Genomic DNA, 72089 nt, shown 5'->3' with positions numbered 1-72089 from the left:
GACATCTTAGCAGTGTCCCATTCACCACTTATCTCCAAGTCTAACATAAGACTCACAGAATATTTGTTCAGTTAATATTGAATTGGAGCATGGTTTCGGTGGGAAGAAGGGTATTAGCAGAACACTTTGGCAATAGGAACAAACAGGGTGAAGTTGGGAAAGAAAAGGTGTGTTTGGAATAGACCAATAAGAATGAAGCTGTGTTGGACTGAATAATGGCCCCCCCAAAGATGCCCATGCCCTAATCCCAAGAACCCGTGAATATGTTACCTTACATGGCAAAAGGACCTTGCAGATGTGATTAAGTTAAGGATATTGAGATGGGGTAATTATCCTGGCAGGTCCAGAGAGAGAAATAGACAGAGACAGAGAGACAGAGGGAAAGATACTACAATGCTGGCTTTGAAGATGGCTGGTGGGACCATGAGCCAAAGAAGGTAAAAGGCCTCTAGAATTTAGAAAGGTAAGGAAACAGATTCCCTTAAAGCCTCCAGAAGGAACACAGTCCTGCTAACTCATTTTAGGACTTCTGACCTCCAGAACTGTAAGAGGAAAAAAAAAATGTGTGTGTGTGTGTGTGTGTGAATATTTATTTTTAAGAGCGAGAAAGCAGAAGAGGGACAGAGAAGGGGACAGAGGATCTGAAGCAGGCTCTGCACTGACAGCAGTGAGCCCAACACCAACACGGGGGCTTGAACTCACAAACCGTGAGACCATGCCTGAGTCAAAGTCAGATGCTCAACCAACTGAGCCACCCAGGTGCTCCAAAAGTGTGTCATTTTAAGCCATTAAGCTTGTGGTAATTTGCTACAGCATCAATAGGAAACTATCACAGAAGGTAACTCAGGAAACTGGGCAGATAATTCTGGAAAGATCAAGTTTTCAAGTAAATGAACATCTTTTATTCATAGTATAATGATGAGCTAGTCTTAATCCCCACAGAAATCAGGAAGGGGCATAGACTGCTGCATCATGAGCCATTTTCACTCATCAAAGAAGATTGTGGCATCTCCTTCATGAAGAACTTAAAAACTGGAGGTTTTCTTTACCACTCTGGTATGATTTAGGTACAATCAATCCTACTAAAAGCAGGGCCAACCCTAGACATTTATGAATTGTGCAGGTCACAAGTGACCTTTCAATAGATTTGCTTGTATTTTCCTGTGATTGTAAAAAGGTTTAGAAGTAAAGCCCAAGGGATGCTACCAGGGAAGATATGTTAAAACAAAAACAAAAACAAGGAAGATAATTGGAAAAAGTCTTGCCTAGAGTTTGAATCTAGCATTATATGACTAGCTTTCCTGTTAAGATATTCAACAATAGATTTATGGAAGAGGAGGAAAACAGGCAGATTAAGAAGAAAAAAGGAGGTAGAAGAGGAATTGCCAAATATTACTTTTCCCGTCATTTTTGTCTCCCTTTTGCTATTGGACTCTTGCTGCTTTTGAAAATCACAATTCTTGTAAATGATGATGAACACAAATATAATTTTCAGCCAATACTCCACGGCATCTATTTTGTTAGCAGTAAAAATAAAAGTACTATTACTGTAATATTTTTTATGTCTATAAGTAATGCTTTTTGCAATCTCCAATCCTGCTAATTTAACCTCCTCGATACATCTGTAATCTATTCATTTCCCTTCGTATCCCACCACCACCTATGTTGGGGAGGGTACCGACAGGAAACACATGACACACTCAAATTGTGATAACTGGAGACAGGGTTATTTACAAAGGGGCAAGTAGACAGAAAGTACACAGAATAGAAAATAGCAAAATCCTTGGCAATATGAGCAAAGCTATCACCACCCCTAGGCCTGAAGGGACCAGGGGAGGGAGCAGTACATGTACAGAAAACAAATTTGAGAAGAATATGCTCTTCTGATGAGGCACACAGCCAGCCAGAGGCAACCCAGGAGGGAGGGAATTGGGAAAGTAAATACCCTGATCTTATTCTCCTCCAAATTTCCAGTCCCCTACAGGGGCCCCCTCATTGGCCAAACTCAACCAGGAGCCAAAGGGCACAGGATCCTGTTTATGTGGTTCGTACCGTTCAGCTTCCCAAGGCATAAAGTAGGAAGCAGAGGGTGGAGAGAAAACTTGGAGGGGAATGGAGAACATGTAGCACTCCACCCTCATGTAATCTATCACCACCTCTGTTAAACTAAATCGCAAGTCATTTCTTATTGTCCACTCTTGCTCCCCATCCAATATGCTCTCCAAACTACATCCCCTGTTTAAAACCTAACAGTTGCTTCCTAAAGGGATCAAAATCTTTACATCCCCAACCTCATGTTCGGTCACTCTCCCACTGACTTTCTTTTGTTCCATCACACAGGCCTTCTTTCAGTTCCTAAAATAAGCCACAAGGGCTTTGCATGAGCTATTTCTTCAGTCTGGATTTCTCCACCCTCAAACCCAACCTTTGGCCTAGTTCATGATTCTGCTGGGGGCGCCATATCTGATCTCCCCCCATCGGATTCCCAGTCTGGGTTAACCTCTCACTTTACACAAAATGGTGTCTTCCTTGAGAGCACTTTTCTTCATTTACATTCTATATCCATTTCCTCTGATCCTTTGATGAAGCTGTTTTCCTCAGTTTGCTCCCTGTGGTGCCTCCCAGGCCGAGTGCCCTGCCAGGCACTTAGTAGGCATGAAAAGAAAGAATGAGTGAATGACTAATATTAACAAATTACCTCAAAACTGAGTTTGTTTCTTTGAATTCAAGAGAAGCTAACGTGGATACGGGAAAGAAAATTAATTTTAAAACCCAGTTATATAGGAACTTGCTAAAGAAAGCCGTTTTTTCCTTGCCAAAATGTGTTCCGTCCCTTCATTTCTGAGAGCTATGACGCCTTCCATCATTCTCCTGTAACCGTTTTCTCCAGCACAGCCTCAGCGCCTGGTCTCCCAGAGGAGGCAATGCTTCCCACAAGTGCCTGGTGAGGTACAATAAAACTGCCTCAGTGTTCCAGACATAAATGATGACTTAACTGGAAGCTTCTCCCCGCCTCCCTCCTCAGCATTTGTCCTACCACCCAGGTCATGAAGGATAAGGATTCATGACTCAGCAAATTTCAGCCTAGAGACCCGCTGCAGTGTTTATTCCTCTTAGTCAAAAACATCTGAGGTAGAAGAGACCACAGTGGTATAAGTATATGAGTGTATGTTGATCTAGAGTGACTTTCAATGGTAGGTTTTATGACTTCCAATAACCCTGGTTTAAAAAGAGACCCCCTGTGTCTTAGAATTCTCTGAATTGGAAACATTCAAGTTTAGTGGGTTTTTCTACAAGCCTACTACTAATTTAGTTGCCTTCACTGAACTACTCATAAGGGAATGAGTGACTTTCTGTTCGGCCTGAGAGCCTCAACTGACTATTCTACATAGTCTAAGTGGTCTTTCAAGTAATAAGTTCACTCAAATGATATTCCTTGTCTCCTTAAAACGTTTATTCCAGATCACCGTGGAATCTAGTGTTCTTTTTAGAGTTTGTCATATTGCTTTCAGAAAAAGTAATTGTGAGGAAAATAGCTCACAGGCTAAGGGAAGAGATAGTTTCCTCAGGTTTTTCTTACTAAAAAGTACCACATTGGTAGAGAAGCTGCATTATCATAATATCCAAGAATCCTCCCCCCCTTCCCTGCTCTTTTTATATTCCCAAGTTCATGGTCATCGAGAATCTCTAGAGACTTTTAGGCCTTCTGAAAATGAAGCTATAATTTGCTTCTGCAACCATCACCTATGTCAACCCCCTCCATGTGGGCCAGGTGTTTTTGAGCTTATGGAAGGGCTACATTCCCTCACTTGGCCAACTTTCTATCTTTTTTTGGTCCCACATAAGCAGGGAGCCCTTCAGTCTACCCTTAGGCCCCTTCTTGCCATCTACTGCCTGTATTTCTCTTTTGGCCTAGCACACAGTCCTCACGATGGCATGAACCTTGGTCTGCTAGACCATTCTCTGTGGAGCGCTTTCTTTAATGTTACAGTAGCTTCATTCTGAAGGTCATTGGAAGCTTCAACAGGTCATAACACCCAATCCCCGCCCTCATCCCAATCTCCCAGGATAGTCTGGTCAGGGCATCTGTCGCTACCTTTTCTCCTTTCCCTGGAAAAAGTGCTCTTCAGTACACATCCACCAGTTACCTTATTTAGGCTAAAGCAATCTGTGATTTAACCTGAACCCCAGGATGCAACCAAAGGCTTTATCTTAGAAACTTACCCTAGTTGCCATTCTGCCCTGCCAATGGGCTTTTAAGGCAGCTACTCTACCAAAAATTTCTAAGTTCTATTTCTACTTGGGCTTAAGATGTTATCTCTAAAGTGGAGAAGGAAAGAGACAGAAAACTTAGAGAATAGAATAAAGGAAATCTAACTACTATCCTATTCCATGCTTACACTCAGTTCTCATTTGGGGTGGGCGGGGGAAAGGAACTGCCTAGTCATGGGATACAGGCCCTTCATCAGCACCCTTGACCCCCACTGCCACCCACACTCCACTCTCAATCTTGGTGCCCTGTGATCTCTCCAACCACAGTGATTCAACCCAGCAAGAGGTAGTTTGGTTCATTCGTTTGAAGACCTGGCTAGCTAAGTTGAGAGTTTAGAACATGAACTTTAGGCTCAGGAAATGGGTTCAAATTCCATCTCCACCCATGACTAACTGTGTCACCTTGGGCAAGTGACTTAGCCTTTCTAAAACTGAAGTACAATAAAAAGTACAATAAAAAGCTCACTTGTAGAGTCGTTAAAAAGATTAGAGATACATGTTTTAAAATTAATTTTAAATGTCTGTGACACAAAATTTACCATCTTAACCATTTTTAAGTGTGCAATCAATCTCCAGAACTTTTTCCTCTTGCAAAACCAAAATGCTACAGCCATTAAACAATAACTCCCTTTTTGCTCTTCCCCCATCCCCTGGCAACCACCATTCTAGTTTCTGTTTCTACGAGTTTACTCTTCACACCTCATATTTGTGAAATCATACAGTATTTGTCTTGGTCACTAGCTTATTTCATTTAGTATGATGTTCTCAAGGTTCACCCATGTTGTAGCAGGTGTCAGCATCTCCTTCCTTTTTAAGGCTGAATAACATTCCGTGGCATGTATAGACCACATTTTGTTTACCCATTTATCTGTGGTTGGACATTTGGGTTAACTTCCACCTTTTGGCTATTGTGAATAGTGCTTCTATAATCTTGAACGTACAAATCTCTTCGAGAACTTGGTTTCAATTCTTTTAGATATATACCCAGAAGCGGCATTGCTGATCATATGGTAGCTTTATTTTTAATTTTTGTGGAACTGCCATACTGTTTTCCATAGAGGCTACCTAATCTTACATTCACACCAATGGTGCACGAAGTTTCCCATTTCTCCATATCTTCACCAATACTTGTTATTTTCTGGTCACTGATTTTTGTTTGTTTGTTTGTTTTCTGATAGCAGCTACTTTAACAAGCATGAGGTAATATTTCTTTGCGGTTTTGATTTGTGTTTCCCTAATGATTAGTGAGGTTGAGCACCTTTTCATATACTTGTTAACCACTAGTATGTCTTCTTTGGAGATATGTCCATTCAAGTTCGTTGCCCATTTTTTAGTTGGGTTATTTGGGGTTTTTGTTGAGTTGTAGGAGTTCTTCGTATACTCTGAAATTTAACCTCTTATGACATATATGATTTGCAAATGTTTTCTTCCATTCCATAGTTGCCATTTCACTCTGTTGATTGGGTCCTTTCATGCCCAGAAGTTTTTAATTTTGATAATGTCCCAGTTATCTACTTTTACTTTTGTTGCCAATGCTTTTGGTGTCATATTCAAGAAATCATTGTCAATGCTAATGTCATGAAGTTTTCCCTCATGTTTGCTTCTAAGAGTTTTATAATTTTAGGTCTTTGACTGATTTTGAGTTAATTTTTAAATATGGTATAAGGTAAGGTTCCAACTTAATTCTTTTGCATGTGGATATCCGATTTTCCAAACACCATTTGTTTAAAAGATTGTCCTTTTCCAAGAATAGTCTTGGCACCCCCGTGGAAAAAAATTATATATTTGTTTTTGTGGGTATTTGATTCATGTCTGCCCCACTCACTAATTTATGAAACTCCAAGAGGGTAAGAATCATGTTGATTGTGCTCACTATTGCCTCCTCAGTGCCTAGTGTGTAATAAAGGCTCAATAAAGTTTTACTGAATGAGCAAATAAATGCTTGAAAGACACTAAGCACGGTGCCTGGCACTACATAAAATTTCAATAAGCAGGAATTGTTATTCTTCTTGCTGTTTTTTTTATTCAATGCATTGTACCTTTTGCCTGAGGCACACACTGCTTGATATGAAAAATAATGAAAATAAAACTTACTGCCTCAGAGAAACAAAAAAAAGCAAGTCAGGGTGCACAATGATTTGGGCTTTGCAATCTGGCAGACTTGTTCAAACACGGGTCCATCTCTTTCTGGCTGTGTAACCCTTGGGACATTACTCAACTTCCCTCCAAGTCTCAGTCTCCCTATCTGTAAAATGAGGGCAATAATATCTATTTTATGTGGATTAAATGAAATATGTGTAATCTCTTTGCATAGTGTCTGGCATTTATAATAAGCCCTCAATAAATAGTCCTTCCGTTATTTTTTACAGACCATTAGAATTTCTATCTTTTCACCTTAGATTGGTTTTGCTCTTGTCTTATAAAAGGTTACTTTCTTAGCTTTTGTCTCCATTACAAGACAATTTAAAATAGATAACAAGGGTAAATAAGCTTGAATGGAAAATATTTGATTAGAATACTTAAGGCAAAATATCATTGAAGAGTTCCTATCAGATCTGAGAATTACCACAAACAGCCTGTGGAAAATCTAATAGTTATTTTCTTCTCTTGACCGAAATGGAAAACATCCTATTAGTGCAGATCCTGACGTTATAGATTATCTCTATGGGAAAAAAAGATTTTTCAGGAAAAGAGTTTCCATTTACAAAAAGAAAGTATCATTTATGAAAAAGGGTGGTAAGAAGAAAATATCTCCTTGAGAGTTTTGCAGACTCATACTGCTGGAAAAGACCCCCAGAGAGGATCTCCTCCATCTGTACCCAGAGGAGGGTAAATGATTAAACCTACCACTGTCGATAGGCTTGTATTTCATATTGGTGACTTATTAATCACTTGACCTTTTTCACAGTGCACTTAGCATAGTAAATCATACTACTTTCCATTGAGGTTTGGGTGACTTACATGACTCTTTGCAACTTAGCCTGGGCTGGGTGCAATATAAGTCACCCATTAGACATTTTGCAGCTGATTGTGTGTTTTTACCATGTAATATGATAGTTCCGCAGCCACCTGGGAAGAAAGCACCAGGAAACTCAGGAAAGGGAATTAAGGAGATACCAATTTAATTTCCCACTTTACCTTTGAAATCTCTTATAGCTAAGACAGAAGGCAAAATTCCAAATGTATCTGAGATTTTAATTTATTTTTCTACACAAAAGATAGCTCACAGAACTACTTTCAATTAGTAGAAATGAATCCAATGCCCTATTCTCTTTGTTAAGTCTTCAGCTCTGATGCTGTTGACTCTCCCCTCCTCTATAAAAATCTTGTTTCTCCCATTGTGCATTTTCTTCCCAAGAATCCAACCACTTTAGGGGCATCTGGGTGGCTCAGTCAGTTAAGTATCTGACCCTTGGTTTTTAGCTCAGGTCATGATCTCACAGTTCGTGAGACTGAGCCCTGAGTTGGGCTCTGTACTGATGGTGCAGAGCCTGCTTGGGGTTCTCTCTGCCCCCCACTCTCTCTTTCTCAAAATAAATAAATAAACTTAAAAACAGAATCCAACAAACTTTAACTATTTCTGTTGGCTTTTCAATCTCTTCTTAATTATAAGTGACTCTAATCCAATTCAAGAAACATAGTCATTTATCTATTTAACAAATATACACAAAGTACTGAGCTCTTTCTGCCCATGGGTCCTGTCCCTGTGCTTTAATAAAATCAGCTTTTTGCACAGAAAAAAAACCAAATACTTACATGTTTTAGACCATTTCTAGGTTCAAGGTTTGAAGAAGAAAGGCTATCCACAGAACAAATAAAAGAGAATTCCAGGAAATGATAAGGGCTATGAAGCCATTCATTCATTTATTCACCATTTAACCTTTTTTTTTTTTTAACGTTTATTTATTTTTGAGACAGAGAGAGACAGAGTATGAATGGGGGAGGGTCAGAGAGAGGGAGACACAGAATCCAAAACGGGCTCCAGGCTCCAAGCTGTCAGCACAGAGCCCGACGCAGGGCTCGAACTCGTGGACCGCGAGATCATGACCTGAGCCGAAGTCCGCCGCTTAACCGACTGAGCCACCCAGGCGCCCCAAACCTTTTGAATGCCTACTACACACCAGGCACTGTTCTAGATGCTGAGAATTTTCTTTCACGGGCCTGAATTGGGTCTTTCCATGGTGAACAGGATGGGACAAGCAGTTGGAGGCAGGAGCCTAGTGAGTAAAGTGAGGCAATCTAAATATGAGTTGATGGGAGAGTGGATTGGGGTGGAGACTAAAGAAATGGAAAAGAAATAGAGAATCCCAAAGAAATTTTGAAAGAAAAATCAGCAGGATGTGATAACTAGCTGAACATGGAGAAAGAGGTGGAGTGCTAAGATGAAGTTAATGCCAGTGTTTAGGTAACTGGGAAAACTAGGAAGTTTTCTTGCCATTGATTCTGCCCTTCTCCTACCCAAAGTATCCGGTTTTCCTTTGGAGACTTTTCTTATTTTTTTTTATTCTCAACCAAGAGATTGATTCCCACACCCAGCTCAAGAGTGGGCCCTGATTGGTTACATTATTCAGTGACTCTTATTCCCTCGCTACAGTGAGTTGTTCAGGGATGGTCATGTGCCTCCATACCAGGCCAATGAGAGAGAGTGAATCTTAGAACATGGGCAGGACCTGCTGGATAACATTCCATTTCTTTTGTCCTAGATGCTGATTTGAAAGGAGATGAAGTCGGGAGCAGTGGCATCTATTTTGCTTCTTCAGGAGGGAAGCCTGGAACTCTGGGGGCCACTTTGTGGAACCTACAGATGAAGCCAGTACCATAGATGCACAGTGGTTAAGACTGGAAGAAATGAATCATTTGAGTCCTGGATCAAGCCTTACCTGAAGCTACCATACATCTCAAGTTTTCATTATGTGAGCCAATAGATTCTCTGTATTGTTTAAGCTGGTTTGGGTCTTCTGTCACTTGCAAGCAAAAGAAACCTGACTATTGCAATCCCCATTAGCATGCAACACAATGTTGAGTCTCCAGGAGGCCAGTGAATGCTTGTGATCTTAAGTGGCTAACTTTTGAGCTATAACATGTTCAGTGTATAGGGGCACTGTGCTGTGTCCGAAGACGATCTTGTTTCCGCCGTCAAACAAGTTTCCAGTGACTTGTCCAGCGATATTAAAAGAAGAAGGGTAAAATGAATCTTTAGACAAAGTTTCACAGAAGGAAATGCATTTGTATTCAGATCCATTTCTGCTCCCTGAAGTGTTCTTTTGCATTTCTTATGGTTTCTCCACCCTAGCGATGAAGTCAGCATGGGCTCCTTTTTTTCAGAGAGCTTATTCAGCGGCTAGTGTTGGACCAGTGGTTCTTAATTTTAGGTGTTTAAGGCTCACCTGGGGACCGTATAAAAATACAGATTCCTGTGATATGCTTTAGAACATTTGGATACAGTGAGTCATGGATAGAGCCCAGGAATCAACATTTTGAACATTTTTCATAAGCTCCCAGGTGATTCAGGTGTGGTTGTCACTTTGAGAAACACCATTGTCTTAGGTTGGGTTCCCCCAAAGCAGACCTTTTTTTTTTTATTGTTTATTCATTTTTGAGAGAGAGACAGAGTACAAGCAGGGGAGGGGCAGAGAGAGAGGGAGACACAGAATCCAAAGCAGGCTCTAGGTTCTGAACGCTCTGCACAGAGCACATCGCAGGGCTGGAACTCACGACCTGTGAGATCACGACCTGAGCCGAACTCGGACACTTAACGGACTGAGCCACCCAGGCGCCCCTCCAAAGCAGATCTTGATAAGAGGATCCATGGTTTGCTCATGTTATAGCTCAAAATGGTTTGCTAAGGAAGAACTCCCGGGGAGAAACCGTTAGGGAATGAGAGAAAGAAGTAGAAGAGGGAGGGACAGGAACCAGACAAAGCCCAGTGGGCTTATTCCCAAGGGGAGCCCAGGCAGGTAAGTAAACCTGCAAAGTTGTCCCTTCTCCCTCAGGGAAGGTAACTGGGCTTCCACAATCCTGCACAAATAGCCATTAGGTGAGACCTAAACGCCCAGGTACTTCCATGTGGGCAAAATAATTCTACTAACTTGTGGGAAGTCGTCTGAAGCCCCAGGCATGGGCTTTGGAAGCAAAAACATGCTGAAGCTGGGGGAGGGACACACACAGAAGTAGTAAAAGGAATCAATGGAGATTTGAGTGGAGCACCTACAGTGTCTGCTCAAATGATTGGAGGGATTTCATATTTACTACAGTAGTACCCATATTTTAAAAGTAACTAAGGGAGGGGACAGTGTGCACCAAGTGCAAAGAGAAGAGGTATTTGTGTAGATTTCCATTCATTCATGGAGCTTTGGGGGGGGTCAGTCTGCATGTAAGACTCTAGTGCCACTAAAATCTGCAGTATTCTAGTGGGTGAACTCTTTTTTTTTTAAGTTTTATTTATTTATTTTGAGAGAGAGATGATGAGCAGGGGAGGGGCAGAGAGAGGGAGAGAGAGAGAGAGAGAGAGAGAGAGAGAGAGAGAAAACCCAAGCAGGCCCTACACTGTCAGCTCACAGCCTGATATGGGGCTCCAACCCACGAACTGTGAGATCATGACCTGAGCCAAAACCAGGAGTCGGAAGCTTAACTGACTGAGCCACCCAGGTGCCCCATGGGTGAACTCTTTGAAATGATGTTTGACAGCTTCTGCTTTCTGGCCCCTGCCTATTTCTCTAACACCTCTGACCTCTTTCTTCCTACACCCTATGATTCAGCCATGACCTACTTCTCCGAAAGAGCATACTCTTGCTCTCCTCTGGGACTTCACAAATGCTGTTCTCTCTACCTTTCTTCAGTCTTAGTTTAAATATTTCCTCAGTTGGCCTTCCCTGACCTATAGGTCCCCTTGCTATTAGCTCCCCATACTTCCCACAACATAATGACCGTCACTCTTCACTGTAATTACTTGCCTGCTACTTGTTTCCTTTTAGAGCAAAATTTGGCAAGGGCAGAGACCATGTCTGCTTTATTTGTACCTGTAACCTCAAGTGCTTAGAATAGACATTCATTGAATGAATATAAAATAAATGATTTGCAACATGATATTCGAGATGAATATAAAATAAACGATTCGCAGTATGATAGGGTATAAGCCTAGTATACGCAGCTTTTTCTGGAGACACTGATGGTGTCTGTCATTTCAGCTTAGAGCATCCTGCTTATATCACAAGGCAATAACTTTATTCTGGTTAAGAACAGTGTCATTCTTAATTTTATTCATTAATTCAGTAATAATTTAGGTGCTTAAACAATCATAGCTACAGAATGAGGCTGAACCCTGAATTGCCTAAATTAACCCTATGCCACACTGACCTTTGTATTGTACTCATGCTAATATTTCTCTAGAGTGTGTTATTCCCCTTTATATCTGTGTTATGTTGAAATTATGGGGGAGCCCAACAACCTGAGAATGTCTAATGCCGGTACCTCAAAGTCATTGCAGATTTTCACTGACATCTGAGAATCAAATTTCTCTAGTACCAACTCCATCCTTATGGGTTTTTTTTTTAATTTTTTTTTCAACGTTTTTTATTTATTTTTGGGACAGAGAGAGACAGAGCATGAACGGGGGAGGGGCAGAGAGAGAGAGGGAGACACAGAATTGGAAACAGGCTCCAGGCTCTGAGCCATCAGCCCAGAGCCTGACGTGGGGCTCGAACTCACGGACCGCGAGATCGTGACCTGGCTGAAGTCGGACGCTTAACCGACTGCGCCACCCAGGCGCCCCTTCATCCTTATGGGTTTTTTAACGTTTCTGAATATTTAAATATATATATATATATATATATATATCAGTACAGTTATATCAGTTATATACTTGAGGTATACCTACATTATGATGAAGATCTAAAGTTATTTCATTGATAATTTCCCTAATATTGGAAATACTGCTGATTGGCTGCCAGAGTCCATTCCCCACCTGTTTCTCTCTTGCCCGCCTCCAAGAGGAGGCAGGAAAAGTCAGATATCCACGTCGCCAGCAGGTGAAGCTGCCATGTGACTTTGCTCTGGCCAGTGATATGGGAAAAAGACATTTTCTTTCCCTAATAAGGGATGGATGGGAGAGGGACCAAAATGGCCTTGCCTACCCTTGTTGCCTTCCTGATTCCTGCCTCTGAATGCAGTATGATGCTGGAAATTGTAGCAGCCACCTTGTGATGATGACAGAACAAGCCTGAGGATGAGAAGCTAACATGTCAAGGGTCACAGAGTGGAAAGAAAGAACCTGGCCACTGATGATACTCTGGGGTAGCTGATCCAGCGTTAGTAATAACCCACCTCCAGACTTCCTGCTCTATGAGAAAGATAAGCCCCCCCCCCCCCATTTGTTTAAACTGCTGTTGTATGTAGTTATAAACATCTGAACATGGGGAGCCTGGGTGGCTCAGTCAGTTAAGCGTCTGACTTTGGCTCAGGTCATGATCTCATGGTTCCTGAGTTTGAGCCCAGCATCGGGCTCTGAGCTGACAGCTCAGAGCTTGGGGCCTGCTTCAGGTTCTGTGTCTCCCTCTCTCTCTGCCCCTCCCTCGCTCATGCTCTGTCTCTCTCTCTTCCAAAAATAAATAAACATTACAAAAAATTTTAAAAATCTGAACACAAGCTAATAGATATACCTAGTTACTTTAACATTTTCTTTGTGAAAACTAAACCAAAACAGGTTATGGACACCTGACCATTTATACTTGCACTTATTTGTTGCAAGAGTATTAGATTTTTGTAAGAAGCCCAGAGAAGAATTAACTTCATTTGAAAGCTTCGGTCATTTTAGTTGTAGAAGTAGAGACGAGCCACCTCTAGTCACAATGCATGCTACAAGTTCTGAGGGATGTGTATTGCAGAGAACTTCTGTATGACTAAATATCGCACCGGGAGCTGGGAGAGCTAGATTCGGATGAGATGCTCAGTGAAATATGTGACCATGGACATATGTTTGTCTCTGCATTTTTCTCATCTGTTGTACCATTTGTAGGATACTTTATGTGAAAGTAACGGGAAACTCAACTCAAAATGGTTTGAACAATAAGGGAATTCATTGCCTTATGTGACCAGAAAGTGTAGAGAGTTGGCTAAACAAGAGATTGATAATGTCACTGAGGACATCTCCACCTTGTCGCCCCCCAATTCCACCTTCATCTTGGGTCTGACTACCCTGATGGGTACAAGATGTCTGATGGCAAAAGTTCAAAGCCAATGTAGGGGTTGGGGCGGTGGGGTGGGGAGAAAGAGAGTGTTTTGAGATCATAAGGGAAAAGTCCTGAGCTTTGTGCTGATTGGAAGACCTTGAACCTCTCAAGGTCAGTGACCACGGAATGCAAGAGCTGATTAAGATAGGTCCATCATTGTGGCAAGACGGTTGCATTTATTAGTTTAATGAATCTCCAGGTGAGGTGGTTACAATCCCATATCAAACCCAGAGCTGCTACCTCATGGTGGAGGAGTGGCATGGCTTCCGAGAGAGCAACCATCACATCCCCCACATCTGTAAATGACTGATTTGGACTGGCTGATGTCTAAGGCTCTTTTCAGATCTACACTGGCTGTGATTCCATATGCAGGGTGTAACCCTGTCTCTATAATTGTCTTTTTTATTTAACTCCACTTTCTTTTCTTTTTTATTATTTTAGAGAGAGAGAGAGAGATACAGAAAGAGAGAGAGAGCCTTAAGCAGGCTCCATGCTCAGTGCAGAGCCCGACATGGGGCTTGATCCCACTATCCTAGGATCATGACCTGAGCTGAAACCAAGAGTCAGATGCTCAAGTGACTGAGCCACCCAGGTGCCCCAAGCACTGTCTTTTATTTTATAATTGTCCTTTTCTACCTCTGAGTATTGACCCCTTTGGAAGATAACGAGCCCCAAAATGAAGTTGATAAGTCTTGGCATAACTCAGACTTGGGCTGGGAAGAGGAAGTGAAGCCAGCAAGGTGACTTGTGAGGGTCACTGTGCACTTCAGGGCAGAATGGAGTGATGGCCTTATTCATTTGACACCAAGTGCACATGCCAACTTAGGGTGACAGTGACTTGAAACTGTTGGACCCTCAATGGAAGCAATGTTTCTCAGGCTCTAAGGCTCCCTTGTCTAGAGAATGCACAAGTTTTTGGGGAAACAGGGAAGACCTTCTCATACAATTATATTTTTCCTCTGATTTGCGTTTTAAAAAGTGTTTAGTACTCAAATCCTTAGCACTGGCAAATTTCTCAGTCTGTTGAGGGAGTGGTCAAGGGTCTGCACAAAATGTTTCTGAAGAGAAAATAGGCTGTCTCCACCCCCCCCACTTTGATAAACACTATCTCTTTTTTTTTTCTTTTTTCTTCTTTTTTTTTTTTTATTACTGCACCGAGAATTTTACCGGACGATTTCTAGAAGCTGACTTATATGAACTAATTGGGCACTTCTGCTGTGCAGAGGAACAAAGACTTTTTTTATTGGTCCTTAACTGAGGCATATACCTGTCTGATGGCGTTGGCTCATTCTGCACATGCTCAGTTGAACAGAAATCTTCATATTGAATACAACCTAGCACAGCGGCAACACCCAGAACCTCATTCCCTGGCTGACCCTGTGCATCCACTCCCTCTAGTTGCATTTTTATCCTGACATGTCTAACATTTGTAGGAAGTACAGGGAGCAGGGTAGGTACTGAAAGCTTGGGGGTAGGGGTAGGCGATGAAAAAGAGGCTTAAAGTCTCTGTCCCTGCCTTCCTGACCTCTCTCTAGGCTGTCTCTACGGAGGGCAAGCGCTGGACAGATATTCGTTGAGTTTGGGACAGAATGCGGAGAGGCTGTCTCTACGAATTGTTCCTCATTGGTGCACACGTTCCTGGATAGTTTTTGTTTAGTCCTTTTCGTGTAGGTGGACGACTCTCCTTTCCCAGTCCTCATTTTCATTAAGGAATGCACAGTGGCACTAAAAGCATCCGCCGCCCAGCAGGGTCTGGAATGACAGCCTCTCCACCTCTCTTCTTGTTTTTCCCATTCATTAGGAACCTTTCCCAGCGTCTTTCCCCAGCAAAAACCGGGAAAGGCTTCCTGCGGTTACAAAAGAAGAGAGGGGAGCAGCCAGGGTTCGAGGCTCTCGCCGCAGAGAGCCAAGAACGTGCGTTCGGTCGTGGACCTTTTGTCCCTGGTCCCCTTCCGCTGCTCGGTCGCGGAGGGGACGACCCCACCGACCCCCGCCTAAGCAGCTGCCGCCCGCGCGCCCCTCGGGCCGACCCCCCCGCCCCTTCTAGATCCCCGACGCCCGCCCGTTCGCCGTGACGTGACCCGTGGCGCGCGCATGCGCCGCTCAGCCCCGTTCCCGGTCCCTCGGCCACCGCCTCCCGACGGGCTGGAGTGGGCGGGGCCTGTGGTTCTGGAAGCCGCGCGGCCGTAGGGGGAGGAGGGCGTGTGTGCGCGAGGCGGGTGCGCGGGGCTCGCGAGCTGGTCGGCGGCTGGGGCGGAGGAGGAGGAGCTGAAGGCGGTGGCCGGGGCTCCCGCCCGCACAGCCAGCCAGTCCCGCGAAGCCCCCTCCCACTCTCAGGCGGGCGGCGGCGGCGGCGGGAGGAGGAGAAGGAGGAGGGAGCGTCTCTGCCGCCGCCTCCTGGTCCCCAGCGCCGATCTGCCGCCGCCACCTCCCTCCGCGGCGATCCTCCCTCCATGGTCCTGCCGCGGCCCCCCCTGTAGCCCGAGCTGCCCCGCGCCTCGCCGGAGCCAGCCTCGGCAGAGGGAGCGGTCGCGGCCTCGCGGCCCGCGCGGGCTGACGGGCGGAGAGCGCGGCGCCGCGCGGTCCCCGAGGATCCACACGCCGGGCAGCGCGGCCCGAGCAGCGCGAGGAGCAGCGGGCGGGCGGGCGGCGCCGGGCCCGGGCCGCCCTCGCTCCCGCGCCCCGGCCCCGCCGCCCGCGCCGGGGCGGTCGCCCGCAGAGGAAGGCGCCGCAGTCTCCGGGCCTCGCAGCCCCACTCGAGCGTCCTCAGCACCGAGGGCTCGCGGGTCCTGAGGGGAGGAGAGCCAGGGGCCGGGCACTGAGCTCTTTGGCGCCCCCACCCCCGTTTTCGGAGCCCTCCACGCTGCAGCCGCTGTCCCCTCCGGACCATGGCCGACGACGACGTGCTGTTCGAGGATGTGTACGAGCTGTGCGAGGTGATCGGCAAGTGAGTCGCTACGCGAGGGAGCGGGAGTGTGGAAAAATGCATTTCAGTGATGCCCGGGTCCTCCCGCACCGGCACCCGCTCCGGGCCTGCCCCCTGCCCTCCTCCCCTCCGCCTCCCTCGTCCTCCTCACCCGGGCGTATTTATAGACGTGTACCTGGACCTCCTGCCGGGCGGGGGTCCCAGGGGTTCTCAGCCAGCCGTGGAAGTCACCGAGCCGAGGTCGGCCACCCCACGAGGCGTGCGGCCGGCCGAAATCCGCTGTCTGCATTTTATCTGACGGTTGCACAGGGACGTGGCAGCCCCGATTTTATAGTTGCTTCCTGGGAACAGTTGGGGTTATTGTTACCTTGCGTGTACCACAGACCATTAAGGAAAAGAGCAGCTTGCATTTCCTCTGCTTGCATGGACCGATAGAGAGAGAACGTCCAGGGTTTTTAATTGTGGGGTGTGTGTCTATTGTGCAGGATATTAGATAGATGTCTTTGTGTTCACCCCATGCCCGGATTGGACGGGGTCATTTTCAGACGGGGTGCGTTCAGTTTCAGCAAATTCCTTACCCGGTGTAGGCCAGCGTGGAAAGAGTTGGGGGTATCCGAATTTTTAATGCCTCGTTATGCAATGACTGTTAAATCAGTGTTCGAGGCTTCCCTCGACTGTTGTTGGGATGGTGGTGGTTCGTGTGGCAGAGCCGTCTGCTTTGAGTCACCGGGCTGGTCTAGAATATAGAACTGACAGTCCAAATGCTCATCCTTTCATCTGTGTTGTATAATTACACTAGGGAAAAGCAGGGAATCAGATTAATCACAGTGCTGATTGAGAATTAAATCTGCAGTTCCTCATCTAATTGTCCATTCCTTAAATCTGTTTTGAATAGTTTCCTTTTCATTCTTGTCAAACAGTATTCCAAGTGCACAATCCTGCTAATTTGTTTGTGAGGCAAAGGCTGGCGATCTGAAGTTGATTTCCTAGTTCAGCGTGTATTCTGTGCCTTTAGAAGTTGAGATCAGATTTAAGAGCAATTTTTGCTCCTTTATGAAGGATTGCTGGGTAGCTACCGTTGAAATATTTTACCTCTTTTTGGAAGCGGTGCTTTATTGTCTATTTTAAGGTCCGCAGTTGGGAAATGAAACCAAGACCTTAGAGCAGTTTACTGTATCCCTTTTAAGTTGTCTGCAGTACTGGATTTCAATTTGTTTAAGTGCTGATAACTCATTTTTTTTCCTTCTATGTTGAGGTATTACAGTGTTGCCTCACATGGTGAAATTATGGGTAGAGCTGGCTACACACTTTCCTCAGACCCAATTGGTACAAGGACATGTTACTCCTTGCCCCTATTGTTACATGACCAGCCTGTCTACTAGAAGAAGGATATCCAAATGCGCCCTGGTAAAGTGTTTGTGGAAGTGCTCGAGAGCAGCGCTGTCCAAAAGATATATAATGCAAGGCACATATGTAATTTTATAGACAAAAATTTTACATATGTAAATTTTGCAATAGCCGCATTAAAAAAATTAAAAGCAAATAGGTGCAGTCGGTTTTAATCAAATATTTTATTTAAGCCAGTAGACCCAAAACTGTTAGCACTTCAACACGTATTCAGTGTAGAAATTATTTATGAGATATTTTACATCCTTTCTTTCTTTTGTGCTTAGTCTTTGGAATCCAGTGTGTGTTTTACACTAACAACACATCTCAGCTCTGACACTAAGCTAAATTTTCATCTGAAATACTTGATCTGTATTAGATTTCATGACATTTGCATTTGCAAAAGTAGATTCACACACCCAAGTTTTCTCAGACATATCTAAAAGTTTTCTAATAACCTAATCGATATCTCTTTCTAAATTTAAATTGTAATTAATTAAAATTAAATAAAATTCAAAATTCAGTTTCTCAGTTGGACTAGCTACATTTCAGGTGCTCCATAGGCGTATGTGGATAGCACCGTTCCATAGAGACAAATACGTTAAAAAAAAAAAAAAAAATCTCCTTGGTTGCTTCATTCTTAGCACCCAGGTGAGGTAAATTAGGTGTTTCCCAAAAGCTCCCAAATGACTGTGTGGGTGAGTGATATTTGTTGTGTCTTAGTTACATTTGCTTTAAATGAGCCAGCAAAGTCATAATTGGAATATGTGAAATTAAAATGTTAATTATATTGTGATGACGGAATGTAACCGTCATTGGATCAATGTTAGTAACCAGTTCTGATTCCTTAAGGTCTGGAAGACTGATGATGTGATCTCTTTAGGTATCAAAAAGAAGTGGTCAGCATCACATTAGCACAATCAGTATTCTGCTGGCTTATAACTGATAGAATGTTTTCAGGAAACACCTCTGGTAGAACTAAATTCATCTTTTCTGTCGCTTCAGAACTGCATAAGGAGGGAGAGCAAGCTAATTCTGAGGTGATAGGCACGCTGTGGCTACCTTAATGATTGTGAACGTGAAATCTCATTCATAGCCTACAAAATCGGACTTGGTCAGTGCCATTTATAATATGCCATTTCGTGAAATAATGAATTCAAGGTAGCCTTCATGGTAAAGAATGTAATGATAATGTTCCTCACCCTGTGTAAAGGTTGAAGGTTTCTCCGGTAAATTGTCTCAGCATATATTGATCTGGAAATTGAAATTCACTTGAGATTTTCTTGTAGGGACCTTGACAGCATACATTTTAACTTAGAATTTGTTCAACTCCAGATTTACACAGAAAGGTCTTGAAGCTGTTCACTTGTAGTGGAAGCCTTTTTGTTGATTTCTATCCAGGTTCTCTAGAATTGTGATTTTCTTTTATCCCAAATTAGTATCACGAATTGTTTTTGACCTTAGGTCTTAATAGGTTTAAATTTCCACCGAGATACTTTAAAATGGATTTCAATTTTCAAGATCAATTGAGCACCCACTCACTCCCCTACCTCACTTCTTATCCACTCACTCATCCACTGTCTTGGAGGGAATCATGTGCCTGATTCATTATGAATATTGGGAGGATGGCATATCGTTTTTTAAAAAATTAAACTCTTTCCCCTTGTGTTTCTTGTTTTTGAAAGTCTTACAAAAGCTCCTTCGAATGCCTATTGTTTCCATAACATTTTCCTGTGTAACATCTTTCAAGTGACTAAAACAAATCGCATCACCAATGATGGGACCTTATCATAGCCCCAAAACTTCTTGTCTTAGTAAGATATAGCAATTAGTGGAAAAGAAAGGTTTTTACGCAAATGCAGGAAGTTGGCTAATTTTTATGTCATGATTATTCACTGCATCTTTTGCAAATGTAGAGTTTTAGAGATAAGTGTACAATCAGTAATATTCCGTGAAGGAAATTTTAAGAAGATTCATCCAGATTAAAACACAGAAATACCTACCTTCATGGTACAGCAGTTTCTGTGAAAGAGAATAGCAAAATGCACACCGTTTTCACCTTGTGGAGGGTGAATATTTACCCTCATTTTTAGGGTTCTTAGTAACCTGTAACTTCTGACTTTCCTGCTTCGGTAGGACACATACTAAAATTGAAATGATGCAGCGTGACCCCCTGCTCAGGGATGACATGGAAGTTTGTGAAGCATGCTGAATTTGCTTGTACCTTGAGAACACTTATCATATTTAATTACAGTTTCTTATTTATGAGTCTCTCTACCTAGTTAACAAGGAACTTCTTGAGGGCAGGGAACATATATATCTTTCTCCATTACTTAACACAGTGCCTGCAATGTAACCGTTGCTCATTGACTATGGAATGAGTTGAGCAGTTTTAATAAAATCTCATTAAAAGGCAAAAAGCATGTTTATCAACCTCAGAGCAATTATTGTCCCAAAAGGCTGTATTCGTTTAAAGCAGTGGATCTCCACCTGGCTGCATATTAGAATCACCAGGGGAGCTTTTAAAAAAGATCAATGCCAGGGCCCTGTGTCAGAGCAATAAAATCAGAATCTCTGGGGGTGGGTGCTGGACATTGGTATTTTTTGGGAGCTCTCTAAGTGGTTCTGATATGCAGTTACGATTGAGTCATTGGTTTAAAACTTAGGTTATGTATGTAATATTTTGGGACTGGCTTTTCAGAGGCTTACAGGTTTTGAAATGTAGAATGTTTTTTGGGGAGGTATTGAAGCCAAGAGACCCAAATATGAGTTTTATCTTCTCTATGCTGTGTTTCTGAGCCTTGTTGTGTAAGAATTTTGTTTCAGCCTGTGTTTGGCTTTGATTTCTTGGGTCTTTTAAGATTCGCATTGATTTATGATGCTCATCTGTGTAATGCTAACATAGTGACTGATGTTTGGAACAACCCGGAATGGGGATTGCTTCAATAGCAGTTGATGATGGCTGTCTACTAGAGTGACTTAATTTAATATTAAGAGATTTATCAGTTTAGTACAGATTGTGTTTGCACATATACTCTATTAAAAGAGTATGGTTATGTTGCTTATATAGTTTAAATTCCATACTTGACATCCCAGTAACACTGTTTACCAGAGAATTGAGTTAAATGCAGCCTTTATGTAAATGCTGGGTTAATAATTTGTAAGGTATATAATTTAACACGAAGAAAAACTCAGCTTTACTATTTTTACTAATTACTATGGCTTTCGCATATATTGATTGGCCCACTGATAATGGTTTCCAGTACCCACAAAGGGGAACATTACAAAATGTTGGAACATCTTTCTGGGAAATTTTATCTAGTCATTATAGGCAAATTAGTTTTTAATGTTTGGGAAAGTGTGAGCCTGAAGAAACCAGGAATTTTCCAGAAATGAGTAGATGTTTCATGAAAGAAGGGGTTGATCCGAGTGACAATCACATGAGGTATAAGAAACACAGTCGCCAGCTAGCCTGCTGGTGGCCCAGAAAGAGTCAAGCCAAGGGGGTTTAACCGGAGTTCCATAGAAGAAAAACCTGTTAAACACGGTGGTGGATTCCTGCACATGGCAGACCTTTTTGGGAGTAGGTAAGCAGTGTTGATTTCTGATGATGGAGTTTGCTTCTGGGACCATTTTAGAGGGAACTGAGCTACTCATTGGCTTTTCTGTGTGTGAACAACTTTCTCAGAGTCTCCTCATGTCCACTTTTTACAGACTGTCTTAGGACTTGGAGTTTCTGAAGTGTCACTTGCACATTGTCTGTATAAATGCTTCCTGTGTCTCCCTTACCTTCCACGACTCTGACATGCTTCTGTGTCTTTGACATGCACAGCTCACTCCTTCCTCCATTTTCACCTTGGATCTGCAACGGTTTCACCGGACAAACTGTCTCTCTAATGTGCCCTTAAATTGTGTTCCTGGATATTTCTTTTAAATTGAAAATTCTTTGACCATCTCCAGTTGTAGCTCTGACCAATAAATAAAAGAAGCAAGTATGCCTTACTTTCTGAGATTGTTCTTGAGTTACTGCATTTTTGCAAATGTTTTCACATTTTAAATTTGCCAGAAGCACCGTTTAAAAGAACTTTGACATAAGCTTGTTTCAAAGTAAAAACAAAAAAAAAAATTTTATACCCCTCATGCTTACTTCATGAGGGGTATTGACATTTATTTCTTCTAATGTTAGGCATTTTACATATATTATCTCCTCTGATTATACCTGTTTTACAGAAAACACTGAGATTCAGAGAGGGGTTACTTGCCCCAGATCACATGCAATTCCAACTGGTTCTAAAGTCCATTCATTTCATGTGGCATTCTGCTGCTGATTCCAGTTGTGAAAAATGCTGCATTGGGTTTCTTTCAAGGAAGGCCCAGGCCTTCATTTTCAGACTTTATTTATGGCAGATTTTAAAAATTTATTTTATTTTTTAAAGTTTATTTATTTGTAGAGAGAGAGGGAGGGAGGGAGGGGTGGAGAGAAAGGGGAGACAGAGAATCCCAAGCAGGCTCCACACTGTCAGCACAGAGCCTAACGCGGGGTTCAAACTCACAAACCCTGAGATCGTGACGTGAGCCAAAATCAAGAGTTGGATGCTCAACCGACGGAGCCACCCAGGCACTCCTATTTATGGCAAATTTTAATCGTTCAACTTTCTCGTTATATTTCTTATCTCTTTATTAGAGGTTCCATACTACCATTCATTGTTTTATCTATTTTTACTTTTTGTCTTTCTCTTTAACGCAATATTGGTGTTTGTCACCAAACTGATAAGTGTACACATTCTTTAGAAATGGAAATACAGAATCTTGCCCATCCATCCAAAATATAATTTGTTTTGGAACTTCCTCTACCCCTTTTACTCTTCCAAGTTTTTCCTTTCAACTGCCTTGCTCCAACAACCAGAATAGTTGGTTAAGTCCTCCTCTAACTTGCCACACCAGAAGTAATGAGGTTTCAGAGATAGGTGTTTGTTGGGAGTGAGGGTGGGATGGTTACCACGGGGTGGTTATTCCTATATCCTGTGCTAAAAATCCTGAGATCAGTTCTCACGGACTCTGAAAAACATATACTGCACCGCAGCTGCTGGGTTGTCAGTGTCTAGTCAAGTGACTGAGTTACCGCTGCACAGCAGGTACCTGACCCCGGCCAACAAGCCGAGGGGGTGTGCAGCTCGGGCATTTTTGGTTTTATGTTTTAGTTGCAACTGACAGTGCAGATTCTAAAACCACCACCTATGGCTCTGAATTCATGCTACAGGGTTCAAGGTGCTAGGATCTGCTCTCTTTTCTTTCTCTCCAGGGGCCACCCAGTGTCTTGGTATCTGCTCTTTCAACTGAGTAAAATGTAATTACCCTGATGGCCATTATAATATTATGGTATGATTGGTCATAGAGCCCCAAGTCAGTACAGGGAGAATCTCTCTGTCTTTCTATACCAGGAGGATTTAGTGTCCGAAGCCAGTTTGACTTAATGGAAGTTAACATGTATTTGCAATGTTGAGATGTAATAATTTTCTATTACTTTCTCTTTATAAAGTAACTAGTCTTATAAAATAAATTATAAAATTAATTTTAAAATATAGACTGTACAAAGGTAAATAAGCCTCTCTCCATCCACTTTCCCACCATCCATAGCCCCATTCTCCAGAGGTAACCATTGTCCAGTTCTTGTACATCTTTCTGGAAGGTTTTGTTTAAAAAACTGAATCGGATGGGGCACCTGGGTGGCTCAGTCAGTTAATCTTGCGACTCTTTGGTTTCAGCTCAGATCATGATTTCACAGTTTGTGAGTTCAAGCCGTGCATTGGTGTGGGCCTCCTTAGGATTCTCTCTCTCCTTCTCTCTCTGCCCCTCCCCTGCTCTCTCTTGCTCTCACTCTCTCTCAAAATAAATAAATAAACTTAAAAAAAACCTGAATGGGATCATATTTGCACACTATGCTGAAATACTAATTTTCCGTAGAAAAATACTGTCTCTGCTGACCTTTCCGTATCCATCTATGTCTCTGTCGAACTCTGTCTCCCCTTAAACTGCTGCCCCGTATTCCATGGTATGGATTGGTACTGTAGCTTTGAGTTGAGTGCAAGCCATTTCTAAGTAGACATTGCTGGAAATGCTGGCCTGGAGTTTGGTTGAGAGGTCTGGAATGTGAAGGTGTGGGAAGTAAAACTGAGCGAATGAGTTCTTCACAGGTAACTGAACTAGGGAGCTGTGGGTTGCTCTAAAACTCACGAGCTACAAGAGTCAGGATAGCTGGACATCACAGAAGTTTTAAAGTGGGGAGGATCAATAATGTAAAATGCCAACACTGTGGTGGAAGATTAAAAAGAAGGCTTGTTTATAACAGACAATTTAAAGCATTTATCAAAATGAATATAATGTCCAATATCAATTCATGGTGTAACTGGAAAGCAAGGTCTGGCCTCATTTCTGTGCATGTTGGTAATATACTATTTCTCTGTGAATCTATCTCTACGCCAATGTATTTAGGGTAAAAAGAAGAAGGAACGGGTTTCTTTTTCATTATAATTGTGTGTTGCAGATTTTGATGGCTGGCTTTAAGGTAAAACCATTTGGTTTTCCTAAGATTAGGTACTTTTCATTCCTCTGCTTGGTGCATAACTGTCAATTAAATGGAAGCCTTTAATGAAATGATATGGTAAATTTTAGATACTTTAAATTTACTTTAAGTTCTTAACAGTAGTCAAACCATTCTTATTTTCTTAAATCCCTTCCCCACAGGAACTGCATGTATCCTTCCTTGTCTCAAGGTTTTGGGTCCCCATTGAATGAGTGTAGTAGTCTCCTCTTCTTTCACATCCCTCCCCCCGCCCCTCCCCAACTACATTTGTTCATTGGCTTTTCTTTTAGTTGTCCACATCCATTCACAGTAAGAAATGATTCCTTTATTGTACTTAAGCCCATTTTTTTCTATGAAAGTGCACATTATTTCATTGTAGCATTCCAGTCTTTTTTATTTCTTTTAATACACTTTTTTTTTTTTGCTTTGTTGCCACTGTTTTGAATATTTGAATCATTTACAGTTTGGAATGATGATTGTGTTCTCTGTGTAGTTTAATAATATCCAAACTATACTATGTTGAGTCTGTATTTCAGGCTTTTAATTTTAACCCTGAGTTTAGAGTATCTTGGTGTATTTAAATCTAGGATGGAAGTATTACTGCCTAGCTATATGCAGATTCTAATGTTGTATTAAAATACTCTTGATGTTATTAATTCAATTATGAGATCTCTAACCCTGCTAAGATGTGCAGATTACCATCATACCACTGCTATTTTATGGAATCTAATTTGTGGTTTTAGGAAACATCATAGATTTTCAGCCTTTTTGCTTACCCTTGGTATGTACTTTCCCCCAAACATATGGATCAACATTGTTTTGTAGCTTTGTGAGACAGCCCCCTAAGATATGATCTGGTAGCCTTTGGGCACAGTGTGGCCATTTTCTCCTTATTTATAGAAAGAATGATAGCCACTTCACAAGCTATTTGCATGGATTAGTGATTGTAAAGTGCAGCATAAGTATTTTTTATTTCTAGAATGTCTCTGAGATACTCAAATTACTTTTGGCAGCTATGTAGATAAGTTTCAACAATTTCCAAATGTGCACTTTCTCAGTGCTAAACACAGGCTCAATTACATAAATAATATGGTGAAATGAACATTCTTTCCTATCACGTGTATAAAATTGTTAGTGGTGCTAACAGTTTATTCATTTGTTCATTTATACATTCGTTTCTAGCTGTGTGGCCCTGGCCAAGTTAGTTAACCTCTCTCACTCTCAGTTCTTTATTTGTAAAATGAGGGTGATAGTATATGCCTTGCAGGATTAGTGAGGAGTAAATAACATGATCTGGGTAAAATGACTAAAGGGTAGGTATTGTTATTTTAATTGCCAGTATAATTTAAAAAAATATTTCTAATTTTTTAAAAGTAAACTCTACCCCCAATGTGGGGCTCAAACTCATGACCCTGGATCAAGAGTTGTATGCCCCACTCATTGAGCCAGCCAGGTGCCCCATTGTTCATCAAGTACTTGAGTTCTCTGGCCTCAAGGAGTTCTGTCAATGGGAGAAGTTGACAAATAGTTCAAGTGTAATATAACTCGACATGAAGTCCTGTTAAAGGCAGGGCTGCATCTGACTATTCACCTAGTATCCTCAGCATAACTTGGTAACTGACACATAGTAAGTACTCAGTTATTGAAGGAGTGAGCGTTAAGTGAGCAATCCAGAAACTGGGACCATCTAGTAGTAAAAGTTGGAGACACCATTACAAGCAGAGGTAAGGCTTGAATGATTTATTAGTCTTCTTGGGTAACTCATGTCGTCTTTTTATGCCCATTTCCTCATTTAGCACAAGGAGTAGAGGAATACAGGTAGAGAAAATTAAATCTTACGAAACTTAGAAAAAGGTTTATCCTATTTTTTAAAATAACCTTATTTTTTAAGAGCAGTTTTGGGTTCACAGTTACTATTTTAGTTGAGTGACACAGGTAACCTGTATTATAAGAAATTCAAACAATAAGCATTTGGTTAGAGTTTTTAGGGACAACTTTAGGAATCCCCCCCCACACACACACACTTTTTTTTTAATTTTTTTGGTCTCAAATTCTATGGCTTGAGTGTTCATTATATGCTGGACCTGGTGTTAAATTCTTGATGTTTTTCTAATTTAACCTTGGCCACAACCCTTCCCTTTGAGGCAATCACCCTCTCTCCTTTTACAGATGAGGAAACTGAGGAAGAGGGAGATCAGTAACTTTACCTGGATTGAGCCCCACATTGCACTCTGCGCTGACAGCATGGAGCCTGCTTGGGATTCTCTGTCTCCCTCTCTCTCTCTCCCACATGTGCGCACATGCTCTCTCTCTCTCTTTCTCAAAATAAATAAGCATTTTTTTAAATAAAAGAAAAAAAGACTAACATTCTGATTTTAGATGTTTCAGCAGATTAATAGAATGCATTTTTTTGGTAACAGCTTTATTGAGATATAATTCACATACCATACAATTTACCAATTTAAAGTGTACAATTCAATGCATTTTAGTATATTCACAGAGTTGTGCAACCATCACCACAAGAAACTTTCAGCCATTTTCATCACCAAAAAAAGAAACCCTGTATATGTTAGCTTTCAACCCCATCCATCCCTAGCCCTAGGTAACGACCAATCTACCTTCTATCTCTATAGCAGTGCCTGTTCTGGACATTTCATATAAATGGAATCCTACTGTATGTGGTCTTTTGTGACTGCTTCTTGGTCTAAGCATAGTGTTTTCAAAGTTCATCCATATTGTAGATACATCAGTACTTCATTTTTAAGGCCCGTTAATATTCCATTATGTGGATATACCACATTGTATTGATCCATACATCAGCTGATGGGCCATTTGGGTGGTTTTCCCCCTTTGGCTATCATAAATAATCCTGCTGTGGACACTGATGTACAAGTTTTTGTGTGGACATATATTTTTATTTCTCTTGGGTATATATGTAGGAGTGGAATTGCTAGGTCAAATGGTAACTCTGTGTTTAACATTTGGTAACTCTGTGTTTAACATTTTGAGGAACTGCCAGACTACTTTCCAAAGCAGCCACAGTATTTTGCATTCCCAACAGCAGTGTATGAGTGTTAGAATGCTTTTTAATCAGGTGAGTACCATCAGAGTTTGCCCATAGAGTCTGTTCAATACACTGTAACATAAATAAAAGTAAATTTTATGCGTTATTGGTTAACCTTTTATCTCATAGACCTATGTATACTAATTTTCATCAATTTTAGATATTGTAGGCCAAGAGTTGGCAAACTATCTGTAAACTACCAGATAGTAAATATTTTAGGTTTTGTGAGCCATACAGCATCTGTCACAGCTATTCAACTCTACCATTGTAGCATGAAGACAGTCATATGAAAACAAATGAGTGTGGCTGTGTTCCAATAAACCTTTATTTACAAACATAGGTGGTTAGGTTTAGCTCTTGGGCTGATCCTGTTGTAGATTAAAAATGAAACTGGAGCTTCTTGTCCAGTTCCTATTCTTATTTATCCTCAAGGTTGGGATATTATTTCAGTGGTCTCAGTAGCCACATAATAAGTAGGTTGTTTCTGAAAAATGGAAAGATATTGAGGCTGCTTTGCTGAACCATTTTCACTATTAAATGGGGAAATGCTATACATTTATTTTTTTGTGGGTTTTAAATTTATTTTTATTACTATTTTTTTTAGTGCTTTTGGATTCTTTTTTTAATCCTAGGTTAAAGGGAAGAAACCCATCAAAATTATTTTAAGATTGTCTGACCGGAGGCAATATAAATGTGGAGTTCCTGAAAAAAATTATTTCCTTCATTCTTGCTTATTGCCTATAGACTGGATGAAAATAGAGCTGAGAATGTACTAGAATTTTTCAGAAATGAAAGGTTACTTAAAATACTAGTTTAATAAAGTTAGAGGGAAAATCACTAGCTAAATCTCCATTCCTAATTAGAGAGTAGTGATGTACCATCAATGTATATTTTATGACTTCACAAAGAACCCCTGATAGAGTCATTGTTTGGGATTTGTGTGTGTGTGTGTGTGTGTGTGTGTGTGTGTGTGTGTGATGTAAACAAAACTTCAAGTTCTATTTTGTGTTTGGAATCCATTTTATTCAATATATATTGTGGTAGTAGACATACACTAGAGTACATACATTTAATGTGCTTTGTGGTTTAAAAAAAACCTGTCATTGCCTCTTATGTAGTTAGGAAAGATAGTGTTCTTTGAGCTTAGAACTCCTCATAATTTGTTTGCAAGACTGTTCTAGATTATAATTTTGCAGTGCTGTGGAAAGCTCCAAAGATTATGATAAAAGAGGAAATTTTGTATCACAGCTTTTGTCTTTGCATTTGGGCATTTGACACGTGAATTAATTGTTCATAATTTGAAATTTCAGAACCGAGATAAGGAAAATCCCAGCATATATGTTTAGTAAACAGCCATATGTAGGACTAATGAATATTATAGTGTTCTTTTATGTAACTTCCCGAAATTTTATGATGGCAGCAGTGTCCACATTTTAGCAGCGAGTAAAATGAGGTAGAAAGATCCTAAAGGTGCAGTCTCTGATACAATTGAGCGCTGGCTAAATTACCTACATTTACAGAGCAGCAGTTCATGCACTAGGTCACATTACATTGTCAGGCAGAAGAATGACCACATTGGAAACTGTTTAGACCACTTCCTTCAATTAAAATACTTCTCTTGGTTGGCTTCAGAGGACAGTAGAAGGCACCTTTTCCTATTATAATCCATGGACAGTATTACTTATATTGCTTTATTTAGGTTTGAAGTTTTTGCTGACTTCCATCTGAGCCATTATCTCAAAAACAGAATGGTCTGCTTTTATTTACATAGAATAATTACTGGTCTTCTTAGGTTTAGTATCATCTTAACTGGGTGTTTGTCCCAGCAGTAATACATGGCATTGAATTTGAAATGATCCTTTTGATAAATATGTTTTTCTTTAATTTAGCCACTTGTAAAATAATTAGATGCTTGTAAAATAAACAAGAAGGCGTTTTCACTGAGGGCTTTCTTTAATTATGTTTCATATAAATTAAAAAAAATTGTTACTGGAGTATTCAGATCACAGGTTCGAGTGAGAACGTAATTATCTCACATTATAATCAACGTATATCATACTTTTAAAAGCATGCTAATAGGGATGAAAAAACCCCCTCTACTGACCATATGCATTGTGGGTTATGCTTCTTTCTTTCCTTCCTTCTTTTTTCTAAACATTTCGCTCTTATAATGGATGTGAAACTGATTTGTGTAAATATCTATTCAAATGAATACATTTTCATTAGCATCATTGCATAAAGAGCCCGGGTATCTGGAGAAGGAGATGCTAGGCTTGCTGCTCTACTTTTTGGATTATCTCCATTAATAGTATTTCTCCCATTGCTGAGTGTTGTACTGCTGGAAGGGATCACTGTACTTCCATAATCTATGACCCACTTGCACTAAAGGTTGAGTGTGCTTTATTTTATTTATTTATTTATTTATTTTTAAGGTCGAGTGTGCTTTAAATTGCCATCTCATTCAAGTTCAGGCTTCTTGGTTAGACTTGCAGAAGTGGCTTCAGAATTAAGCCCATGAACGTGAATATGGACTTGAACATATTGGAATAATATTTTTCCCCATGAACACACATTCATAGACAAAGTCCTGAAAAGATATGTATAAATTGGATTTGATAAATGTGGCTTAAAACTTACCAAGAAAAATAGTATTTTAAGAATTTTTTAAAATAATGGTGACAGATTACCACTTTGTTTTCTTCAGTTTCTTGATCTTGTAAAAGAAGGATAGTAAAGGGGCACATGGGTGGCTCAGTCGATCAAGCATCCTCTTGATTTCAGCTCAGGGCATGATCTCATGATTCATGAGATCGAACCCCAGGTTGGGCTCCATGCTGACAGCATGGAGCCTGCTTGGGAATCTCTCTCTCCTGCTCTCTCTGCCCTGCACCTGCTCGATCCGTCACTCTCCCTCTCAAAATAAATAAGTGAATATTTTTTAAGAAAGGATAATAAAGGCTGTATTATCTCATTAGATTCTTATGAACATAACACAATTCTTCAGAACTCTTAAGCTGCCTTGCATATATTCTTACTTTAATTTTACTGAGATGAAGAACTTCTAATTAGAAATGGGTTGTGTTGAATTTTCTTTGATTTTGCAAGAATCATCTACCTTTGTCTTTAATACTTGTTATATTTTCTTCCTTGATTTCTAGAGCCTAATACTTCTCACTCTTTATAGGACTTAGAACATGTTACATGAAAATGTTGAATAAAGAGATTTCAGAATGAATTATGTGTATTTTACTGGTGGGACAACGTTTACACCGAAAAAAAAAAATCCTGACTAGTGTGTTTCCCCTTGATTCTCTTTCAACTATTTAATTTATTTGAACTTTGAAGTTTGGAACTTACTGTAAGTAACAATTGTCTGTGGACAATCAGATGGGAACTGTGGCAGCTACTTAGAATATTGAACTCCTTGTTCAGTAGTAAGGTCTAGAGCAGTGGCTCTCAAAGTGTGGACCTCATTCTGACCACCAGCAGTATCATCTGGGAACTTGTTAGAAATGCAGATTCTCAGGCCCCATCCCCACCCTACAGATATGAGGCTCTGGGGGTAGAGCTCAGCAATGTCTGTTTTAACAACCCTGGAAGGGATTCTGAGGTACGCTAATGTTAGAGAATCACTGATCTGGAACTTTAGATCAGGGTTTCGTAAACTATGGCCCATGGGCCAAATTGACCCGCTGTCTGTTTTTATAAATAAAGTTTTTTTGGAATACAGCCATGCCCATTCATTTAAATATCATCTGTAGCCGTTTTCACACTACAAGGGCAGAGGTGAGTAGTTGCAGCAGAGACCACATGGCCTGTAAAGCCGAAAATATTTACTTTCTGGTCCTTTACACAAAAAGTTTGCTGATCTTGCTTGAGTTGAAGCCTTGGTACTGTTTTCTTGCCCATTTTACTGAACTACAAATAGCTGAAATCAATAGGTAAACACCTTTTTTTTTTTTTTTTTTGCTTTTACACCTGACCCTCTTATTTCTGCAAAGCTGTTCTTCTCTCTGATGTCAAACTGTAAGTCAGGGACTACAGACTTGTGAATGAAAATAATATGCAACTGTGTCCTTTCTTTCTATGTTTGTTAATTGTGGTAGCCTGTTTAACAATTCTGTGACATTCCCTCATTGATTCTGCACTGGTATGTTCTTGGTTTTCCTGTACTCTAGTGTAACCTAACTTAATTAGCTTTTATAGTTTTCATTTTGCCCAGTTCTTACTACCTTTTTACATCCTCAAGAGAAAGCCCACGTTGTCACTACTGAGTTTAGGAATTCATGGGAGCCATTTGGTGTACTTCAAGCCATTGAAATAGTGCCATCTTCCCTGGAAAATTTTTATCCTTGACCTGGAGTACTATAGTCACTTGTACTTCACAAAGATGTTGGTGAGCACAGAAGTACCAAATATTGTGGGTAATCTTAGAATGTTTATGGGACAAGTTTTCGTTAGCCTTCCCATAACCAAAGATGACTGTTTCTATCCTAAGTTGGAATATCATATTCATTTGTACTTGCTCTCTGCCTTTAAGTTGATTGGTCGTCAGTGTCCTATGAAATACAAGAACTGAATTTTAATTTTGTTCTTACTGATATGCTTGGAGTCTTTCTGTCTACCCACACCACTGAAGGAAGTATAATTGCTTTTGAAAAGCCTTCTCACAGTCTCCATTAGTTCTAGTAGCAAGAGCAGGCAAAGGTATTGTTTTTGTATCTGTGATTCCATGGTTGTTTTAAGTTAAGGAACATGACTTGGCCAAATGATACTGAGCTATATTACTAGTGAGTTTGTTTGGTCCATGACTTCTTTTAGTAAATTTGGGTTGAGTACTTTGGCAGGAGATGCTGGGTGAGACACAGGAGATAGCGAGATAGCTTGAAACTGGAAATGATTGAGTTAGACCTCTCATTTAGGCTTTCCCACTCAACTTAATTCATACGTCTTGCCCTGCTTACTCATCTCAGGGGTGAGGTACAATGAGAGAGGGTCAGGCAAAGGCCAGCCATCAGTGTGGCTACTTAGGTCCATTGCCAAAAGCAACCCATTTACAGGAGAATTTGAGCTTTACTGTTTTGTACAATATAGTGTGGCCATGCAGTGTTTCAAAAATTAAATTGTTATTTATAGCAAAGAATAAAATGTGAACTCTTTAAAAGAGAATAGTGCTCTGCAGCCTTATTGTCCCAGTCAGCACAATAGCCACCCACACGAATCATCTGAACAACCTCATCATTTCTGTTTTATCTACCTGAAATGGGGGTCAGAGGTGGGTGGTGATGAAAGCTTGGGAGATCACGCCACCCTTTGGGCAAGAGAAATACTCTGGTGACTCATGCTGTGTTGTCCTCCCCTCTTATGCACCGGAGTCTGGGATAGCCCTGTGGAGCTGGAGGTAAGCTTTAATCCCCTTGTTCCTTGGCAGCTGGCCGTGCTTGGGAGCTGGGTGCTATTTCCCGAGAAGCAACTCGTGTAGACAACTTCTGCCAAATGCGTGGATTTTGAGCCATTTTAAAGGCTATGATGTCCAGACTCTGAATTTCTTAGTAGGCAGGGAGTGTCATTTAAGGGTATTTATGCTACTGGGATGAGGTTCTTTATGAAATAGACACTGTAACAAGGCCTTCGTGTGACATAAACTTATTGGAGCTTGTGTATTTTTAAAACCATGTATTTCTTTAATGTATATTTTAAGCTTCATTAGGTCAAGATTCATGGCTGTCATACTCATTGCTGTATCTGTACACCCAGGACAGCACCTGACACATAGTCGATGTTTTATATATATATATATATATATATATATATATATATATATATGTATATATATATATATATAGTTGTTGAACCAACTCAAAGAAGAGGAGGAAGTAACTGAATACATTGGAAAAGAGAAAATCTAGCCCATAATGCACACTGAGGAGTTCATATTTTCATTTAGTGCTAACATTTTGCTGCTTCAAAACCATCTAGGGGCGCTTGGGTGGCTCAGTCGGTTGAGTGTCCGACTCTTGATTTTGGCTCAGGTCATGATCCTGAGGTCCGTGGAATTGAGCCCCACATCAAGCGCCACACTGTGCGTGGAGCCTACTTGAGAATCAGTCTCTCTCTCTCTCTCTCTCTCTCTCAAAACAAAAAACAAAAAAACCCATCTAATTCTCATACTGTCCCTTTGAGGTAGGTTAGTACATATAGAATTGTACATAGATGCTGAGCATAATGGTGGAATCCTAAATAACACTTAGCTTCCCTCGTTGAGATGTATAAGATCATTGCTATAATTAAACTACATAAAGAAAAGAAGTTTCTAAGGTTGAAATGGAATGGAGAATTTTATAGTGAGTAAAATTACTAAAACTTGCTTACCTGATCTAAAACTGCTCCCTCATTTGTAAAATGGAGACAGTAGAATCTACCTAATGGCATTGTTATAAGGATTAAATGAGACAGTGGGTATAAAGCATGGTTCCTAGCACTTTACAAGTGCTCATAAACACAAGTTGCTTTTATCATCAACGGTAAGTTTTGAGAGCTTCCTCAGTGCCAGGCTTTGTGCCAAGTACCTCCTCCTTTCAGGTGTTGGCACAAGTTTCCCCTTCCTCTCTCCTTGCTGCCACACTCCTGATTCTATCTGCAGTCAAGAAGCTGGCATTGACCTTCAGCCACCTAGCCAGTCCTGCCTGACCTTGAATAAAGGGACCAGCTGCTAAATCCTGCCACCTGTCAAAGACGTTAGCCAGTGTGGTTATTTAAAGTTAACTAAAATTAAATAAAGTTTAAAATCCATGGACTATTTTCTTAAAGATCTACAAATGGCCAACAAACATTTGAAAAGGTTGTCAGCATCATTAGTCATTAGGGACGTGCAAATCAAAACCACAGTGAGATACCACCTCACACACACTAGGATGTGTGGCTCCAATTAAAAAGACAGATAATAATAAGTGTTAGCAAGGATGTGGAGAAATTGGGTCTCTGTATACATTGCTGGTGGGAAGTGGTGCAACCACTGTAAAACATTCTTGCCTGTTCCTCAAAAAGTTACAGTTTCCAATGAACCCAGCAATTCTACTCCTAGATATATACCCAAGAGAACTGAAAACATTTGTTCACACGAAAACTTCTACATCAGTGTTCATAGTAGCCAAAAGGTGGAAACAACCCAAATGACCATTTTCTGATGAATGGGTAAACAACATGGGATAGTTGTGCACAGTGGAATATTATTCAGCCATAAAAGAAATGAGGTATTGGTACCTGCTTCCACGAGGATGACTCTCAAAAACATCACGCTAAGTGAAAGAAGCCAGACACAAAAGACCACATATTGTGTGATTCCATCTATATGAAATGTCCAGAATAGGCAAATCTATTGAGACAGAAACTAGATTAGTATTTGCCAGGGGCTGGAGGAGGAGGAGGAGGAGGCTGGTGGGTAACTGCTAAAAGGGTATGGGCTTGCTTTCTGAGATTATTTAAAAGTTCTGGAATTAGAAGTGCTTATTGATCAAGACACCTGTTTGTGAATATACCAAAAAAACCCCACTGGATTGTATACTTTGAAAGTGTGAACTTAATGGTATGTGAATTATATATCTCAATGAAGATGTTCTTTTTAAAAATTTTGCTCCTTAGGGGCGCCTGGGTGGCTCAGTCGGGTAAGCATCCAACTTTTGGTTTTGGCTCAGGTCACGATCTCACAGTTTGTGGGTTGGAGCCCCGCGTTGGCTCTGTGCTGACAGCAAGGAGCCTATTTGGGATTCTTTCTCTCTACCTCTCTCTCTCTCTCTGTCCCTCCCCCACTTGTACTCTCTCTGTCTCTCTCAAAAATAAACTAAAAAAAAATTATGCTCCTTAGTTGCACCAGCCCCATTTCAAATGCACAACAGCTACATGTCACTAATGGCTACACAGTGGATGGTGCAGGCTGAGAACATTTCCATCACTACAAAAAGTTATGTTAGAAAGTGATGATCTAGGGGTCCCTGGGTGCCTCAGTTGGTTAAGCGCCCGACTTCGGCTCGGGTCATGATCTCACGGTTCATGAGTTTGAGCCCTACATCCGGCTCTCCGCTGTCAGCACAGAGCCTGCTTTGGATCCTCTGTCTCCCTCTTTCTGCTTCTCTCTCTCTCTCTCTCTCTCAAATAAATATTTTTTAAAAACCTTAAAAAGAAAGTGATGACCTAGAGGAACTGAGTTTCTCAGTCTTGGAACCAAAGAAAAGTAAGTGGTGGGGTCGGGAGGAGGGAAAAGCTCGGGTTTAAAAATCACAGAGGGAATGGAAGACAGGTTATGTGATTAGGCTTTGGAGAAATGTTACTTTGGGGTAATTTTACTCTTTGTTGCTTTCTGCCTCTTCCAGACTGGGCAATCCCCAAATTATTTTCATTTAATTCTCAAAGCAAACCCATGAGGTAGGCACTATCATTCTCACATTTTACAAATGACTTAATGGAGGCTTTATTAAGTTTTTGAAATTTGCATAGCTAGTGAGGGCCCAGCAGAGGTTCCTACCTAAGTTGTGTTACTCCAAAAGCACCTCACTTCTGTGTTACATTGTTGCCCTCTCCTTTTGGTTTTCTTGCCATCCATCCTCCACCCCCACTTCGTTGCCAGCCCAACAGAAAGCTATTCACGGTACCTTACATGCGCAGTGCTTTTTGTGTCTTAGCAGAAGCTGGTCTGTTAGCCAGCCCTCCGCAGTCCACCTGTCCTCACCCAGCACTCGTGTGTACCTGTGCTTCACTTACCTCAAAGCACTGTTCAAATATTCCTTCCCTTGTGAAGGTGTCCTGCCCTTCCAGGCTCAGCAGCCTTTTTTTTTTTTTTCCTGTTTCCGTTTCTGTAGTTAATTTCTAAATAGTCCCAAAGTTAAAAGATATTTACCCACCAAGGAAGCAATTATGCCACGCAGTGTCTGGGGCTGCTATATCACCTGGGTGAAGTTGCATGATGGATTCTTGCTTGTGACACCGTGAGACACTGAGCCCCATTTGTAGCTGCTGTGTTAGTGGCTGTAACAACGAGGGAAGTGGTTTTCTTGTTCAGTTCCTTGGATTCAATTTATACAAATTCCTTCTTTCCACTCACAAAGGTCTCCAGTCTCCATCCTCACTGCTGCAGTACTTGTCAAGGGTCTCTTACTATAGTTTTCAACCTAGGCTCTTTGAACTTGATAAAATAGTGCGATGTTTACATATTTTTCTATCCACAACACCCTTGTTGCTAAAAAAAAAAAGATACCTGATTGAATTCTGGACCTCTTTTCATGGCTTTGCCTGGATTTTGAGGTCATCTCGTCCTAACTTTATGCTAACATCAGTTTATTGTCTGATTGTGGTAGAGCATATCTTCCAGTAGCTTCTGGAGAAAGGTTGAATGGGAAGTAACCTTGGAGAGTGTGTATAACATGCTAAATAAGATGCCTATATCCTAGTTCCTGGAATGTATGAATATATTGCCTCACATGGTAAAAAGGTCTTTGCAAATATCATTAAGTTAAGGATTTTGAGGTGGGGAGATTATCCAGGTAAGCCCCATGTAAATAAGGGTCTTTATAAGAGGGAGGCAGGAGGCTCAGAGTCCATAGATGGGGACATGACAACAGAACTAACCAGAGGTTGGAGTGATACCTTTGAAGATGGGGAAAGGGGCTGTGAGTCAAGGAATATGGGTGGCCTCTAGAAGCTGGAAGAAGCAAGGAATCAGATTCTCCTCGATGCCTCCAGACAGAATGCAGCCAACACCTTGATTTTAGACTGCCAACCTCCAGAACTGTTAGAGAAAAAAAAAAAAATCTGTTCTTTTAAGCCACGAAGTTCATAATAGTTTTTTACAATAGCAGTAGGAAACTATGAACATAACATGTATGGAAATGTCTTTATTGTGCCCTTTGACTTGATTGATTGTTTATGTAGACATAATTTAGATAATAAGATAGAATTCTAGGTTGGAGATAGTTTGCCCTCAGAGCTCTAAAGGCACTATTTCATTGTTCTAAAGTTGTTTATCTTTTGTCACTTTTTTTTTTTTTTTTTTAACCATTTTACTCTACCTGCTTTTTAGACTTTATCTCTGGGGTTCTCAAATATCGTGATACATAATTTGGTGTGGATGCTCTTTTATTCACTTTATGGGCCGCTCTGTGGGCCTTTCAATTTGAAGACTCATTTCTTTCAGTTGTGGAAAATTAATACTTTTTGATAATTCCTTCTCTTTTGTTTTTGTTTTTTTTTTTTTTTTCAGAACTCTTATTTCTTGGATTTTGACCCTCCAGTTTTACATTCTCTGTCATATTTTACATGTTTCCTCCTCTTGTTTTGCTTTCTGGGAGTTCCCTTCAACTCATTTTTCAATTCTGTAATTCATTTCTAAGAGCTGTCCCCCCCCCCCCCATTGACTTTTGTTTCTTGGGTGCTAGATCTGATGTCTTCAAAGAGAAAGATCATTATTTTGACATTTTCTTTCCCCAGTATTGTCTGTATTCTCAGTTTCTTTTTCCCTTTCTTAGTCTCGGTACATGTTTTTCACGTTAGAAGTAGTCCTCAAGCCTCTTTAGCAGGTTGTTTCTATTAAGGAACAATTGATTGGAAACTATGTTCAGGTGTGGGGCTTGTTGACTCATGGGTTTGGCTGTGCTGTGATTGGGGGAAACCCTGGGCATTTATAAGGAACTCTCCATGAGTTCTGTTGCTTATAGTCAGTCTCTCTCTGTATATCTCCTCGAGTGTCTTGTAGGAGGGAATTTGGTGGTAATAAGCTCACCTCTAGTATTAAGAAGCCCAGCCTGCAAAGCACTGGCTCTTTCATCATTGGCTATGAAGACGGACTTCCTCCTTGTTTTCAGTAAGGCGTCTCCTTTCTGTTCTCCTTTATGGCTGGCGTTCCTAGGTTCAGGGATGCTTTGGTTCGGCCTCTCTAGAGAATAACTTAAGTATTCTTCTGTGTGTGGGGGTTGGGAGGAAAGGCAGTTGTCTGCCCTGCTGTTCTGGTTGAGGAGAAAAAAATCTGAGAGTCTTACTGCTCTTTTAAAGGATTTTTCAGCCTCCCTCCCCTTTATTATTTTTCTAATTCATCTTTTTTTTTTTTTTTTTTTTTTAAGTAAACTCTACATCCAATGTGGGGCTTGAACTCATGACCCTGAAATCAAGAGATGCATGCTCTACTGACTGAGCCAGCCAGGCGCCCCAAGCTATAACACCCTCCTTCCCCCCCGCCTAAAAATTTTTCTATTTACTTTAAATGTCCCTAGAAACAGTTCTTGAGCTTTTACCTACTGCTTTTTCCAGGGCCCTCAGGAATGAACTAGCTCTCTTGGCTTCAGTTTCGATTCCCCCACTGCAGGTGCTTGGCAGAAAAAACAAGGATACATCCAGGCTAGTTACCTCTTTTCCAAATGCTTTTCGCTTCTAATTTTGTGATTCTCTCTCCTTTGCTGTCAGATTCTTTTCCATTTTCTTGATCTTGTTAGTTCATATGTTTTCTAATCCCACCTCTGGTTTCTAGAGGGAGGTATACAAATGCTCCTATTTGATCAGCTGTGTTTAATCAAAAGCCCCTCCCTCCCCTTGAAACCCTCTTTTTTTTTAATTTTCCTTGGATTTCCAATTACTTCTTGGACATCTGCTTCTGCCTTTAGAATATGAGCTTCTCAGTAGCAGGAACCAGGGTTTTTATATCTCCAGCACTTGCATAATGTCTGCAGTGTAGTAGGATTATTAAATGAATGAACTTTGAATGTGTGCCTCAACCCACACATTCAAAGTTCAGGCATTTTACAAGTCTGCCTTGGCTTTTACTTTCCGCCTGTGCAGAAACTTCAAATCCAACGGTGAAATCTCTCTGGTAGATAAGTTGGGAAGCTCTCCTCTTTCCTTAATCCTTCCTTATTCCTTATCCACAATGTCTCACGTGTGTCCAGCCTTCCAGCACACTAAGAGTCAGAGCCTGAAGCCCCTTACCGCCGTCTCATTCCTCAGATCTCCCTTTTGCCTGTTTGGCTGAAGTCCTGTTTGCCCCAACCAGTACTGCAGGCTTAGGCAGCTGTGATGTTTGTTTGCTAATGATCCCTATTGTTTTCAACAAAGCTGCGGGCGTGGGGCTTTCCCTTGGAGCTCCAAATCAGGTCAGTTCCCTTTAATGGCAGCGTCTGCAGAGCTACAAAGCCAGAGAATTGTAAGGGGGGGGGGGAATGGAACCAACCCCAAGTTAAAATGCCACAGACGTTGTTTGAGGACATCAGCCACTAATACTCCTCGATAAAACATTCTGCCATTAGAAATCTTGCCCCCCACCTTAGATTTTTAACGTATTTTTATACCATTTATAGTTTGATAGCTTTTCACTTTGTATAAGTGCTTCCTTGTGTCGTTGATATAATTCATTATAAATAATTTCTGATGACTGTATCATCTTATTTGGATGTCTCATAATTTGATATTTCCCCTGTTGTTGGATTTTAGATAATTACTTGTTTAATAGTTTTCCCTTTCCCAACAGGCTCTAAACTCAAAGAGGTCTGGGGCTATTTGGTTTACCACTTCATCTTCCGTGTCTGACACAATAATTTTTGTTGAATAAAGGTTTTTTCCCCCCAAATTTGATATACTGTAAATAATACTTTGAGGAGTATCTTCCTGCCAGATATCAGATTATTTTCTAAGAATGACATTCCAGAAAGGACTTGCCTGAGCTAGGGTGCCAGATTGATTTCTAGAAAGGTCCTACCAAAATGTCTTCTTTGAGCAGGAAATGGTATCCCTATATCAATTGTGTTGTGCATTTGGCAACCGTGAGCATGCTAATTGCTTAAGTTTTATTGACCTGATAGGGAAAAACATGTTAAATGTTATCTCACTGAACTATTTTGTGTTTTTGATAACCAATCAAAGTATTCATTTCCCTCATTTAACTTTTTGTATTCCTTCTATAAATTGGCCATTTGTGATCTCCCCTGCCTCACTCCCATTTTCCAGTTGTCTAGTATTTTTCTTGCTAATTTCTGTAAATTTTATATGTCAAACATATTAACTCCTTGTCCTTGTCTTTCAAATATTTTTCAAGTTCACCTTTTGATTCTGTTCTTGTTGAGTTTGGATATACAGTAACTGAAAATCATACAGAAGCAGCCTCTTCATTTCGTGTAGTTAAATCTTTAGCTGGACTATTTAACAGGCAGGGGTAGTAGCCTTAAAACGGTTACAATGTATCTTCAACATTAAAGCTTCAGAATATACATTAAGTAACTAATCCTTTTGTATTTGGCTGCCTTTTTCTTTGAATAGGAGTCTGATTAATTAGAAATCTATATCTATATATGTATATATGCATATATAGTTTTGCATTTTATCCAGAATGTACCATCAATGATTTCTAGTCCTGGTCTCTTTAAAGTGGAGTGTGATACATTAATGAACTGCAATCCCTGTGGAATTTTTTCAGGTTATTGAAAGGACCGTCTGTCTTGCCCTCCCCCCCACCCCCTCCAGTCTTTTGCTGGTTTGTTTCCTACATTTAATTCAGGATCACCTTTATAACATAACTCTTGGTAAGTAGGCAATTAAATTTGTAGGGGTTATGGACACGTGTACTATATAGTAGCCTGTTAGCACTAAGCATTTGGCATGCTGGGGGAACTCATTAGGTTTCTACACCGGGGCTGGAATGAGTCCATCTATGGAATTGGTTAAGGGGAGTCAATTAGGAGAGCTTCTACCATAGTCAAAATCTGTCAGTCCTTCCCTTTATTTCTGTAATTGTTTTGATGCTGGAAGCCCTTCCCTTCCTGGGAGTTATGTGGAAATTCACCTACATTTGTGTCTTTGTTTTGATGTCTTACATTTAACTCTTTGATTCATCTGAGATTTATTGTTTTTCACCATGAAGTAAGGATCTAAATGGATTTTCCATCCTCAAATAATGTGCCAGTTTTTCCAGTATAGCAAGGGCTTTCATAAAAGTGATCAAAAATGCCCTTTCTAGTTCTCACCAATTAGTCTAGTCTGGAGAGTGGAAAGTCAGTATTGTCCTTGGTTAGGGCAGGGCAGGTAGAGAATAGAGTAAGAGGCATGCGTGCACACACACGAAAAAGAGAACTGGGTAATTGGGTGAGAACAGTTTGCAAGAAGTGGATAATTCTCAAGGAACCTCTTTTAAAACCCAGGCCATGCCCCAAATAGCAATTTTAAGGGGAAACTGGGCTCTCTATTTGTGTAATAGTAAAGTAGTTTATTAATAAAGGGTATGCCAGCAAGGAAGGAATTAAGTAAAGTTTTATGCATACTATCAAACTTTAGAGCATGATTTACCCCCATCTGTGTTACCCATTTCTGCTGGGAAATTATTTATGATGATTTCATTGGATTATGGTGTGTTTCACGTAAGCCTTTCTGGGGAGTAAATTGACCTCTCAATGCAAATAATTGCTTTTTCCTGGGCCATAGCATTAGGTCAACTAGTGAAACACTAAGTCTACTACTGTTTAAGGCTGTGAACAGCTTCCAAGTATTATATGGAAATATGGGATTAATATTAAGGAATCGCTGTGAAGCAAATGTTACTAGTAAAATTTTATTATACGGTGGTATTAATGCTGGTTTTACGTTTTAAAGTGTTTACTCTTTGAATGATCACTGTGTGAATTTTACTTTCAAAATATTTAGTGTTGATACGTTCTATCTAAGCTTCCCAACATTTACTAGTATTGTAAATCACTTCAGAGTGACTCCTCAGCATTGTATTAAAGCAAACCACCAACAACCACCCAACATGGGAGATTTGTTTCAGTTGCAGGGCCTTATTTATTTATTTATTTATTTAGTATTGTCGACATGCAGTGTTACTATAGTTTCAAGTGTACAACATAGCAATTGGATAAGTTTATACATTATGCTCTGTTCACCACGAGTATAGCTACCACCTTGTATTCATAAAGCTCTTTTCTTACTCTGGAAAGTACCCATTGCAAGCCCTTTTCCCCCCTTCCAGTTCTAGGTTATTGGGGGTTCTTGCTAGAAAGCATAGCAGAACACATGCAGCAAGTGTCCCCAAGTTTTTTTTTAGACCATCTGCAGCTACCTGTGGCTTCTGTATAGTCTAAAATTTCAGATGGCTTGATGATCTATTGGCAGATGGCTAAATTGGAATCCTTGCATAAGAGCTTTATTTTATCTTTTTCATTCTGGAATGGAAAAGTGAAATAGAGACATAAGACATTGAAGGTTGTCATATTTTCTGTGAATTTGAGAAGTATTGACATTTCTCAGAAAAGTAGGACTATAGATTGATGTTGTTAGTGCTTTGGGGTTTTTCCTTTAGAGTTACGTTTCTTCACCTGGAAATAGCTGAGGAAAAGTGGCATTTGTAATGGATTGATGGTTTCCGTAGATAGGATTTTTGTTTTAGGTGCCTTCGGAGACTTGGCTTAAACTAATTAGAAAGCTGTCGCTGGTTTGTGTAAGTTTCAAAAAGAGTGGTATTAAGCTTTTAATTCAATATTTGCTGAGACTGCTGTGCCTGATAACATTAAAATAAAAAGGGTAAAATGGCTCTGATCTCCACCACTCCCGTGTACCTACACACCCTGTATTGCTTACTGCTTCTTTTGAATCCAAGGTGATTCTTCAACCTGATGTGTTTGTTTTGACGTTTTCACTGTATGTCTGTGTACGACATGTCTACAATGTTTATGTGCATTTATCTTATGTACAGTTGTATCATATCATACCCAGTTTTATTTGCTTAGGTAGCCCATAAAGGCTTCTGAAGTATTAATATTTGGCTGGGAATTTGACACTTGTACAAAAAAATGGACACAGCTAGCCTAGAAAAAGCATCCTGGTAAGAAGACAGGGGTAAAAGGAGAAACTGGTTTGGGATGTACTTGTAATGAAGAATTTGCCCTCTGTCATAGTCCTTTCAGGCTGCTATAATAAAAATCCCATAAACTAGGTGGTTTCAACAACAACCATTTATTTCTCACAGTTCTGTAGGCTGGGAAGTTCAAGATAAGGGGGCTGGCAGATTTGGGGTCTAATGAGGGCCTGTTTCCTGTGGCTGTAGTCTCATTGTGTCCTCCCATGACTGGTGGAGTAAGGGAAAGAGGGAGGGAGAGATCTCCTTTATAAGGGCACTAATCCCATTCATGAGGGCTCCACCGTCATAACCCAATCATATCCCAAAGACTCTACCTCCAAATACCATCACACTGGGGATTAGGTTTCAATATGTGAATTTTTGGAGGGGCCTAAACCTTCAGTCTGTACTACTATGATTTCTCTTTCACTTGCTGATCCTGAAGATCATGCCATACTTCAGTTTTGTGTTTTGCTACAAATGTCATTTCTTCACCATTTTCCTCGGAAGGTGCTACTTCCAGTTTGGCAAAATCTCTTAAAGTTTATTAGGTAGCAGCAGTGTATAGATCACTTTGTATAGAAGAAGATGCAGTACATCTTAAATCTTCTGTTTTTGCTTGTGTGGGTCTCTAAATCATTCCAGATGGTGCCCATTGTGGATAGTAATAGCAAGGGAGAAAACTGTTAATATAATAGCTTCTAGCATATGTCTCCTGATTGTGGGTGTATATACCCAGTGTCAAAGGTATGTTACAGCATACCTGTTATGTATGGTGGCTTTTAGGAAGTAACTGAGGCTTTTTCATCTGCATTAGCCAAGTAGGAGGATGGTTTAGACAGGATATAGCTAGTGCTTTTATCTCTAGCAGGTAGCTATGTTTTTTTAAAGAAGGTTTTAGCTTCTCATCTAGCCAGGATGTTTGATTTTTAACTTGAGATTTCCTACTTCTGCTTGCACGTCTTTGTGTTTTAAAACTAAGATCCTTTAAATTTAGACACATTAACTTATAGCACTTGTACAATGATAGTGCTATCTGTAGAGATGCCTTTTATTTTCTGTAGTTGGGGTCTATGTTATATTCAGTGTGTAAGGTGTTTCAGAAGTGATCTGAGCAAGCTTGACCTTTAAAGATGTCTTGGTAACTTGTCCCATATTGTTACTGTTTACTTTTTAAAGTCTGTTGGGTTTTCAAGCTTCTATAAGTTTCTAGACTTTGCAAGTGGTTCTGAGTGGTTTCAAAATGTTGAAAAGAAAATTGAAGTAACCTTTGGAAAACTTCAGTGAACTTCAGCTGGGAATATCTATGTAGCCCCTGTTTTAAAGACCACTTGAGAAATTAATGAGTACATTTTTTTATATTACTAAAGCTTCTCTAAACATGGAAACTTCAATCACATGTTTATCCTGGGTAGTCAGACTTGGTCTCAGGGGTTACTTCACTGCCCTTCCTAAAGTTAGGGATTGTAGGTAGTTCACTATGATAATAGTGACAAGTCATTGTATTTGGTTGGCAATCAAATATTTGTTGATTTTAATTAAATTTGCTTAGTTATTTTTACCTTACTGTATACTTTGTAGAACTGAAGACATTTCTCCCCTTTGAGTTAAAAAAATTTTTTTATGATAAACTTGCCCTCCCCTTCTCCCATAATGAAACTACTTTCTACTGTTTTTAAAAGATTAACCCAGGGGCGCCCGGGTGGCTCAGTCGGTTAAGCGTTCAACTTCGGCTCAGGTCATGATCTCACAGTTCATGGGTTCAAGCCCCACATCAGGCTCTGTGCTGACAGCTCAGAGCCTGGAGCCTGCTTCAGATTCTGGGTCCCCCTCTCTCTCTGCCCCACCCCTGCTTGTACTCTGTCTTGCTCTGGCTTTCAAAAATGAATAAACATTATTATTTTTTTTTTAATTTTTTTTTCAACATTTATTTATTTTTGGGACAGAGAGAGACAGAGCATGAACGGGGGAGGGGCAGAGAGAGAGGGAGACACAGAATCGGAAACAGGCTCCAGGCTCTGAGCCATCAGCCCAGAGCCCGACGCGGGGCTCGAACTCACGGACCGCGAGATCGTGACCTGGCTGAAGTCGGACGCTTAACCGACTGCGCCACCCAGGCGCCCCTCAAAAATGAATAAACATTATTAAAAAAATGATTACCCATAGGATAAAAACTGTGAATTCTTTCCTGAGTCGTAGTGTTATTTCTGCACTGTGAAATTAAGGCTGTGAAGATGATTAGAATATGCCTTTGATCTTTCTGTGCTTCCCCCACCCCAGTCCATTATTTTTCTTTGGTGTAAGATCAGAATGAACTCTTAGTAGAATTCTCTGTACTCTACTACGCAAGACCATATCACCCAGTTCTTGTAATGAACTTGATTTTAGATGTTGAGTACCCCAGTAGGCAGCAAATTTTGCTAGTTGTAAAGAATAAATTACATTTTATAGATTAGTAACATGTTTATAGTAATTCAAGGTTCAAAGTTTTTTTTTTTTTTTTCCACACTCCCTTTGAATGTCATCTTGACATCAACCTTGCGAGGTAAGTGGATTTTTCCTATTTTTTCCACCTCCCAAATGAAAGGAACAAGTTTTTTGGAGAAAATGTGACTGGTCCACAGTTGTAGAATTCAGATTATATAATTTTATCTGAGTTACTCAGTAGGTGTGGAAATCTTGACCATTGTAACATCTGTAATTTTGTCTTAGAATCCTAGAATTCTAGAGCAGAGAGAAACAAATTGGTACAAATGGAAAATAGGTTCCATATTGGGTGCCAGGTCAATTAAATGGGTTGTAGCTGTTGCGACTCGGAGCTGAACCAGTTTTTGAAGGCTTATTTCCAGCTTACTTGGTGGAGAGTGCCCTGATTGAACCGTGCCTGAAGCGCACATGGGGGCAACCTATGGATGGCAAATATGTTGCGGTCATGCTGAGTAAATCTAAGGTACCTGATGATAATTTCTTTTATGAACTTTTTTTTGTTTATTTTTTTAAAAAATTTTTTTTTAATGTTTATTTATTTTTGAGACAGAGAGGCAGAGCATGAACGGGGGAGGGTCAGAGAGAGAGGGAGACACAGAATCGGAAGCAGGCTCCAGGCTCTGGGCCATCATCAGCCCAGAGCCCGACGTGGGGCTCGAACTCACGGACCGTGAGATCGTGACCTGAGCTCAAGTTGGACGCTTAACCGACTGAGCCACCCAGGCGCCCCTTGTTTATTTATTTTTGAGAGAGAGGGAGACACAGAGCGTGAGCAGGGGAGGGGCAGAGAGAGGGGGAGACACAGAATCCGAAGCAGGCTTCAGGCCCTGAGCTGTCAGCACAGAGCCTGACGTGGGACTCGAACTCAGGAACTGTGAGATCATGCCCTGAAACGAAGTTGGACGCTCAGCTGACTGAGCCACCCAGGTGCTCCAATGATAATTTCTTTACAGATTCTATTTTGACTCTAAATTTGATTAAATCCTCAGTAAGTTAAAGGATTCTCTGTGTACCAGTTATGGAGTTTAATTTTACTACACGGTACAGAAACCACAATAGTGACCTTAAATTTGAGTTTATTTTTTACTCCTAAAATTCCAAAATTTACCATTCCAGGCCTGATAGAGTGTCTCTGGGGTACCATTAGGGCCTACGTGCCTTCTAGCCTTCTTCCCAGCCATCTCTAGTGTAGGCTCCTGGTTGTAGGGTTACTCCTGAGTCATCGTGTCTGCGTTCTCGGCAGGCTGGAAGAGGAGGAGCAAGGTGGTGCCTGCCAGATGTGTGAGACTTCTTTAAAGAACTTTCCTGTAAAGCACATCCAGTGAAGTCTGCTTTTGTATCATTGGCCACCAAACTAGATCACACGGCCCCCTCATTGACCAGAAAGCTGGGACGTCTGTTTTTACTTGAGCATATTAGAGTCCAACAACTTTGGGCTTCTGGTAGCAAGAAAAAAGGGAGAATCGATATTGAGTGGACTGTTAAGTCTTTGCTATAGTATACTCCATTAACTATCCACTCAATCTTTTTCCCATACAAAGAATATGCTCTGCCCACCACCCCCCCATCCTCAATGGAAATACCTTCAAAGTGTTACCTAGTTATCTTGTCCATTTTTCCAAGTCAATTTCTTGGTGATATGCAGTATACCCCATTAGGTCTGGGTATGTCTTGTGGTCTGGTGTTTTGCAAACTGCCATCTCCCCGATTGTTACTTAAGTAGGAAAAAAAAATAGGGTAACTATAGTAAAAGTTCCCACCCAAAAAGAGGGGAGAATGGGAAAGATAGCAGTGACCAAATCCTACTGGGCTGGAAGAGAGCAAAGACTTCCTGCCTTGGCAGTTGAGAAAGTTCCTTGGGTGGCCTGACAGCCTCTGGTTCTCCTCTCTGGAGGGATTTCCTTTGCCTGGGAACTAAATTTGTGAGGGGAGCCCCAGCATCCTTGAGGAGCCCTGTGATTGTTCCTCCCTATAGGTCATAAATTATAGTGGGAGCTGCTGCCACTGAATTGGCAAACCTAAATACAGGGTGGGTAATTAGATCCTGGGGTGGCAGAGGCCAAGTGGCACTCAGTCCCCAAAGGCAAGGTAGGTGTGGTTAGCTAAATAACAGGGTCAAAGTAGCAATTGGAATATTCTGAATAATACAGGGGGATTTCCTTTGCCCCAGAAAAGGCCCCTGACTGTTCTCTAGAGATTCTTTGTTGTCCATTGTTCTCTATGGCCCTATCTCAAGCGCCCATTGGGGAATGCACAGCTTTCTTGGGGAATGCACAGCTTTCACAGCTAATAAATGTTCTGTTGGTGAGGATTTGGGGCCATGAATTATTTTTAGAGACTTAATACTTGCTGGCTGCTGCAAAGCAGTCTTAGAGTTTCTATGATATACCCTCAAGAACTTGGGAGTGCTTGATATTTTTGCTTTCAGTAAGCTCCATGGAGGAGAAGCCATCTAGACATAGTTTCTTAGCTTAAATTCTTCTGCTTACTGGCTTCTGTGCTCAGCTCTTTTCTTTTAGCTTTTAAATTAATAGCCAGCTGCCTTGAGGTAGGCAACATCCTTAATCTGATTTTTTTGCTGGCTGGTTTTCTTCCTTGTCCTGAAGAGAACTCTTAAAACAGCTTGGGGCTGTGGTCTTATCTCCTGCTAAGACAGCTACTTCTGAGTTACTGCTTATAATCACCTCAATTTGAGGTGCAGAGGCTGTTGATATTTACAGCCCTGCAGAGCTTCAAATTATGTGACTCTCCATTAATCTGGATTGAAGGCTGCAGGCATTTCTATGTCTAGCTCTAGTTTGATTTGGTCTCTCCTGGGACCGGACTCAAAAGCTGCAAGAACAAACGATCCCATACCCATATCCTGAAATTTTCCTATAGTTCCTTAAATTATAGACTGATGTGGCATGTGGTGTTATCAAACATTTTGCTACCACATAACAAGAATAACCAGCTTTAAAGTCCTGTTGAATTTGTTAGAGACTGATGGCATTAGTTCTCAAGACTAATTTTCCACGAAGTCTTTTCTTTTTCCTCATATAGGTATATTCTAAGCATTAATGGGCAACTTGGTGTACATCTACTTTTTACCCCTAAATTGGGAGAAATCAGGACTAGCAGGGAGTGTTTTTTTTCCCCAAGGACAGGAACATTTGGGGAAAAAAAACAAGGAAAAAGTATGAGCAAAGAAATATGTGGACATAATTGCCAAGAAAGAAGTTAATCAGTGATAGGTAAATGGTCAAGAAAATAAAAGGGGCAGTGTGTTCTCTGTATGATTCTATTAAAGCAGAAGAGCCATTCCAGCTATCTTCTGATTTCAGCCACCAGGTGATGCAGTTTACTCAGGGGTTGGTTCTTGGCCATGTTGAAAGATTTTATGGTTAAGTAGAAAGTGAACTTGTACAAGTTCAATATTAGGACCTTTTGGATGGTGTATAATCATTTTCTCTTATAAATGAAAAAGAAATTTGTGGTTGTTTTATTCGGTACTTACCATATATTATTCTTAACCCTTATGTAAATGTCCTTGGTCCATCAAAAGACTTTTAAATTCCATAAACTTTACCTTTTGGCAGTGTCCTACACTGAGATTCTTGAAAGACAAGTTCTACCTAGACTGAGAGCTTTCAAAGACAAATTCTAGTAGAGAATGTTTTGTGCTACTTGGGATGTTTGTGACCTCTGTACTTTGCTAGTTTTCCTTGATTAGATCTCTTCCAGGTATTCCTTGAAAAAATTGTTGAAAAGAATTAACCTATCAAAGAAGAGGATAAGTAGTACCTGGCCATTAGAATCTCATTTTCTAGGATTTCAAATTTTCATATCCTGTGAGGTACATGGGGAAGCTTCATCAAACAATAGATATTTGAGCAACAGTTGTCAGCCATTACATTAGACATTAGTGCTTACTAGTAAATAAACATTTTTGGTGCCTATTAAACACAAGGCACAGTGGTAAGCATTTTACGTATATATTCATTTAATCCTCCACAACAGTGTATTCTATTAAATTGTCTAGTTGGAGCAAGATGGCAGACTAAGAGAACCCCAGCCCGAACAGAAACAAATATTTGGCAGCCATGCACGAACAAAAGTGCCTCTCTATGAGCTTTGGTTTCCAGGTAGGAGGTTGTAAAACCCCTGTGGAGCCCCAGACCAAAGAAGGCCGCTTTGAGTCTTAACATGATTTCAAATTTGTTAAGTACCTTTTTCAAACACCACTATATAAAACTAGGAATCAGTAACAGGAGGAATTTTGGAGAAATTCACAAATGTGGAAATTAACCAACACATTCCTGAACAGCCAGTGGGTCAAAGAAGAAATCAAAAGGGAAATTTAAAAAATATTGAAAATTAAAATGGAAACACAACATACCAAAACTCATGGGAAGCAGCAAAAGCAGTTCTAAGAGGGAAGTTCATAGCATCACTCAGCATCACTAATCGTCAGGGAAATGCAAATCAAAACCACAGTGAGCTATCACCTCACATCTGTTAATGTGACTATTATCAAGAATACAAGTGTTGGCAAGGATGTGGAGAAAAGGAAGTCCTTGTGTGCTGTTGATGGGAATGTAAATGGGAACAGCCGTTTTGGAAAGCAATATGGAGGTTCCTCAGAAGATGGCACTACCGTATGATCTAGCAATTCTACTTCTTGGTATATATCCAAAAGAAATGAAGTCCATATCAAAGAGGATCTGCACCCCCTTGTTCATTGTAACACCATTCATTATAGCTAAGCTATGGAGACAGCCTTAATGTCAGCCAGTGAATGAAGACCTAAAGAAAATGTGGTATGTGTATACACACAAACAGTTTAATATTGTTTAGCCTTAAAAAAGAAGGAAATTCTGTTGTTTGTGACAATATAGATGAATCAGGAGGACTTCATGCTGTGTGAAGTAAGCTAATACACAGACAAATGCTGCATGATCTTATATATGGAATCTAAAATAGTTAAACTCCTAGCAGAGAGTATAATGATGGTTGCTAAGGGCTAGGGGGTAGGAGAAATGGGGAGATGTTGCTCAAAGTGTACAAAGTTTCAGTTGTGCAGAATGAGTAAGTTCTGGAGATCTCATGTACAGCATGGTGACTATAGTTAGTATTGTGTAATTGAAATTTGCTAAGAGAGTAGGTCATAAGTGTTCTCACCACAAAAAGAAAATGGTAACTATGTGAATTGATGGAAATGTTAATTGGTAACTTGATTGTGGTAATCCTTGCATAGTGTATATATCAAGTTATTACATTGTATGCCTTAAGTACATACTTTTATTATACCTCAGTATATCTTAAATATACCTCAGTGAAACTGGATAAAAAATACAATAATCTCAGGAGGTAGGTAGTATTACCCTCACTTTATAGATCTATGTAAATGGAGGCTCAGAGAGGTCTAAGTCACTTGTCCAGGGTTATTAAGCTCTTGAATGGTAAAGTTGGGAGCCTGAGGAGGTTTTGACTCTATCCTCCGGTCAGCTACCTTGCTGTAATTGTACACAGTCCCTGCCATTTGGAAACTCACTTAATTGGGGGCAGTAAACATGTAAATAATTCAATTATTTTACTTTCTTAGTTCATAGTTACTGTGATTGTTTCATAATGTCTATAAACATAAGTTGCATATGTGAAGCTGCTTTGGCATGCTAAGTCACTGCCTTTTTTTAGAGAGTGTGAATGGGGGAGGGGGGAGAGAGAGGGAGAGGGGGAGAGAGAGAACTTAAGCAGGCTCCACGCTCAGTGCAGAGCCCAACATGGGGCTCCACCCTACGACCCTGGGATCACGACCTGAGCCAAAATCAAGAGTCAGATGCTCAGCCAACTGAGCCACCTAGGTGCCCCAAAGTCTGTATCATTTCTGAAGCAGTAAATCAGGGTGGTCTAGCAAGTGAACAAAAATGGCATATCAAATGAACCAAAATGGTATTCAGCTTATTGGACACATTCATTCAACAAAACATGTTGAACCATTACTATGTTCCAGGTTCTTCTGAGCCCTGGGGATATAGCCATGAAAACCTAGAGGGTGCCCTTTCTGTCATGGAACTTACTAGTCTACAGGGGGAGACCAAAGTTAAATAATTCTACAAATAATTGTTTAAAATTGCAGTTGTGGGTGCTGTGACAGAGCAGAGAAAGGGAGCTCATCCTGCTTCGAGAATGAGAAATGGGGGAATGTTCTAACTTCTGAGTAGAGCTATCTTTCAGACTCTCCAACATACTTTATTATTTTATCAGTAAATTTTGTGACTCTTCATTATTCTTCCTATTAATGTACTGAAGTCCTGTGCTTTGTGAGCACCAAGGGGGAAGAAAGCTTTACTTGCTGTGAGGGGAATTAAAAGCAATTCTGAGGTACTGAAGCTAAATCTTGAAGGATTAGTGGAGAGGGATTGGATAAGAGGAAGGGTCTTCTAGGCAAAGGAAATAGTTGGTAAAAGTTAGTACAAAGGTATTGGGAGCAGATGAGAAGCTCATCTTTTTAAGATGATTGTGATTAGTATAGATGGATGTAGTATGTGTCTAGGTGGTGTTGAGATGAGCTGAGAAAGATAAATGTGAAATATCTATGTAGCCAAATTTAGTTTCCACAGTTCTACCGACCTTTCCCTATCATTTCAGGTAATAATCTAAGAGCTATGGGGAATGGAGGAAGATTCTTTTCTCTTCCACATTTTAATTGTTAGCATTTTTAAAGTGTAAGGATGGACTTGAACAATTTAGGTAATGAGGTATCTTCTGGTTAAAGCATAATTGTACACAATGCAATAATTATAAGGGTTGCAGCCAGACTACCAAAGCATGGTTATCAATTAGTGAAATGCATTTGGATCTCCTAGCTAGGAAGAGGTTTGGGTTTGGGAGGAATATATATTCGTGCATATAAGATTAAGTTGACATGAAGAAAAAGGTTTCTTTTTAAATTTTTTTAATGTTTATTTATTTTTGAGAGAGAGAGAGAGACACACACACAGAGTGTGAGTGGGGGAGGGGCAGGGGAGAGGGAGGCACCGAGCCCAACGCAGGGCTCAAACCCACGAACCGTGAGATCACGACCTGAGCTGAAGTTGGATGCTTACCGACTGAGCCACCCAGGCGGCCTGGAAGAAAAAGTTTTTTAAGTGTGGTGTTTCAGGCATATTCTGATGAGGCATGATATTTTATTGTTAATGATCGACAGATTGGGTGGAAGGGAATGATCAACAGTGAAAACAACCTGGGCAGTGTGATGGAGAGCACTGAGGAGAGGTGCAATTCACTAGATCTTTCAAGATCTGAATCTTTAGTTTTTTACTTTTCTGAACTTTTTACGGAAGTATAACCTACAGAAGCATACACAAACCATAAGTGTGTGCAGCTTGGTCAGCTTTTATAAACTGAACACACTCCTATAACCAGCACCCAAGTCAAGATACTAGGATGTTACTGGAGTCATCTTTGTGCTTCCTGCACCTCCATTTTTATCTTTAAAATAGGAGTAATACTGTGTTCTTCACTGTTTAGGAGTGTTGAGCAAGGACAAAAAGTACTTGATCTCTCTCACATAGTGTTGTACAAATGAAAAGAGATGGCTTTAGCACTGTGTTAGACCCAAGGAAGTCGGACCAGCTTCCAAAGTTGTCCAGAGCTTATAGTATTATTAATAAACCTACTAAATTGGGGGTGAATGAGGAATTAAGTCTGAAAACCACAAAGCAAAGGACAAAACCACTATCTAAAGCTAATCATAAAGATGTGTCAGCAGAATGTGATGCTATGTTACTTTATACAAGATGTCATTCTTGGTGTGCCTGGCTGGCTCAGTTGGTGGAGCATGTGACTCCTGATCTCAGGGTTGTGAGTTTGGGCCCCATGTTGAGTGTGGAGCCTACTTAAAAAAAATTTTCATTCTTGGGATTCAGTAAAGCAACTTGTCTATTTTTATGTCCAACCAGTATGAAACCACTCATTTGAGGATGTTCAAGGAATGGTAGCTCCCGGAATTAAAAGCAAGTTGCACTTGAAAATACCCACAGGTCTTTACCGAAAGTAATCTACACATTCAAAGCAATCCCTATCAAAATAACACCAGCATTCTTCACAGAGCTAGAACAATTTTAAAAGTTTTATGGAACCAGAAAAGACCCCAAATAGCCAAAGTAATGTTGAAAAAGAAAACCAAACCTGGAGGCATCACAATTCTGGACTTCAGGCTATATTACAAAGTTGTAATCATCAAGGCAGTATGGTACTGGCACAAGAACAGACAGATCAATGTAATAGAGAACCCAGAATTGGACCCACAAATGTATGGCCAACTAATCTTTGACAAAGCAGGAAAGAATATCCAATGGAAGAAAGTCTTTTCAGCAAATGATACATTAACTAACTTGAATTTAAATTTAAATTTGGGAAAACTGGATAGCCACATGCAGAAAAATGAACCACTGTCTCATACCATACACAAAAATAAACTCAAAATGGATGAAAGACCTAAATGTGAGACAGGAAACCATCAAAATCCTAGAGGAGAAAACAAGCAGCAATGTCTTTGACCTCGGCCATAGTAACTTCTTACTAGACATGTCTCCAGAAGCAAGGGAAACAAAAGCAAAAATGAACTATTGGGACCTCATTAAGATAAAAAGCTTCTGCACGGTGAAGGAAACAATCAGCAAAACTAATAGGCAAAAGATGGAATCAGAGAAGGCATTTGCAAATGACCTATCAGATAAAGGGTTAGATCCAAAATCTATAAGGAACTTCTCAAACTCAACACTCAACAAATAATCCAGTGAAGAAATGAGCAGAAGACATGAATAGACACTTTTTCCAAAGAAGACGTCCAGATGGCTAACAGACACATGAAAGGAATCCAAATCAAACCACGATGAGATACCATCTCACACCTCTCAGAATGGCTAAAATTAGCAACTTAGGAATCAACAGCTATTGGCAAGGATGTGGAGAAAGGGGAGGCCTCTTGCACTTTTGGTGGGAATGCAAACTGGTGCAACCACTCTGGAAAACAGTGTGGAGGTTCCTCAAAAAATTAAAAATGGACCTACCCTATGATGCAGCAATTGCACTACTAGGTATTTGTCCAAAGGATACAAAATGCTGATTTGGAGGGGCACATGCACCCCAATGTTTATAGCAGCATTGTCAACAATTGCAAAATTATGGAAAGGTCCCAAATGTCCACTGACAGATAAATAAAGATGTGGTATATATTATACAATGGAATATTGGTGATCAAAAAAGAATGAAATCTTGCCACTTAAAACAACGTAGGTGCAATATGCTAAGGGAAATAAGTCAGAGAAAGACAAATATATGATCTGACTCATGTGGAATTTAAGAAACACAACAGACGAAAATAGGGGAAGGGAAGGAAAACTAAGATAAAAACAAGGAGGCAAATCAGAGCGCTTGGATGGCTCAGCCCGTTAGGCATCCGACTTCAGCTCAGGTCATGATCTAGCGGTTCGTGGGTTTGAGCCCTGTGTTGGGCTCTGCGCTGACAGCTCAGAGCCTGGAGCCTGCTTCGGATTCTGTTTCTCTCTGCCCCTCCCTGGCTTGTGCTCTTTCTCTAAAAAATAAACATTAAAAATTTTTTTTAAACAGGGAAGCAAACCATAGAGACTCTTAAATACAGAGAACAGACTGAGGGTTGCTGGAGGATAGGGGAATGGGCTAAATGGGTGATGGGCTTTAAGGAGGGCACTTGTGATGAGCACTGGTGTTGTATATAAGTGATGAATCACTAAATTCTACTTCTGAAATGAATACTGCACTATACATTAACTAACTTGAATTTAAATTTAAAAAACCCACAAGTGACCAAATATTTCTGTTTGGGATTTAAGAGGTCTGGTGTTGAACCTGAATGTTAATGAATGCTTTTAGGACAGGAAGTCCTCCTTCATGTTTTTAATACTATTAACTGAATAATTGGTTTCTTGCTAAGTGATCATAAATGAAATTACATATTCTTGTAGCATTTTCTGAAAAAAAATTGTTTTCTTTAGTGTGATAACAGATTGATTCTTACTGTTTCTAACAAATGACACTAGCTCTAGTCACCAAAATAATAATTCTGCATTTTTCTGTTGCTTTCAACTTCATTTCCCTCTGCAACATCTTATTGGATCCCCTTAAGAGCTATTCTGAAATTTACTTATAAATGAAAGACAGTGAAGTATGATTTTAATTTCTATAAAATAAGGTCATTTTACTTGCATATTTTTCTCTTTGATATGTAAAATTATCTTTGAGCTCAGAAGTTGAGTAATTCTTTCAATTATTTGGTGATTTACTTGGGAAGTTCTTAACATCAGCAGTACAGTTCTAAAGCATAAACAAATAGAGCAGCTGTACTTCTAATAAACATTTGAGTATTGCTTAGGATTTCCAGATTTTAAAATAGAATTTGAAAATATGAAATTGGAAGAAAAATTAGAACCAAATATTATCTGCCTAATATTTTCATAGCCCTGCTTGGGCATTTGAATCCCTTCCATGTAGTCAGCCACTTCAGTCCATTCCACCGGGGATGGCCAGCTCTGGGTCTCCAGCATGGCCTGTGACAGAATAGAGGGGGGTGGATAGGCCAAGCAAGCACCTGTGATAATGCTGCCATCGTATGTGCATTGGGACACAGTGTGCCCTCATTTGTCATGTGACTCTGTTCCGTCAGAAAGCCAGCTTCTCCTCTCCATCTTCTGGACAGAGTTTAGTATTGATAGGTACTCTGAAAGAGGAATGGAGGTGGGTATGTAAGACTTTTTTTTTTCCATATCAAGGAGAAATCTAGTCGCTGGTAAGAAGGTAGCATCTAGGTTATGGTTATAGAGGGTATCTCACATGTTAATGCAGCATAAGGTAATTTAAACTAAAACACATCCAGGCAAAGAAACCATCTTAATCCTTCTCAAGTACTTGGCTCAAGTGCTCTGGCTGTTTAGCCAGAATTGAAAGGCTACCAAGTAGTCACATGGGCCCATGAGTAAATGTAAACCCGTCCTGATTGCAGCAAGGACTCTCCCATCCAGCATATCCAGCATGTCTTTCCCAGGCAACAAGGGTATACTCCTAAGACAGATCTACTCAAAATAGGAAGGATTTAAAAAAAAAAATTTTTTTTTTTTTAGTGTTTATTTTTTGAGGGAGAGAGAGAGAGACAGAGCATGAGTGGCAGAAGGGCAGAGAGAGAGGGAGACCAGGATCCGAAGCAGGCTCTAGGCTCCGGCTGTCAGCGTAGAGCCTGACACGAGGCTCAAACCCATGAACCCTGACATCATAACCTGCGCTGAAGTCGGACGCTCGACCAACTAAGCCACCCGGGTGCCCTGGAAGGAATTTTTTTTAATTGTCCCTGCCATTTAGTGCACAACTGATTAAAAATTTGGAAACATAATTAACGTCCCATAGTTTGCCATTGTAGTTAGTGCGAGTAGATGTAATTATGCATACCTTATGTAATTTGAAATGTTTCATTTTATATCCAGTTCCCAACATCTCATGCCTGGTAGAAGAGTTAACAAAATGGTGTCCTGATTGTTTAGCTTCGGCTTACGAAATTCTTCTTTCAGGTTATCAGAAAACCTATATGATCACTTCAGGTTGCCACCAAATGTATATAATCTTCAACAGAAAGAATGTTTCCCCAAACCAATATTAATAATATTTGATCTATGAAGGAGTAGCATGTGTTCAGTCTATAATATGTCACAGTCCTGTTCTTTGAAAATTCATTGAGTCTGTGTACTGAATAGGTTCCACATCAGAATCTGTGTTTTGCTTTTTTATATTTAAAATGATCTTAAACTCTGTCAAATTTTGAATAAAAATGGTTTGTCAGAATTTACTCTTTTACTATAAAGGGTCCATTATCTTTATACAGTCTAGTACATTTCCTCCCCTAAGAATCAGATGTATAGCTAGTTGATAGCTGTGCCTCTTGTTGACACTTTATCTGATGTGTTCTGAGTTGAATTCAATTCCACAGATATGTATATACTCCAGGTCTTGAATGAAGCTGTAGGATAGCATCTCCCAAAATACGTTCAAAGAACATTGGTTCCATCTTTTTTTTTTTTTTTTAAAGGTCGTATGCTCAGAATTTTAGGAAATGCTTGTTTTAATGAAATTTAACAAGTCTGTCTCTTTTCAGAGGACCTTTCAGAGCCTTAAATTTGCTCATATGCACTGAGATTTTTAAAGATAGGAATGTTATAGAATACCTCCTAAACATACTTTACTCTTAGAACGTTTGAATAGTAGAGCACTTAGTAGGAATAGTGAGTCTCAAAACATGCCTCAGGAAACGTGATAACGATAAAAATTGTTTAAAAATGAGTAACCAACTGTTTCATAGGAATTAAAAAATGTCTTTGGCATTCTTGAGCCGCGGCAGTTGTTTGGAAGGAAGAGAAATGGAGAAAAGTATGAAGAGCAGGAAGCCTGTTGTACTTTGACTTTCAGAGTTCAGGTCCTAGCTCTGTCACCACACCTCATGTGTCTGTGAGCATGTCTTTTGAGTGTGTGTGGGAGGTGGTGGTTGTCTCTTGCCTTTTGTGGACCTAGAGTTCTCATCTATAAAATGAGGGACTGGATCAAGTGACCCCTGGAATCCTCTCTACATCTGACCTTTCTTCTAGATGAGCCTCACTTTACCAAAACCACGTACAGAAGCTAGAATTTTAGGTAAATTATTGGGCACTCACTTGCTTTACAGAAAGAAATTTTTCACTGTGGAGAAATCACCTTCTCAAGCTGAGTTTTAGCAGTTTTTCCCACAAATCCATTCATGTGTAATTCACATAAAACTTAAGTGTACAGAAGTATAATATGTATAACTTAAATCCACTTGTAACTATAAGCATTTACTTTCTAATTCTTGGGGGTTTTTTGTTTAGATTTTGTTTTTTGTTTTTTTGTTTTTACCATTATATGATTGATGTTGATGAGTGCTGTTAGTGAAAAAGTTGGTCTTTTAAAACTCAAGTGTCATAATGTGCTTATTTTACTTAAAACATGTATTGGTTAATTTGTAAAAAGATACATTGATGTCTCATGAAAATAAAATGCATTTTAAGATGTATTTTTATTCCTTCCCATTTTAATATTATTAAACATTGTAGTAAAATGCATATGACATGAAATTTGCTATTTTCATCCTTTTAACTGTATAGTTTAGTGACTTCAGTTACATTCACAATATTGTGCAGCCATGTCTAAGATGTATGGTAACCCTTTTGGTAACTGAGGCTTTGTTGTGACTTAAGTTGGTTGTATTTTACAGCACTTTATACCAGCAGGCTAACTTTGTGCCAAATTATTAAGATATCATGACCCTACCTAGATATTATGGGAAGGGAGAGAAACTCATGGTATAGAATGGTTAAATGGCTTCTTCAGAGCCTAGTATTTTAGATCATAATTAGCTAAATCCTTTGGTAGATGTTGTAGTTTGATCTGATTGGTCAGAATTGAAATCAGCAAATACCTTCTTAAATAGTTGCTTTTGTTAGGCACAGGTATTCTACTGCCACAGCATCCTTTTAAGGTAACGAGTATTTCAAACAAAAGCACAGAGTTATGTCTACTAGGTATTGGCATACCCTCTCCATCTGGGCTTTGGTCTTTCTAGCAGTCTCAAGTTACAACTATAGGTTTTGCCCTTGCTTACAATATCTATTTGGTAGTGGGGCTGGAATCTGGTAACTTCTGTCAGAAACAAACCTTTCCTCCACTCTGGAGATGCTGGGTCTCATGATTGTTCTGCTTCTTCTTCTTGGTTGTTAATCTTCAGTCTTTGGGTACATGAAGTGACTTGTCCCTACAAAAAGAATTTAAGGACCAGTCTAATTCCCCTAGTTGAGGGAAGACCAGAGAGTTGGAACTAGTAGTGATGAATTTTAGAGCTAGAACATACATATTCTTATCTCCAGTCACAGAAGATGATTGTCCTGTGACGGTAGATGAAATGGGGACAGGAGTGAAAGAAAAACCTATTGAGGAAACCTCTGGTGCCTTATGTTTTTCTCTAAGTTCGAATTTAGATCTTGGCAGGATGGAAGTAGTTACGTACTTCTAACACCCTCTATGAAAATCAAGGAAACGGGCACAGAGTGACTATAACTCAAAAATAACCCAACAGTTGCAAAGCCAGAACTGGGCACCCATATTTTCTTGACTCCTACTCTAGTGCTAGATACACAGGAGTGTGACTGTATATTTGCTGCCTGCAAGACACTTGATAGAATTGTTGCTGCCACGTATTTATAAAATTACTCCCTAAGAAATAGTGCTAATATTCTAGTTCTATCACCTTTTAACCAACTAAAGATGTTTTTAGTGCCACTTAATAGTGTGATCATACACCAGAAAGGAAACTTAAGTAAATATGCAGTGTTAATTTCACTTTTTTGTAACAAAAATTATGTCTCAAACTTTGAACATGAGGAGAGACGCTTTCTATAAATACAGTATTTTTCTCATATTATAGGCGAATACTTACTATATAGTACAGAATGTAAATAAAACATTGAAGGCAACTGAAGTCTGCAAATTTTCCTGGTAAATACAACAGGGGGATTCTTGCCTCTATAAAGACAATTGGATAACTTCAGCAAGGAGACCTTGAACATATGTCTGATACAGGTGTGAGGTAGTGATAACATAGGGATTAGGAAAGTCATGTGCTCTGGATTTGAATTCTGATTGAAACAGTTACTCGTTCTGGGGCTAGGCCAAGTTATTTAGCTTTTCTGTGTTTCAGTTTCCTTCTCTGTAAAACTGAGAATAAAGACACTGCCTATCTTAGAGTAGTTACAAGAACTTAATGAGTTAATGCCAGCAAGTTTTAAGAGAGATGGCTGGCATATAGTGCTCAATACCTATAATAATATATTCTAAAATATACCAATACAGTACCTGTCACTAATAATTTTTATCATTCTAGTTGCTCTTTTTGGAAGACTATGGTAAATGTGACATGTGAGTGGGTAATCTCTGGTAAGTACAGGACTTTTGACCTGTGGACGCTTTTTACTACTTAGATGTAAATATACAGATTGTAATCAGAATTAAATGAACATTAATGAGTTTTTTTCTTGAGGAAAGTATTTCTCAGCCCAGATGGTTCTGCTAAGCCAACTTAATTCCTTGGTCACTTTTCTGTACCATACAGTTAAACCATTTGAAATTTTTTCTATTTTTACATGTTCCTCGAAGTATTTTTATTGGATTAATTTTTTTCATATAAATCCTAAAACCAGGCTTTTTAAAATACCAAATTTTGGGGGGCTCCTGGGTGGCTCAGTGGGTTAAGTGGCCAACTTCATGGTCATGATCCCACAGTTCGTGAGTTCCAGCCCTGCATCAGGCTCTGTGCTGACAGCTTGGAGCCTCCTTCAGATTCTGGGTCTCTGTCTCTCTGCCCCTCCCCTGCTCACTCTGTCTGTCTGTCTGTCTCAAATATAACATTAAACAAATTTTAAATACCAAATTTGTAAAATCATTGCTTCCAGTATGGTAAGTTTTCTTTTATACTGTAATCGCAGCACATTATTTTCTTTATCATTTTTACCCTAATATAATCAATATAGTCTTTTTTAAATGTTCATTTATTTTTGAGAGGGAGAGAGAGAGAGAGAGACAGAGACAGACAGAGTGCTAGTAGGGGAGGGGCAGAGAGAGAGGGAGACACAGAATCTGAAGCAGGCTCCACGCTCTGAGCTGGCAGCACAGAGCTCCACATGGGGCTCAGACTCGTGAACTGCGAGATCATGACTTGATCCAAAGTCGGATGCTTAACCGACTGAGCCACCTAGGTGCCCCCAATATAATCTTTTTTAAGGGAGGCATCATTATGCCTTCCTGATAATTCTTCATTTCACATGCATTCTCATGTCCCTGGCAGTCCTCTCCACTGGCTTTCCACCACTTTGATATTGTTGTTAATACTACTTTCTTCAAAACCTCTCAATAACTTGAGTCAGAGGGCATAAACAGAAGTAGATTATTAAGTGACTAGGAGTGAAGGTGTCCCCGTAGTGAGGTTTCCGGTGACGAGGAGCGCAGCATGGCTGAGACTTAGGGCAAACCAAGATGTTCCGTATGAGAAGTCAAAGGTGGGAGAAGGAAGAAAGCTCAAAAGGCTTTGCAGATGCTCTACGCAAACTGCCTCAAGAGCAGGAGCTTCAACACTAGACGGCTTTAACATTTAGTTAAGCCATAAAGAAGGCTCTCTGAAATTTAAGGAGGAACCAGAAGGGTTAGTATGATGGTTTTCAACCATGCTTTGTTCTGATCAGTTCTACTCGAGACAAGGATAGAAGTCCAGAACTTGACTTTTTACAGAACACATTAGTGAAACTATTCTCTTAGCTAATGACTGCCTGGTTTAGGGGAGGAACCTCTCCCAAGATTTTAGATAAAGCAATAAAAACAGATTTGCTCTAACAGCTTTAGCGTTGTGTGCTGTGGCTGATAGTTTAATTTATGTAATGCTTTATTAAGATTGGGAAACATTAAGCATTGTATATTTGAATCAAGTACTCCTCTAAACCAGTAAGCATCTGTTGCCATTCATGCTTGTCTCTTGTTCTGTGAAAAGCAGCATTATGGCAAGGCTGCATGTATCCTGGGCAGTGACTGAAATAGCAGCCTTTGCTAATTCCACTGATCAGTCCAACCATCTTTATTTTCTGATCACTGTAATACATTTTACCGACTAGAGTTAGGGTTTAAGCTGCGTGGTCCCTTTCAAAAAGAATTATTAGTCTTGATCAATAGTGTATTACCTGTAGATGAGATTTCTAGCCTAATGTGATTTCCTCAGCTGGTATAGAGGTCCATTTTATCTGTCCAAGAAACTGAAAGCAGCAGATTTATAGTACTTTGGGTTGTTTGTATTATGGATCAGCTAAGTATTTGTGGTAAATCAGAGGCATAAAACAAGCTCAAAAATCCAGTCTGTTATATGGAAGTGACAAACTACAATCTCATTAAGGACAGTAACTCTGCATTTGTGTATGGTGGAAGTACCAGAATTTTCCAACAAATGGAAGGGTAATGGCTTTTTTGATGTGTTCCCTAGAAAGAATTGTGTTCTGTGATTTTTTTTTTCTCCAACTGATAAACTCTTTGTTATTCAGTGCTTTCACTGTTATTTACTAATAGTGTTACAGCGGAAATAAAATAGAACCCTGCAGTGGAACTCATTTCTTCTCCTCTGTTATAGCCGGCTCTGTGAAGGATGTTTGAGGAAACCCTAATTGCCTACAGCCCTACAATGAATTGCATACCAGATGTACTGTTTTAAAGTCTTGGTTCTTGGTATGCATTTTTCACCTTTTACTTCAGTATTAGCCTTTTGTTTGGAGCATTTAATGTTAAGCGGTGTAAATATGTCTTTCTAGACGACATAATTGGATTCTCATTTTTTTTTTCCCAACAAAGAAAGCAAGGTCAGCATAATTTGGCCTTTTCTTCTCAGGCTGTTGTTTGAGTCCGGTCAGAATCGAGTCAAGGTCAGAAATACTGATTTCTTCTTTTTGCTAACACTTAGTAGAATGACTAAATATTTTGGATAAGAAGTTCTTCTGAAAATGTATATTTTAGATACTATTCAAATGGCATGATTTCAGACCTTTGGCTTGTGCTTTTCTTCTCACAAAAGCACTTTTCTGTAAGCTTTTCACTTATTTTACTTTTCAACCACAAAGTATTTGGTCATATGAGGACACAGGAGGAAATCGATTGAGTCTATGACCTCAGCTATTGTGTTAGACATCTTATACAGGATTAGTTCCAGACAAGTTCCATGGATTTGAACTTTCTCAGTTCTTGGCTAACATTTGTCGTCTTCAGATCTGCTCCTGCCCTGAGTCCTAGGGATCCTGATCTGGTGTAGCCTGTGAGTGCCCATCATCTCTTGGCATTGGGGAGGTAACCGGCCTTCCTCTATGAGCTCCTCCTTGAGCACCGGCCACTAACATCTTTCCTTCCAGACTCTCTAAGGGACAGCACCTCCTTCCTACCACCCCCCCCCCCCCCGCCTGGCTGCTTGTGTTGTCAATGACTCATGGCACCCAGTAATGAGAAAGAGAGGGCCGTTGGCTAGCACCATGTGAGGACAGGGGATCCAGAATTGGAAGAGAGTCAGTGCCAAAGGCCAACTCTCTCAAATGGCTTGTTTTAGCTCTGGATAAGCTCAGGCTCTGGCCTGAAGGGATTAGCATAAGGCTCTTCCACTTACTAAGTTCATTTGGTAATGATTGTGCTTCAGCAGTCAGGCCCTAGCTGGTAGGTGGATTGGGAGTTTGATGACCTTGGTGTCATTGTGTTCTGGCCTGATTATCATAGTCCTAAAGAAGGGTGCCAACCATGTGCAACACAGTCAACCAAGAATTCTTCGTTGTTTTCTTCACAAAAATCTCAGTTCATTTTGCATTTCAGGGAGAGGGAAGGATTTATTAGGTTGTGTGATGATGGCTCATCTACTTGTACCAAATGGGCTAAAAGTGGTAGACAGGAAAAATAGTCCAGAATCGGTCACTTTTTATTAGGCCTTTTGCTTAAGGAATACTTGCTTGTGGAAATTTTGGCTTATTTAATTTGAAAAGTGTAAGATTTCTCCACTCAGTGACATGCCTTCAGAAACAATGAATCTTTGTATGAATTGCCCAAGTACTAGGAATAGAAAAAGTTAAAGGGACAGAATTAGAGGTGACAGACATGGGAAGGAGACAATACATTGAAAATAATGGTCCCCGCAATGGCAGGAGGTATGTGCCTTTAGGTCAGCCATAGAGGGGGAAGGAGTCTTGCTCAGAGACTACCTTTTTAATGAGGCCTACTCTAACTATCCTGTTCAATACTAAAACCTGTCCCAACCCACCTTAATATTCCCTGTTCCTGGTTGTTGTTCTTCTTTTCCTATAGACTTATCCCCCTTTAATATACTTTATAATTTCCTTATTGATTATGTTTATTGTCTGTGTATTTCTTCATGCTCCTAACACACAGTAGTAAAATACTTGAGTTTAAATTTATTTTGTATTTTGCTTGTCCTGCCTGTTCTGTTTCATTTTTTTCTTCTTTGATTGTTTTTCATCACTCCATTCCCAACCCCACTTCGTTTGGAATTTAGACACTGTTTCAGTTCTTTCAGTGGTAACCCTTAAAATGACACTTAATATGCACTTACAGAGTGTGGTACTGGTAAGTCTTACTACCCTTATCTCAGCCAGTGCAAGGTTCCTAGGAAATTTTAATTTTATTCCTTCTTGATTTATATATTAATATTTGTCATACATTTTAATTCAGTCTATATTTGTAAGGCAACAAGACATTATTATTGCTTTATACAGTCAGCATTTAGATTTACTCACCTATTTATGTCCTATTTTGCTCTTTTCGTTCTTTGCACCTCTGACCTTCTATCTGGGGTAATTTTCCTCCTGCCTGAAGGATCCTTTAGAAATTGGTTTAGTGTGGGTCTGCTATGATCTACTCTTTCAGTTTGTGTTCATTTTTACATTGCTTTCATGATTGAAGTCCCTGGGTATAAAATTGTTTGAATGGCAGTTTATTTCATCTCCTTGAATTGTTTCATTGTTTCTGGATTCTGTTGTCAGCTGTCAAACTGTCACTTCTTTGAAGATAATCTATTTTTTTGTTTTTTTTGTTTTTTTTTTAACCTTTGGTCACTTTCTCCTTGTCCTTGTTTTCTATGATGTGTCTAGGTATAGATTTTATTTATTCTGTGATTAACTGGAAATCTTGAATTTGTAGCTAGATGTGTCTGAATATTCTGTGAAAATGTTCTATAAAAAAGTTCTCTGTTATTTCCTCAAATATTGCCTTGACCTCACTGTCTTCTTTCCTCCTGGGATCCCAATTAACATACATTAAATCTTCTCATTATTTCATCCAAATCTCTTACCTTGTCCTTTATGTTTTCTTCATGTTTTTCTTCATGATGTATTCCAGATAATTTCTTCTGACCTGTATTCATTCTTTACTGATTTTTACTTCAGCTCCCAGAAATTCATCCATTGAGTTTTAAATTGGGCTATTGTATTTTTTTGTTTCAGTATCCCATGCCTTAGTCTTTTTCTCTTGCCTCTTATTCTGATTGTTGCTCATACGAAGGTGGCGATATCTTTCCAGAGGAGGATTTGCCTTGCCAGGATTGTGGGGGGAGAGCTCATGACCGGGACTGCCCTAATCCAACTTTTTTTTTTAAAGAATTTTTTTTAAGTTTGTTTATTTATTTTGAGAGAGAGCGTGTGCGAGCAAGCATAAGCAGGGGAGGGGCAGAGAGAGAGGGAGACACAGAATCCTAAGCAGGCTCCAGGCTCTGAGCTGTCAGCACAGAGCCTGACATGGGGCTCGAACCCATGAACTGTGAGATCATGACCTGAGCTGAAGTCAGATGCTTAACCGACTGAGCCACCCAGGTGCCCTCATGCCCTAATCCAACTTTAAGATTTGAGATTCTGTGGGCTACCAGATAAGGAAGAGCCACACTCCCAAGTCCATGCAAGGCTAGGTTTGCTTTGGGTTCACCTCCACCCTAGGCCTAGCTTTTCAGAAGAAACCAGAATAGAGTGAGGATTGGTCTTTCAGGTACACTGCAAAGCTTCTCTTCACCCATCCTTTCCTGTGAGGCCATATGAGCCCTATGAGGCAGCTGCTTTTCAGGACTGGTGAGTTGCCCTACAGATAAAAGTAGCTGTGTGAGGCTGAGCTTCCTGCTGTGGGTTCTCTTGTTCTCCTAGATCTTCAACTGGCAAAATTTAATTACCTTATAAGATATTTATACTTTCAAGAAGGAGAGAGAGAGAGAGAGAGAGAGAGAGAGAGTGTGTGTGTGTGTGTGTGTGTGTGTGTGTGTGTGTGTGTGTATCCAGGTTTTATTTTGTTCTTCTGTAGAAAGGTTGGTCCTGGTTACCTATTTCACCCTTATTAGAAGCAGAACTGTCCCTAATTCTTTCCTGACTTTTAGTTTTGATAGTGAAATGGCACCTTAGTAGTATAGGAGACGTCTCATCTTTTATAGGGGAGGAGTAAAGAGATGCTTGTAACAGATGACCCCCTGAAGAAGTCCCCTCTTGTGCATATGTGCCAGGCACAGCCCTTTACGCCTTCTCCTATCCCCTCAGAACTCTGTGAAGTAGCTGTTATCTCTGTTTTAAAGTTTAAATAAGTGGATGCACAGAGACTGAATAACTAGCCAAAGGTCATCATGGTGAGGGGCAGATCCAGGATTCAGCCCCAAGTCTTTTGAGATCTGAAGCCCATGCTCTGTTTATGCTGTGATGGCTTTGATTCAAAGAGGAAAAGTTAGTGCATTAAGAGTTAAAGTGACTTCTCCTGAAAGGGACTTTTTCATACTCAAGGGATATTTGCAGCTGGAGTGTTTGTACTTCTTGGTTGCTTGGGCATACTGAAAGGAAGTTGTAAGTTCATTATGCTATTTTAATGTGCAAGGATTCTTGGCTAGTAGAATAATTCTTTCCCTTTGGAAATTTCATTGGTCACTCAGTGGAGCTGCCTAAAAAATTCATACATTAAAAACATCTTGTTCTTTTTTGTGATCTCAACCCATCTGTTTTGTATGGGTGCTAGATACTCTTCACGCTTCATTCCTCATTTTTTTCCTTAAAGGCTGCTATAAAATACAGGCTTTGGTTGAGGGACAGTAAATAGTTGGGGTGCCTGGGTGACTCAATTGGTTGAGCGTCTGACTTCAGCTCAGGTCATGATCTCGCAGTCTGTGAGTTCAAGCCCCGCATCGGGCCCTGTGCTGACAGCTCAGAGCCTGGAGCCTGTTTCGGATTCTGTGTCTTCCTCTCTGCCCTTCTTCCGCTCATGCTCTGTGTCTCTCACTCTCAAAAATGAATAAATGTTAAAAAAAAAAAAAAGGGACAGTAAATAGTAATTGCATATGTATTGATTTTTAATGGATTGATGAATAGTCATTGGTTATAAAAGGTTTCTAATTTCATGATCTCATCTTAGGTCTATTTACAGATTTAAGCTTGTGCTTAAAATTTAGTCTTCAATCCGGCATTAATTAGGAGCTGTGAAGTTTCTTTGTCTTCTAAGTCTTAATTGAGTTTATTTACTTGTAATTTCATGCAAAAAAGTGATCATATGGATAAAAGAAATCATTTATTTCCATTTGGTTATATCTTATGGTAAACTACTATTGTGATTGAGGCTCCTATTTAATCTTGTCAGATTATACAAACTGAAATTTGTTTTTTGTAAACTGTTTAAACATTCAAATAAACAAAAAGCTTGAATTAATTTTGAGCTAATCATTATCACAGCTGATTTTATAAACTTCTAGGTTGAAAAGCTTTCTGAGTTTTAGGAGCTATATTTGGGTCTCTGCCATTACAAGATACTGCTTTTGTAAAATGCCTCAAGTTTACAAGGCCTGTTTTAAATCATTAAAACAAAGTGTTTAAGAACAGATGTTACCACATGTTAAAAGTAAAAAAGTCTGCTTTTTGAGTTTTAATTATGGTAGCATTAGAAGGATTTTGAATTGGCATGCAACATCTCTAGTAAAACAAAAGAATTTATTTTTGAAGAAGTATTTAAAAATGCACATGTCGTATGATTTTACAACTTTTGCCTGCCTTTCAGTAATTGGCATTGACAAATTAAAAGTTTTATTTCTACTAGAGAAAGGAAAATCTCCCAGAGATTAAAGAGCTAGAAAGCTAAGTTTAGATGAAGTAAAATATAACTACATAATGTGTCTTGAAGATGACACCCCTGTTTGTGCATCCTAAAATAGGTTTATTTGTCCATTTGTCCATCCAGAAAACATTTATTGAGTTTCTTCTAGCATAATGTCATCCATAGTTCTATATACTAGGGGTGCAGAGTGGATAAGCGAAAATCCTTGTCCAAAGAACTCGTTTTGTCACCCAACAGATCCTTTATTAAGAGCTGATCTTTAATTATGTATAACCTTATTTATGTGGATTCGTGTAACCCCTAACTTTCTTCCTTTCAATAATATGTAAGATCAAATAAGGAGATTATTAAAAACACCATTTTCCAACCAATGTGCCATGACTGAAGTACATTGAAGAGGTTCTAGTATCTTAGATCTCCTTTTACACTCCAGATGGCTGTGAAGGTGAGTGAGTGTATGAGTATGCATGCGTCTACTCACACACCTATGTGTGGAGACCACAGAAAAGGTACCCCTATTCTAGTATACTTTGGCTACTTCAGTATTCCCCAAACCCCAAAAGGTTGAGAAACATCAGTTACTTGCTTGAGACTTTAAAATTCTGAGCCAGGACTCACAGAATGCTATAGCATAGACCTGACAAGTTTAATGGCTATTATTTTTTACTGGATACATTGGACATAAAAGACCTGTAACTCATCCCCTAATTTTATTCGAATACAATGGACTCCAAACACCAGCCAGAATGCAGGAGCTTGAAAATGCACCAACTTCCATTTCTGGGGCAAGATAGTTTAGACTCACTTTTTCTTGCCCCTTTCCTAGAAGTACAACTATCAATGCCTTGGAAATTATTTAAGTGACAGCAATAAAAGGACTCAGAATCGGGAAGAAGGTAAAGTAGCAGTACTTGAGGAATAACCACGTGGTAAATTCACTGGGTTTTCTTTTCTTCCTTCCATTTACTCCTGGACTGGGTGCTAGAGAGACCTACTACCGAGAACAACCAAAAGGCATAGAAAGCAGAAGCAAAAACCTGTTTTCTCTAGTCAAAGGACCAGGAAAGGGGAAGGTCTACAGAGACTTAGTGGGACTCCACACCTGGAGCCTGGTGGGCAGTCTAATCTGTCCACAGCCCTAGCAAGAATGCCCCTGGTGGGTGGTCTGATCTGCCAGCAGCATCAAAGCCCTGTCCGTTTCAGCCCCCGTGCCACAACCTAGGCCCCAGTCGCCTGATCTGCCTACAACAGCAACAAGAACAAAGGCCAGGCTATACCAGCCTTGGCTCTACAACTGGCCCAGCAGGCAGGCTGATCTGTAGGTGGCTATGGCAGCAGCAGTGGTCATTTGTTTTCCCTCTTCTGACCAGCCCCTCCTTCTCCAAGGTTGCCCAGGGATAGCCAGTGGTCCTGGGAGGCACCTTTTGTCCCTGCAGATGACGTCAGCAGGGACTGACTGGGAGCCTTAGCACCAGAAAAAGGAAGCAGACCAAAACGGCATTGTAAGGATTCAGAAAACTAAGCAACTGTCACTGGAACTAAAGCCCAGAAAAGAACCCAAGAACTTCCATAGTAAACCTAAACAGGGTGACTGCCTGCTAAAATAGAAGATTCTTTGATCAAGAGCCTAATAGAGACCAAAATGTCCGAGATATTTGCTAAGCACCAGGAAAACCACAATTTGAATGAGAAAAGACCTTCAACCTAGGCCAGCACTGATTTGAATCCGATATTGGAATTATCTCATGGGAGTTTTAATTCAGCTGTCATAAAATTGTTCCAACAGTTGGCTACAGATTTTCTTGAAACAAATGAAAATAAAGATCTCAGCAAAATAGAGCCAGGAGCAGTTCCTAATGAATTGGAATTGGAATGTGAAGGAATGGGATCAAGAATGGCACCATAATTTTTGGCTAAGGAACTGGAAGGAAATGTGGACTTGGCCTTCAACTGGGATCGGGAGAAGGGAGATTAAAAAGCTCAGGAGTTTACTTGCAGACACGTTGAGGGATACGATGGTCCTTTCCTCTTCTTGTCCTCTGTGTTGTGTGCCTTATTGATTAAAAGGAAATCCTTACATGAGCCACTGAAAGGTTGATCCACCCTTGGGAAACTGGTTAAAAATTACTAACTATGCATTACTGACTTGCATATTCTTTGTAACATTCAGGGACTTTGGTTTCTTACCTAACTTGAAAAATTCCCCAACTGTTTGAATATTCAATTTTACTATCTTGCCTAAACAGTTTATATCCACTTATTTTATACTCTTATTTTCTGATTTTTTTCCCTAAAGCAGTTACTTTCCAGATCATCTCCTTTAGACCTAGAAACTGATTACTACAATTATGATTCAAAACCTATTTTCTGCTGCCCTGCACTGAGCTGGGTAATTAGGTATAAATGCTTATTCCTTTGTATGCTTTGCCTTTTTGTTAACTGTTTTTTGGTTAAAAGACCAGAGGTTACATTATTGCCTGCTGAATATGCTTATATTAACGATTGTAAAAAGCAAATTACTTTTGGGAGTATTAATGAATAGACATTTAAATTGCATAGTTAAATCTTTTCCATCCTTTACTGAGCAAACAATTGGATTATCTCCCTTGCTCTAAGAATTTAAACAACAATTTATATGCTGTGTTTGGGTGGGAGAGTGTTCGTTTCAGAAAAAAGTTTGAAATCGGACTATTTCACAGCTATTACAGCTTTGCAATTTGTAGTATTATAAATATTAAAATCTAGATCATCGTGTCCAATAGGTTTTTCAGGGAACACTAGTGATAGGTGCAACATGAGTGATGGTTTTCTGACTGCAAGACTTAGCTGCTGACGTCTAATGTGGACATGGGGTGCAGTTGGGGGGGTATTTCATATGCTGTTGACCAAACTTGACAGAGAAACTTTTATTCCTTCAGGACTCCACAAGATGCCAATGTGGGAAACCCCAATTGAGAGTGTTAGCCAAATACGTTTTTGTTTCTGTGTTACTGTGTAAACTTTGCATAATCCGAATGCAACTAAAATGAATAACAGAGAAAGGAGTGTATTGCCGGCCTTGAGGTTTCTTTCACTAATTTATGTAATTTACATGAGATAATTTCATTTCAGAACTAGATCTAACTTGTTAGGGAGATCCATAAAATGTAGTTGTGAGTGGGAAGAGATTAACAGTACTATGATACAGAAGTATCGCTGGCAAAAGACAAAACAAAAAACCCTAGTAATGAAGATAGTAATTTCTCGGCCCAAATATTAGTTAATAGCAGGCAACAATACTATTAGAGGAATACGGTAGCATTTGGAAAACCATGTTAGTGACATGTTAACAGCACACACTTCTTTTATAAATACGATTTACAATATAACTTCATGCTGCCAGACTTCTGTAATTTTTAGTTTCAGTTTATAAAGATTAGACAGTGCACGCAGAATTTGACAACTGCGATAATTTTAGTACTAGTTGTAAGTAATTAAGTTCATGAACACTAGTAGAAAGTCAGGAGCAAGTTTCCAAACAGTTATTTCTCCACTAAATATTTTCATTGGGCCAGTTTCTGATATAT

This window comes from Lynx canadensis, chromosome X (genome assembly GCF_007474595.2).
Source record: "Lynx canadensis isolate LIC74 chromosome X, mLynCan4.pri.v2, whole genome shotgun sequence".
Lineage (NCBI taxonomy): Eukaryota > Metazoa > Chordata > Mammalia > Carnivora > Felidae > Lynx > Lynx canadensis.
Note: the sequence above shows the minus strand (reverse complement) of the source record.